The sequence below is a fragment of the Panicum virgatum genome, chromosome 8K (assembly GCF_016808335.1).
Source record: "Panicum virgatum strain AP13 chromosome 8K, P.virgatum_v5, whole genome shotgun sequence".
NCBI lineage: Eukaryota > Viridiplantae > Streptophyta > Magnoliopsida > Poales > Poaceae > Panicum > Panicum virgatum.
In genome coordinates, this window is record NC_053143.1 from 4,170,885 (window position 1) to 4,241,762 (window position 70,878).

Sequence of the window (70,878 nt, forward strand, 5' to 3'; positions counted from 1 at the left end):
TAGCCTATTTTTTCCAAAAATGCAACCTATTTGTACCAATTTATAATTTCTAATTTAAAATGAATGGGTTTCATTTTTTTTAGTTAGAAAGATTTGCTAGGTTAAATTTGAATAATAGAATCCCTGTTTGCGGACCCTCCATCGTACGGACACCGAGCTTCATTATTGGCTCATACAGAGTAGAGTACATGTTAAGTTGCGTGCGCAATCACTTCTTCTTTTTTTTTTTTGAAATTTGCCAGAAGCACTGGCTCGGCATGTAAGAGGTCGGTTATCCACGCTGACCGACTCAACGCAGATGAGGTTGTCCTAATAGTCTCGGAACGCACCATACTGAGTCACTCACACCACCACATGCGCACACACACCCCACACACACACGCCACATGCAACTTGGCGTCTCAATCAGCCGCTGATTGAAACAGTAGTTCTTTTGAAAAAAATGATAATCCTACAATCAAAATCGTCAACCATCTGCACGGTCAGGTTTGAAACCTCGCTCCCCGGAGTTTTTCCATCCTCTTGTGCCCAAGTGGCCCAAATAACTCAACGCCCCCTCTCTCTCTCGCGAACGCTTCCTAGCGATGTGCAACCGAACGATGGAAACGGGTCATACGCAGCGCGCGCGCCGTGCGCGTGTCTCTGATCGTGCCAGGAACTGTGGCCTACTATACCACCGGCCAAAAGCAACCGCCGTGTCCTCGTCTCCCGTCCGTCGACGGCGACGCGTGCTCGCGCTGCACGGTCGCGCTCCAGCTATAGCTCCGGCGGCCTTTCAGCTGCGCGCGCGGGCCACACGCACGTACAGCGTCCTGGGCACGCCGGGGGAGTCCGGACGAGCCGCCGCCGGCCGCCGCGGACGTGCAGGTGCAGCTGGAGGCCTAGAGCTGGACACGGAAGCAGCACGGCGCACTTGCTTGCCTCCAACGTTTATTTTAAGCTGATTTTTTTCTAAAAGTTTGCGGGTGCTTTTCTTTAAGCCGCTTTTTTAAAAAGGGTTGCGGCCACGAATCAGAGCTGCTTTTGTGGGACTGCGGGCGGTTGACATGTCGGATCGAGGCCCCTGTTTGAGTTTTATGTTTCTTTTTGAAAGAAGAAGAAGGGGAATAAGAACATAGACTCTCCATACACGTAAAAAAGAGAAAATTCCCTGCAAGTCCCTCAAACAAATCACGCTCTCTTCTATAGCCTTGGAAAACTAAAACTTTCTTATCTAATCCTATTTTCGTTTTCGTTCCCTTCCATGACCCTGCCATTACATCTGCTGTTAAATCCCAGTTAGGTAGCTGTGAAAAGACATTAGTACCCTTGGCGCACAAACAAACGTATTGAGATCTCACGGGGGACATATATTCGACATGTATAGCAAAATATTATTATGAAGCAAATTCTTGATATTTTTAACACACTAGATTGACGTACAACATAATAGATAGATTCAAATAATAATGTACATCACACAGTCAACATAATAATGAGTTCACGGCCACATTTCTAACATGAGTTGACACATCTCATGAGGTTCAGACGCCTGCGCGGCGGCGGCCATCCGCCGCGGTCGCCACCGCCCTCCTCGCAGCCCTCCTCGCCGCGGTCCGCGCGCGGCGGCCGCCGGCGGGGCCTCCTCGGAGCAGCGGCGTGAGCTCTGTCCGCGGCCGCCGCCGCGCCGCCTCCTCGGGGCCCGGCGTGGACTGTCCGCCGCCGCTGCGGAGCCTCCTCGGGGCGCAGCGTGGACTGCCCATGGCGGCCGGCGACGGAGCCTGCTCGGGGGCGCGGCGTGGGCTCTGTCCACGGCGGCGTCCGACTCACGGTCGCAGGGAGGAGCAGGCAGCGGGCGTGGCGTGCAGGCAGCGGCCATGGCGTGCGGCCATGAGCAATAGAGATAAAGGGGACGACCGGACGAGCAACAAACAAATCGTGCGGCCATGGCAGGCAGCAGAGTAGTTTGATTGATTATAGATCGGGTTGGTGGATGGGATTGGAATTGGAGGGAATTACCCAAGCAAGCAAGCAAGCTACTTCTTGAGGCTGATTTATTTTAAGCTAAAGCCAGGCACTGAAGCAGCATGGCGCGCTTGCTTGTCTCCAACGTTTATTTTAAGCTGATTTTTTTTCTAAAAGTTTGCGGGTGCCTTTCTTTAAGCTGCTTTTTTTAAAAAGGGTTGCGGCCACGAATCAGAGCTGCTTTTTGTGGGACTGCGGCGGTTGACATGTCGGGTCGAGCCCCCTGTTTGATTTTTATGTTTCTTTTTGGAAGAAGAACATACTACCTCTGCATGAGCCACGCCCACTCAATCATCAAATTTCAGGACTCTCGGCCCTTCAGCTTGTAAATAAGGTGACAGGTGCCATCAAGTACCGTGACGTTCGCAGGTCAGCATAGCGCAAATTTGAGCGGAAAGTCTATTTCTCTCGCGCGCGACTGGAGCGCGAGCTGTATTGTCGCAGAAGGGGCGGCGCTCACTGCATGTGGGCTTGCGCACTGTGCATCTTCAACCTCGAGCTCGCGATAGTGGTTGGTGCTGGGGTTAGGGGAGGAGGGTTGCTGGGTCGGGGTGGGGGTGGGGTGGGGGAGAGGGAGAGGCCGCGGACGGTGTCCTGTGGCCGGGGTGGTGGAGAGCGGTGGCGGACCTTAGGTTCGGGGTTCCGGGGCTCCAATAGCCATTGGACCTAGAGAAGAGGGCTGGGGAAGGTGGCGGCCCGGCGGTGGAGAAGGGTTGGCAGCGAAGCGGCGCGGGGCGTCGGCATTTGCGATGGTTCCACTCATATATGCGAGGAATAGACAGATCCAATTTAAACACAAAGGTTATCACTAAACATCCATGTATAGTGACTGGTATGAACATCCATGTATAGTGACTGGTATGTTTTTTTAAAACACAGTACAAATGTAAACACTCATATACATGAACGCACGTTCACCTCTATGAATACACACATGTAATCCTAACCTTAGGAGCACCTCCAAATTAAAACCAAAACCGCAGAAAACACGGCACGCAGTGTCATGCACGAACCTGGAGGTAGAGTCATGTAGCCGAATTAATCTATCCCTCGTAAATTCCCACACGAATTTAGCTACACCCACTGTGGATGCCAAACCCCATGCTTCAAAAAGGGATTAATGATGAGGCGTATGGAAACGGGCATGCGTGTGCCGGCCTATGTCGTTTGTTTATCACTTTATGGGCACATCTGTCGTGCAAGCACAAGTTGTCAAGTACAGTATGGTTCGTGTACCGTCCAAGTTTTGCTAGTTTCCCCGGCCCTATTCATCAGTGCTAGAAAAGCACGAACCTTTTTCTTTTGAACAGAAAAGCTCGAACGGCCCTAGCTAATTAATAAGCGGTCTCATCGCTGGAATTCAGCCAATGGGAACACACACTTTGTTCTACACACATCTCTGATGATTTAAACCTCTTTTTACTGTGATCACGACTAAAACGTGTGCAAGCGACGGCTGTTTAATTTGACAAAGAGAAGGGACGGAGGGGAAAAGAAAGAAAAAAAAGGCCTCACAAGTAAACAAGTGTTTGTGCGGCATTCAGATGAGTCCAGCCTCCCTGCCATGTTCGCCCTCTAACCAACAGCAATAAACTTGTCCGAAAAATGGGTGACGGCGACCGGGGAAGTTGCTTGGATTCGCAGCTCCCAAACACGATGGCAACCTTCAGGTTTTGGCTCCATGGGTGAGGACCTTTTTCGCTTGGCAAGTTGCCGTTCAGTGCTGCGTACGTACTGATCGCCATTTTCTTCTGAGCTGTTGCAGTGATACAGTACTAGCTAGCTCCGGAAAACGTCCACTTCCGAGGCATTTTTTTTGTTTTGTTTTGTTTTTACGCCCTGATAAAGAGACGATGACGAAATCTTTCTTTTTTATATTGTTATTATACATATTGGGTGAATGGGACGGCCACATCCTATCACAAAAGAGCATGTTGATTACTCCCTCCATTCTAAATTTCATGTCATTTTGGCAAATCTAAATATTTCGATTTTGCTATAAACCTAGAAATGCGCTATACCTAGATACATAGCAAAAGTTATGTATCTAGATTTGTCAGAACGAAATACAATTTGTAACGGATGGAATACTACTTTTGATGAGCAAATAAAAAATAAAAAAATCGACTAGCAAAATGTCAGGCAATTTCGTTTCAAATAATAAAAAAATCAAGCAATCCAGCCCACCTACTTTTTTTTCGAGGAAATCCAGCCCACCTGCTGCTCGCATCTTGACCACACAGGCTGCTTGGTGCGGCCCATCAGCTGCGGCCCAAGCAGTAGGCCTGTATCTTCTTCTATGCCTTCTTGCGTCTCCAATGGCCTTCCGAAAGTACTTGGAGTTTTGGATCAAAAAAAAAAAAGTACTTGGAGTTTCGTCATTCAAAAGTTGTTTTCATACATAAACGGAGATGAGCCTGCAAGTCCATTAGTGCCTTCTTGGTAGATTGGTCTCCCCTCTGAATAAGGGCATATTTATTTGTTCCGTACTTAGAAAACAGTGACATAGAGTGAGATAGTAAAACAACAGCAAGACGGGAAATACCACAAACTCTGCAATAAGAATTGTGCGTACCATTGAAGTGGTTGTGTGTGCATCGGGAGTAGTGGAGTTGATAACAGTGATTATCTCATATGTTCACGCAATTTTTAACTGATGGAAAAGTTATATCAATTATCAACTTGTAGGGGCCTAGCTAGTGATCAATTGTGCATTCACTTTGTTCGCTTGGCTGTGGCTGGTAGCTAATACTGATTTGTTATGAGAGAAAAATACTACTGGCTGGTTGGTGGCTGGTGCTGATTTGGTGTGAGAGTAAAGCACTGCTGGCTGACTGGCTGACAAGCCAAGCGAACTATTCCTAATCATGGCATATATCTTCGTTGACATGTATAGATATCTGAAAATTAAAGCCAACTATTCAATAATCATGAATGCCATGAAACAGCCCTGGTGTGTTTCAACTTATAAGCAATAAAGCAGATTAAAAAAAATTTGTCCCTCATTGTCTTCCAACATGACAATACATATGTGGGATGAACTAAAAGCAGAACAATATGACAATACACAGGTGGTATGAACGGCAAAATTACTGGAGGTAACATGTATCAATATTTTACATCTTTGGACTAAGGATGTTGCAAACAACATGCAGGCATTATCACAAACAAATTCTATGACAAAAGTTACCTACCTGTCCCTCTCAGGAAAACATTAGACAACAATTTACTCATGTTCTTCATGAATGGATAGATAAGGTGAAACTAATGAAACTATTATTTTTGGCTCCTTCTACATAGTGTAAGTAGTGTAAGTCGTTTCCAGCTTCATGAGGTGCTTTATGGATGAAGCCGTTGTATATAACTGTTTGGCACAGTTTCAAGTGAAGTGCATCCTCAATGTTAACATCTCTTTTTTGTCGAGCCCATGAACAGCGCACACCCACCTTCTGCACGTGCTAGCTGCTATAGTCTACATTTGCTCTGTGATTTCGCAGAAGCGGGTGGGCCGTGGGCCTAGGAGATACACGTGCCTACTACTTGTAGGCTGTCGCCGCTGTTGGCCTGTTGTTTTGTTCACGTGCGAGGGGAGTACCTTTGCTGACAAGGACCAAAGTGGGACGTCAAAGTCAAACCATATCTCAACAGTACTGCCACGCACGGGCCTGGTCTGGCCTGCGACAGAAATTCCATGTTTAGTGTCCTAGAGCAAGTATTGTGGATGGCGCGGAGCGGGCGAAAAGCTAATATGGAGAAAGAAAGAGAATCATGCGGTTGTTACACTACACGCGGACCGCGGCCAGCGGAGAGAGCATGGCTCTGCTCTTATTGGTTGAAATGCTGGGGCCCGCCACCATCATGAGTGCCTCCCAGCCGACAGTGGGCGGGCAGCGAGCGTTGCTATAAAACTTGCTCTTAGTGTCTGGTAGCTATAGTAGGAGTTACTGTGTGCTACGCAAATGGCCACGTAGCAACGGTGCATCGCGTCGCCTGCGGCTGATAGGTTGGCACCGGTAGATGCGGTGGACGCGCCAGCCAGAGCCATCGTCGTCGTGCCCGTAGCGGCCGCCGGCGCACCCTGCTGCCTGCCGCGACTGCGCAGCTCTGCTCGATTTGCAACTCATAGAGGCGAAGATGATAAAAACTTTTTTTATTCCTTCAATGACTACTTCACACTATGATGAACAGTACATGAACATTCTCATCGCTTGATATGCAGGGCACCACGCTAAGATGCTTGTGAACATTCTCATCACCTTGACGGCCCGAATAATGAGAGGGGTCGCATCGCATGGTGCCACACTTGTTTGCGGACTAGGAATATCACATCAAACAAAGTGATCACTCCGTCCTCACTACTCATATGCATATATAGGTCGCTAAGACTGAGGCCAACAGCACGAGGCAAACACTTTTTTGCCTCGCGCTCGGCACTGTGCGCGTTAGATAGCTCCTCCAACAGCCATCGCAAACAGGAGAGGCATTTTGCCTTCGAGGCGTATCGCGATGCAAATATACTCCTCCACTCTCCTCCAACGCAAATCGCGCGCGCCTCCTCGCTCTCTCCCTCGTCCTATCCGCCCTCCCTCCCTCGCCGGCACCCCTCCTCCCTCCCTCCTCCCTCCTCCCTCCCAGACCTCCTCTGCCTCTCCAGATCCGGTCCCTGGCCGGATCCACGGCAGCCAGATCCACCCTCCGCCGGCGCTCCTCCACCCCCTCCATCGCCGGCTCCCTCCCTCCCCGGCCGCCGCCTTGGGTGGGCGCGCTCCACGTCGCCGTGGCCCGCGAGCGAGGTCCGTGCGCGAGCAGCGCCGCTCCGCAGGCAGGCGAGCTTTGTGCCGCCGCGAAGGAGCAGAGGACACCGAGGAGCAGGGGAGGCTGGGTCTTCCTCCTCTCCGGCGGATCCCGGCGACTGCGAGCCTCTTTCCCCTTCTCTCCCTCCTCTCCGACGGCGTGCCCTCCGCCGGCGCTCCCTACGCGGCTCCCTCCCTCCCCGGCGGGCGAGCTCCGTGCCGCCGCGGTCCGCTGGCGAGCTCCGCGCGCGGGCAGCGCCGCCTTGGGCGGGCGAGGTCCGCATCGCCGTGGCCCGCGAGCGAACTCCGACGGCGGATCCCGGCGACCACGAGCCTCCTTTCCCTTCTCTCCCCCCTCTCCGATGGCGTGCCCTCCGCCGGCGCTCCCTACGCGGCTCCCTCCCACCCCGGCGGGCGAGCTCTGCGCCGTCGCGGTCCGCGGGTGAGCTCCGCGCGTGGGCGAGGTCCTTGTCGCCGTGGCCCGCGAGCGAGCTCCGCGCGCGAGCAGCGCCTCCCCGCGGGCAGGTAAGCTCGGCGCCGCCGCGGCCTTGGGCAGGCGCGCTCCGCGCGCGAGCAGCGCCGCCGCGCAAGAGCAGAGGATGTGCGCGGGCAGCGCCGCCTTGGGCGGGCGAGGTCCGCATCGCCGTGGCCCACGAGCGAGCTCCTACGGCGGATCCCGGCGACCGCGCGGCGTGCGTGCGTGCGTGCCCAAGTTTTTGCCTCTCCCGCGTTTTTTGCGTTCGCTGTTGGAGAGACGAAGTTTTTGCCTCTCCTAAGTCTACTGTTCACACGAGGCAAACTCGCGACTGCCTTTCCATTTTGCACTATATTATTGAAGTCAGTCTAAGGTCCTCCTTAGCCCAATACTAATATGCTCTGATGTTGTCTCTTCTCTCTTTTCTAGTTGAATCTCCTGCAACTTGCTTCTATATTAAAACCTCTTGCACATGGTTCCTTCGCAAGAATCAATGGTCTTGTTATTCAAACCAAAAAGGTGTCTGAAAAGTTAGTAAAAAAAAGGAAAGCACGAGAAAGATGAATCAAAGGGACCAGAGTCACATGAATGCTGCAAGTGGAGACGGCCAGGGTTAACAATTCCGGCGTAATTTCGGTAAAAATTTCATTTCCGCTAGTTACCGAGAAGTGAAATTTCGATAAATTTCATTTCAAAATTCAAAATTCAAAAAAATGTAAAAAAATATGACAAAAATATGATAAAAAACTAGGTGCTTTTTTGAGTGAGTAGCACTTGAAATCGTTCAAATATAAGTTGATTTGGTTGGTTAAAATCACTAAATGGGTTTGGACCCGTTAACGTTGAGTAGACCCGAGCGGATTTCGGTGATTTCCCGGCGAGAAACCGGTGAAATCGACCGGATTTCGCCGCGGCTCCTGGAACTTAAGGTATGAGAAGTTTTTTTTATGTTGATGCTTGTTGATGTCGATCTAAGTTAGTTGATTTGAGATTCTAGAGACCATGTGACATAGAATGCATAAAAAAAATCAGTTAGTTGATATGTATGAATTTTTTCATGTTAGTTGATATGTATGAATTGCTAGTTTTAATGAATTATTAGTTTATGTGATATTCATGGATTGTTAGTAGGTATTCATCAAAAAGAACACGAGTTGCTACTTCATGTGATATTCATGAACTTACACCTTGCTATTCATGAACTTCATTTGTTAAATGGTGTATTTGTCATTGTTTTGTGGAGTTATATATATGTTATGCATTATAAACTATCAATATACACATAATCAAGCGAAACTCTGCCAAAATTTTCAATTTTTTCATATATACATAACACTGACATCATTTTCTGTTAATATGCATCATTTTCCGGTAAAAAACCACGAATTTCGGTCGAAATCACCGAAATTTCGCCCGGAATTTCATTTTTGAATTCAAAAGCCCCTTTCGTTCGGAAATAGCGAAATCCGCCGAAATTTCGGCCGAAATTCCGTTTCCGGTGATCGGCGGGATTTTAAGAAAAAACGGAAAGGTTAACCCTGGAGACGGCTATGTAGGTTAGCAACAGGACTCAACTTGCACCTTTCATTTTATCCACTCTTCAATTAGTGCCTAGTATAGTAATAAGCTTCCCTGTCCGGCCTTCCTTTTCCCGATTAATTATATAAAAACATATATAAAATGTGTGTCTGGTCATAGCAATTTGACCAGCCAGTGCCTCAAAAGCACATAAAAAGGGCCCTACATGCATGGCTTCCTCGCTCCTCCCATTAATTTCACTATTTCAGTCTTGTGGCCACAAACTATGGTCCTGTTTGGAAGAGCTAAAAGTTGAGTGCTAAAGTTTAACACATATTAGCACTCATGCACATGCCAAGATTTTTGAGTCTTGACAAAAGTTTAATCCACTACATTAGCACTCCCGTTTGGAGAAAGCTAGTGCTATAACACTGTCATCTATTAGCATTTGGATTTAAACGGAGCCTTATTAGAGAGCCTATTTGCATCAACGTAACTAATCCATTAATTAGCTGCCTGGCTGGAATTAGGTGGGTTTGAACCAACTAGCTGGATGCCTGGATAGTCGGAAAATCTATTCGCCGCATATGCGGCACCGACGCATTGCGTTGCATAGGGCGGGGAGGAAGAAGAACTTCTTCCTCCTCTCGACCCCACCGCCGGCGAGCTACGGGAGGATGAGGGGGGTGGGGGGGAGCGGCCGCCGGGGAGAGGCAGTTGGTGGGGGGAGCGGCCGCCAGTGAGGTCGCTGGCGGCCGGAGTGGTGGCGGGCGGCAGCGGCTTTTAGGTTTTGGGTTGCCGGGGTTCCAAGGACCTAGAGGAGGGGACTAGGGGCGGCGGTGGCCCGGCAGTGGAGCCGGGTTGGCCGGCGGAGGGCGAGGCGGCATGGGAGCGCCGCCGGCCGGGCGGGGCCAGACATTCGGTGGGCGGTGGCCGGCGGCGGGGGCGAGGAGAAGGCGTTGACACCGGCAATGGAAGGGCGGCACGGCGGCAGGAGTGGTTAGTGTTGGCGGCGGCGGAGGGCGGCGGAGGTCGGCGTCGGAGGCGGCCGAGGCCGCCGGAGCCGGGGGAGGCGGAGGAAGGCGGGGGCGAGCGCGCTTGTGCGACGCGTCGCTCGCCCGCATATGCGGGGAATAGACTCCCCCTGGATAGTTACTGTCCAACCGTCTAGAAGGCCTTTAACTAGGAATTAGCTGACCCTATTTGTATCCGTTCAATTAAAATGAGCTAAGGTCAAACCCTAGATCTACCCAGCCGTTGTAGTTTATTGGTTCTTTGTGGGTTTCCAGCATTACTGATTACTAATAACCATAGAAGATCGTAACAAATCAGCAGGTGTCTTTCCCTTTTATGAAGAGTTTATTCTCCAATCCGTGTATTCAACCAAGTACTACGTCATGATCAGTGTGCCTCATATAGCAACTCAATTAAATGTATATAATGCTGCCATTTATTTGGAAACATCGCCGTGTCTGTGCATAACAGCAGTCCCAACCCTCCAACTCAGCTGGTTTCTATAGTATTAAATACGTTGTTATGTAAGCAAAAAGCTGAGGTGGCAGAAGAGTTAACAAGAAGAGAAGAAAAAATACGAAGAAATCGAGTCTCATGCAAAAAAACTATGTCTACGTGAAAACCAAGACAAAAGGAGGGAGAAGAGATATGATTGGATATCAATTTATTTTGAAGAAATCATCCATTAAGGATACAATTTCTATGAGTAGTGTATATATGGCATGACAAAGTATAGAAACTACTAGTGGTGTCTTGATTTGGGATTGACCTAACACAAACCGAAGGTGTGATGCCGTGCAGAGATGAGATGATTAATGTGAAGTATATTGGCATATTGTTGCTGATCTCCCTACCAGGCGAAAGAACTAATAAGTCATGAAGTTGTAGAGATTTTCTTGGAACTATTTATACTGATATAACTAGAATTCCCTACATCTTAATTATTACCGGTCGTGTTCTCTAGTTTGAGATCGAACTGGTGTCCAGTTTGATAGTCTTGAACAAATTTTAAAATTAGGAGAGAAAAATGGCTATCCCTGTCATCAATGTTGTCCGAAAGATTTGCCTTGTCACATTCCTAAATCTTGACTCGAATGAGACCATATTAAATTGAGGGATATGGGGGCCACTAAAGCTATTGGTTGCACGCACAAGCTACGTGCCACGTGTGCACATCTTCTCTAAGAAAAGTTACTACTGAGATCATAAATATAAAAGATATCAATCTCGGCATAATCCATCCCTGTCAGAGAAGAAATCTTGTAGCGAGTGAATATCCAACATTTAATTGCTCTCATCAACGAAGGAAGTTAAAGGCACTAGCCTCCTGATTCTGATATCCTGACCGTCCATTAATTCTTCAGCGAGTAACATCGTCTATATTTGAGGGGAGTCCATAAAACTAATTCCATGCAAAGATAAGAAGAAAGACGACAATTCGCGCAACAACTTGTCCTATGATTCTCTTGAAGTGACCCACTCTTTGCTTGTCCTTTTTATCTTTCTTGTCTACATTTATTAATTTATTTTATTATTTCAGAAAACATTTTTTAAAATTTCTTCATTCGAAAATATAACTATTTAAGTCCATGAAAATATCAAGAAGATATATAAAGGTGATACTTTGACAAACAATATCTATCGGATATAATAATAATTTAAATTGTATCTAAAGAGCTAGTTACACATTATATATTTTCTTTATTTTCTTGGAGTATATAAGCCTGCAATTGTAAATGCCCAAATGGACAATCTATGCTTGGACATAAGCTTTTACAAGATTGTTGTGGCACCTCATAAAATCCTAGCCTTTGCAATGAAGAAAATAGGTAAGAGAAGCTTTACGATTAGCCAACTCTACCTCCCATCACCTCACGAGAAGTATGCATGATTTGGCCTCTTTGGTCGGAAACCTGAATTATTTGCTCGCATAAAGATTAACATGTGATTTTCTATTCTTTTCACCATCTCTTTAGATTAAAAGAGAGTACATTCTAAGAATAATCTATCAGTGATAAATATATTCCGCTAATAGACGAGCCTCCTCTGCAATACTGCAGGGCCTCTGACCTATAGCCCTAGCGTAGTGGGGCCCACACGTCAGTGACACCGAGTCCTTCTGCACTAATACATATATGATCTTGAATGTAGTACATTATACATTAATATGGTCTTGATTGAGTACATGCAGATTTCCAGCTCTCGCATTTACATTTTACCATTTTACCGTCTCTTTTTTTCTCTCGAAAGGATTACGGATTACCCGTCTCCTTTTTCACGGAGGCACCATGAGAGCACCCTTCGCCTCGACGCCTCCCCTCTCCCATGTCTAGGCTCCTCTTTAAATCCCGGCCGCTCCCTCCACTCCATCTGGCCTTCACACCTCCTGCTCCCGTCTCTCTCTGCCTGCCACTCTCCTCTCCACTCTCCCGCGCCGCCCGATCCCCGGGAGAACCCACCGGCATCGCGCCCCCCGTGCCTTCCACCCGCCGTGCGCCGCCATGGACAAGGCCGCGCTGGTGGCGGACCCCGACGGCGCCGCGCGCGCCGGCGCCGGCGGCTCGTTCGCCGGCCTGCGCGCGTACGGGCGCGCGCTGGCGCAGACGCCGCGCCGCCTGGCGCGGCGCGCGTGCGCGGCGACGGCGCCCGGCGAGGAGATGAGCCGCGTCCGGGCGCGCTCCGGCGCCCGCATGGCGCGCGCGCTGCGGTGGTGGGACCTCGTGGGGCTCGGCCTCGGCGGCATGGTCGGCGCCGGCGTGTTCGTCACCACGGGCCGCGCCGCGCGCCTGTACGCGGGGCCCGGCGTCGTCGTCTCCTACGCCATTGCCGGCCTCTGCGCCCTGCTCTCCGCCTTCTGCTACACCGAGTTCGCCGTCGACATGCCCGTCGCCGGCGGCGCCTTCAGCTACCTCCGCGTCACCTTCGGTGAGCCCCCCCATTATTCCTGCCAAAGATCACGGCTTGCGGCGATCGAGACGCGGTGATTGCTAATAGGATTTAAAACTCTGCTGGGGCTTTGGCGTTTCTCTCGGCTGGGAGTTCTTTTTTTAGCGTTCCGATTGCATCTGAGTTTGGCTGTGTTCGTGCGATTTGCGGCATTGGGGACTGAGGCTGACGACACGACAAGTATACTGGACTGATCATACGTATGGGAAAAAGATGTCTTCTTTCTCTTAAATATTTGATGGTTATCTGGCAAACGCATACGTGTTCTTTCCTGTCGCCCACACTCTCAGCTCGTCCAATTGCTGGTAAAAGTTATAGTAGAGGTGTTCATGTGTACAGTATTAATGAAGCCGCTATAAAGTACTGATAAAAAGATACTTATAAAAAAGGTATCCTTGAGCTGTCCCTTTTGTTTCTTTTGGATGAAATTTACAGCACATTTATGCACCATAAACTGTTTCATTTATGCTGTTTTTTGAACGCGTCACTTCTGGATTTCTCTAAATTCTCGTTTCCTCAATGGTTGTAGGATTTTGTTCCCCAAAAGGATTTGCTTTCGCCTTCCCGGCTCATTTTTTGGATTTCGGTCCTCCTTGAATTTACAAGTTGGGAGAACCATGTCAGGATTCCAGAACTGACCTAAATATTTAAAAAAGCCCATCCAAACTTTCTTCAGGCTATAAAAAACATTCAGAAACTAGCATGAACAACAGAGGACGTCGATGGGTCGTGACCTGCATCAATTTATTTTTATGAGTCATCGGCTCGCGCGCGCGGAGACATCCATATCCAAAAATAATACTGGAGGTCCCTTTCCCCGCATCTCATGGTACCTGGATTTTTCTTGCCAGAAAAGATCCATCATCCATCCATGATTCATCCGTGGCTCTCGTTTTCACAACCACCATGGAAGCTGTCCAGTGGGTTGGGTGTTGCTCTCCCTGCATGTAACTGGGGGTGGTAAAGTAAAGGGCTCAAGTTTTTTAACTAGAAAATCTAAGAGCTAGATTTTAAAAAGACTGAGCTCTAATTTTATATAATTTTGAGTTAAAATATTTAAAAGTCTTATTAGGCTGTGAAGAGATCACTAGGGCCATGACCCATTACGACCCCAAACACTCACAGCGACTAGTAACTCAGTATACGCATCGGATTCTTCAGCTCAGTTCAGTACAGTGCATTCTGAATTTTGTGATGATGGATGGCAGGCGAGTTCGCGGCTTTCCTGACGGGGGCGAACCTGATCATGGAGTACGTCCTCTCCAACGCCGCCGTGGCGCGGAGCTTCACGGCGTACCTGGGCACGGCGGTCGGCGTCGACGCGCCCAGCAAGTGGCGGATCCCCGTGCCGGGCCTGCCGGAGGGGTTCAACCAGGTGGACCTCGTCGCCGTCGGCGTCATCCTCCTCGTCTCCGTCTGCATCTGCTACAGGTCCGTTACTACTGCTGCTGGCTACTCGTACCGGCATGCTCACCAGATGTCAAATGCTTGTGTCATTCCAGTAAACTTTGTTTTTTTTTTGAAGTATGTTGGTATGGAAAAACTTTGCTCATTTTTGTTTTCTAAAAGTTTTGGTAACTGATGTAAGCTACCTGTCGCTTCCCCTGGTTCTTTGCCTTGTCTCTTCTGTGTGCTTTGCTGTCACAGAACTTTTGGCCATATTGGAGTTCTTTTCTGCAGAGAGTCCAAAACCCCATGCAAATATTTATTATCCATTTGGGACAAATTTAACTCAATTTTGCCATTTATATATATCTTTTTTTTTTGTAAAAGTTTTGATGGCCTATGGGGTTGGTGCTTTTCCTGCGTGCTCTGTTCTGTTCTGCTCTACAACCACAACCTACTTCAACCAAGTGTGCACTTGTTTTATGGCTAGGATCCAAGATGTTTAGGCCAAGTTGAGCTGATTCTCTTCTCCGGTTCTATCTGTTTTGGAAAAATTTTAATATTCCTTGATCAGAAAGGAAAGAATCTTGCCCATTACCCTCTTTCCAGTCGTGCTGCCTCTTCCTTTCTAGCATAATGATGTTGCCATGTCTTTTTTTTTTTCTTTTGTTGGGGGGCAATGCCAGCTACAGTGTTCTTCAGAAACATCTTTTCTTAACATAAAAAAAATCTACTAGTAATGCAGAAGGGAAAAAAAGAACATGAAAAATGATTTGTATGTGGGCGCAGCACCAAGGAGAGCTCGTTGGTGAACCTGGTCCTGACGGTGGTGCACGTGGCGTTCATCCTCTTCGTGATCGCGATGGGGTTCAAGCACGGCGACGCGCGCAACCTGAGCCGCCCCGCCGACCCGTCCCGGAGCCCCGGCGGCTTCTTCCCGCGCGGCGCGGCGGGGGTGTTCGACGGCGCCGCCGCGGTATACCTGAGCTACATCGGCTACGACGCCGTGTCCACCATGGCCGAGGAGGTGGAGCACCCCGCGCGCGACATCCCCGCCGGCGTCTCGGGCTCCGTCGCCGCCGTCACCGCGCTCTACTGCCTCATGGCCGCCTCCATGTCCATGCTCCTCCCCTACGACGCGGTACGCCCTCTCTCTCGCTCTGCTCTGAAGTCTGAACATTTTCCCTGTCCCACGTGTCAGTGTCACAACCTGCAACGTCACTTTTCTTTTTGAAAAATAAAAAAAGTGCTCTGATCATTGGTGTCTGCAAAGTTTCAGCACCAAAATCTCCAACTTGATGAGCATGCCCATTTAGGCATGCTCCATGTTTGTTCTTTGCTTGAACTGGAATGGTGAGGCAGAGGACAATCCTTGCCTCCTTGGAATGTGTTCGAGTCGAAGTGGCTATGGTTCTGTTCATCAGATAAGAACATGAGGTCGGCACGGTTGATGGCACGGGCATCCGGTTCCACGACCGGCCTTTCTTTTTCCTCTTGCTTTTGGGGATGTTGGTCGTGTGATCCGGGACGACTGCAGGCCATATCGTAGCTTTTCAGAGTTTCTAACCGAATAAAGCACCTGGATTCTGCTGGACAGACAGCGAAAACAGACAGTGAACTTTTGAGTTTTGACAGATTTTCATCACCTGGTTTGGATACTGTTTTTTTTTTTAAGAAAAAAAAATCTGGATGGATGATGTGCAGATCGACCCGGAGGCGCCGTTCTCGGGGGCGTTCAAGGGGAAGACGGGGATGGCGTGGGTGTCCAACGTGATCGGCGCCGGCGCGAGCCTCGGCATCCTGACGTCGCTCATGGTGGCGATGCTCGGGCAGGCGCGCTACCTCTGCGTCATCGGCCGCTCCGGCGTCATGCCGGCCTGGCTCGCCCGGGTGCACCCCGGCACCGCCACCCCCGTCAACGCCTCCGCCTTCCTCGGCCTGCTCACGGCGGCGCTGGCGCTGTTCACGGAGCTGGACGTGCTGCTGGACCTGGTCTCCATCGGCACGCTCTTCGTCTTCTACATGGTGGCCAACGCCGTCGTGTTCCGCCGGTACGCCGGCGACGGCGACGGGCGCAGGAGGGCGTGGCCGGCGCTGGCGTTCCTGGGCGCCTTCTCCCTGATCGCGCTCGCGTTCACGCTGGTGTGGCAGCTCGCGCCGGCCGCCGCCGCCGGCGGCGCCAGGACGGGCCTCCTCGCCGCGTGCGCGGCGCTCGCGGTCGCCACGGTCGCCGCGTTCCAGGCGTTGGTGCCGCAGGCCCGCGCCCCGGGGCTGTGGGGCGTGCCCGGGATGCCGTGGGTGCCCGCGGCGTCCGTGTTCCTCAACGTCTTCCTGCTGGGCTCGCTGGACCGCCCCTCCTACGTCCGCTTCGGCTTCTTCTCGGCCGCCGCCGTGCTCGTGTACGTGCTCTACAGCGTGCACGCCAGCCACGACGCCGAGGAGAGCGGCGGCGGCGCGCTGGATTGCGGCGGCGGTGGCGCCGCCAAGGTGCAGGACGACGAAGGGTGCAAGGTCTAGCTTAGCTACCAGGGTGGCTGGCTTATGCAGGCAGAGAGCCTACTCTGCTCTGTCGCGATCCGTCTCCTTTTAGATGCTTTTAATTAGGTAATGACTAATGGGGATTAGTGGTGATGAACTGATGAATCGATCTGACATGCATGAGACAAAAAGGGGGAAAAAAGATTAGCGGAGGAAAATAGAGAGAGAGAAAAGAGAGTATCAGTATCAGATGCTCCTGTAATTTGCAAGATGAAATGTACATAATCTACCTGTTGGGTTCCAGGTGCCTGGTTTGTGTTTCTCCTCTTTCTTGCTAAGACGCTCGGTGTTGACGCATGTCAGCGTCATGGACTTGCGGTGAAATCACACTGCCTTCTCCTTCCAGGCTGACCTGACCTGACCTCACTCGTCGATGGCATGCCGCCATGGCGCCGTCAAGCACGCGTCGCGATCCATCCCGATCCCCGACCTGGAAAAACCCCGCCGCCACCGCCACCGCCCACCCCGCTGGTGCCGGCTGCCGCCCGGCGCGTGCTCGCCACGGGTAGGCGGATGGCAGGCCCGCCGCTCGGACAGGGACGCCCATTCGCGGAGCGCGCCGGCGGCCCTGTCGTCGTCTCCTCCGCCTTTTCTGCCAACGTTCCCGTTCCGCGAGTGGCAGGACTGGAAGCTAGGCAGCTAGCTAGCTTTTGGACGCCACGTTTTCACGGCAGATTGACATGCGCGCGGTGCACCTGCACGCCGCCGGCGATCGCCGCCTCGCCGGCGCGTCGAGATCGGGAACCGTGGTAGCCGCCACTGACTGAACTGAATCCCATCTGAATGGCCTACAGAATCGTTCGGGTGTGATCCAGGATCAACAAGACGCGGATAAACTGATCAATCTGGGGAAAAGGCTTCAGCTGGTGCTCGAGGGAGAAGCACGAGAGCGAAAGCTCCCAGATCTCTATTCGGATCCCCGCTCCTTCCTCTTTCTTTCTCCCTGATGGAGCGAAAACTCTTGTTCGACCGAATATTTGTGTCGGGCCTGCCTCTGCAGGCTGGATGCGATGATGATACACAGTGCGTGCAGATACACATGGAGCCGGCCGGTTGTGTCAGCTGTTGGGCTCTACACATTCGCGCACGAGACGGGGAGAACGGAATCGATGCTCTCGCAGAGGTGAGCGTGTTTCAGGCCAAGGCTTCCAAGAATCATCGTCGGCCCCGTCTGCTCTGAACGATTTTCTTCTGCTCAATCTTTTTTTTTTTTGACATTTTGAAAACATATGGGCCTTCCTATTTTCATCCCGTGTCTGTGGTGAGTCCTGGCCTGCTGGGCCTCTGATTTTCTGAAGAAGAGGGGATTGAAGAGACCTGGGCCGTTCCTTTGTCGGGCTTGGAGGCCCAGTGAAGAAAGGTGAAGGACAACGCATCCGAAGGCCCAAGCTGCCCCGCCATTCCCACTCGCTGGCGACGCGGTTGTTCTAGGACACTTGCTTGGTACATACCCGTCGTCCCCCACCGGCTGCTCGCCCGATCGGCGCCCCCTCCTCCGCCTCCTCATCGCGTACAAGGCACCCCTCCGCGATCCATGTGGATGATTCTTCGCCGGCTCGTGTTCGCGGCCTTCGTCTGCACACTGGGCCGCCGCGCGGCGCCGGTGTTCGACGGAATGCCCCGCCGGGAGAGGTACGGACTCGTTCCCCCCGCGCTCGCTAGATTTGCAGATGCCGTCCCGTGCGCTCACACGTTCCTTTCTGTGGTGCCGCATTTGCTAGGGTTCTGAAAGGTCCGGCCGGTGATCGGTGTGCGCAATTTTAAAGTTGGATAGAAAAGGCGAGGCTTTTGTTTTGGGCGAGGTGCGACGTTCCTCCTTTTTTTTCTTTTTTCTTTTTTCTTTTTTCAAAGGTGAGCTTCTTCTTCACGGGGTTATGAGTTTGCTAATGCTATTCTCGTTGTCTGTGTGGCCTGTGTCCGTGGTGCTTAATGCGCGTCACGGCCTCACGGGAATGCCTTGCGACGAGCTCCTTCTGCTTGTTGCCTGTATTGGCCCTCGGGCACCAATTCTGTTCACTGCGGGATAGTTGTGGATGTTTCAGTTGGTGGGCCGGTATTTATCAAATTGTTAAGTACATGTTTCTAGGATGGCACCCTGGTCACTGATGATTATTTTGACGCAAGAAATTTGCTCACGATACATAGGCACTTCAGCACATCAACAAAAAAAAATGCCACCTTGCTTTCGGTTTTGTGAGCTTATCTTCGAAGTCCTAATGTGCCAAGTATGATATATTGATATACAATAACTTCTTTCCTTCAGAAAGATGGCAACCCAGGCTACTGGACAGCCAGTTGTTGGGGGTGTTTGTTTCCGCTTATAAGCGGATTGTGGATGAGAATAAGCGAAAAGCCCACCCAAACGCCTAGATTATTTTTGGATTCTCTGGGCCGCCGCTTACCACGAAATCCAGAAAACAACTAGAGGCCCGATTCTCCCCACCGGAGCTCAGAACCCGCGTAGCCCATAAGCGAACCGCTTTTTCCTCCCGTGCCCTCCTCCCCGAGCGCCTCCCTCCGCGAGACACCTCCCCGCCGCCCGTCTCTCCCTGTGCCGGCGCGTCTCCTCCCCTGGCCGTGCAGGGCTCAGGCGCCTCGGAATCGTGCCATCGTCCCTCCCTGATTCCAGATCTGCGACGAGCGCCACCCTACGGTCACGGAGCATGCCTGCGCCGGCCATCTTCCCCCAAGGTTAGCAGCACCGCCGGCCTCTGCTTTGGCTCCGCACCGCCAGAAGGTCTCCCTGTGCCGGCGCGCCTCCCTCCCCGAGACCCCTCCCCACCGCCCGTGGTCCCTGACCCCCGGATCTGCGAGGAACCAGAGCAGTCGCCGCCCTCCCTGCCAAGGTACGCCGCCACACTTGTTTTCCCTCCTGGAGCAGCACCACCGGCCCATGACTGACGGCCTTTCAGTCCACGTTTGGAGTAGCGCCGGCGACACTGACTGACGCCGGATCTACGCCGCCCACCCCTGCAGTGCGCCGCCGCCACCCCCGCCGTGCGCCGCCGCCGCCTCCAAGGTACGCCTGCCCCTGCAGTGTTGCTGGAATGTGGATTGGACCTGAGCATAGTTTATTTTTGAGCTATTTATGCTGGCATTCTATGACCTCTGGAGTAGCATGAGATGCAAAGATTTGTATGGGATTCCAGTTATCTTCGTTATTTTCTGCAATATGGGTATATCTTCAGGAACATGAATTGTTAGTTGGAATTTTGATTAGTCAACCATGCAGTTATTTAGCAAATTTTTTTGGAATAATAGACCTTGTATGTTTAGATGGAAAAATCAGGAAAGGTTGTAGCAAAATGGGATTCCTTTGCTGCCAAAGTTTTCAATGATATCTGCTGCGAAGAAGTTCTTGCCCACAATCGCCCTCAACAATGTTTGAACAATGTGGGATATGCAAATCTGGTTCGGAAATTTTATGAACGAACCAAAAGGCCATACACTGAAGGGCAAATGAAGAACCGATGGGATGTACTGAAAAAAAAGTATACACAATGGAAGACCTTAAACTTGAGAGCCACCGGATTGGGAAGGGATCCCAATACTAGTTGTATTGTTGCTGATGATGATTGGTGGAAGGAACAAGAAAAGGTGAGCAAATTGTCTACTGAATGCATTAATATATTTTGTCGGCAAAGTTTCTATTCTTCAACAAATTGTCTAATGAATGCATTAATATATTTTGTAGGCCATGCCAGGATGTACTTCTAATTTCAGATTTTTACCATTTGAGCATGAGGACCAAATGAGAATAATGTTTGAAGCTGTTATAGTTACAAATGAGACCTCTTATGTTCCAACTGGGCATGGCAATGATGATGAAATTGGGGAGGGTGATGTTGCCGGTAATGATGTTGCTGGTAATGATGATGGAGAGATAGGTGGGATTGGAACTAGTATAGAGAGGAGGGCAGGAAAAAGGGCTGCACATCACTCACCCAAGGGAAAGAAGAAGAAGACTTTCAGAGACCAATGCATGAAGCGTTTGGTTGAAGCATATGAGATTAAAGCTCAGAGTAGTAAACAGTCTGCTACTTCACAAGTTGTTGATCTTGTTAGAGATGAGATTGGAAGTATGTTGGAGCAAGTCATTAATGATGGGGCTGAAGAAGGGAGTGATGAACACTTCTATGCTACACAACTTCTTACCAAGAAGGAGAACCGTGATGTCTTCATTACACTGAAGACACCAAATGGAAGGCTGAGTTGGCTAAGGAGGGCATGGGAGAACAGGAAGAAGCATTAGTGTGTTTTTTTATTGTCCTTAAGTTGGTTGTGTGAGACATTTTCCTTGCATCCTTAAGTTTGATGTGTGTGATACTGGAGTATTTGTTTCATAAGACATTTATCAGTTGTGTTGTACCAATAAAAATTTGGCTTGCTAATTGTTACTTTTTACAGGCTTTCATTATCTATGAGTTCTTCTAGCTGTTCTAGTGAATCTGGAGACACTTCTGAGTCTGAGAATGCCATGGTTGTGGATGAGTCTGATGATGACGACGATGATTTTATGGTAGCAATGGTTGCTTTGGAATGGATGGCATCAGGCAATCTGCACAAGAAGACAATACATAATTCTTCATTACCTGTCATGACCGGTATACAGTGGGTTGAGTTAACACTAGAAAATCCAGTTGATTGCTATGACATGTTCAGAATGCGAAGGTCAGTTTTCTTACGGCTTCATGACACCTTGGTACAGAATTATGGATTGAAATCAAGCAGAGTATTTTGTAGCAAGGAAGCCTTAGGAATGTTTTTATGGGCTTGTGGTGCACCTCAATCTTTTAGGCAATGCAGGAACAAGTTTCGTCGATCGTTAGAAACTATTAGTAGAAAATTTGCAGCAGTTCTTGATTCCATTATGAGATTAGCTTTTGATATTGTGAGGCCAAAAGATCCACATTTTGGTACAATCCATCCTAGACTGCAAGAAGCAAGGTTCTGGCCGCATTTTGAAGATTGCATAGGTGCAATATATGGTACTCATATACCAGTAACTGTGTCATTAAGTGAGCAACCCAAATACATTGGTCGCCATAAGTATGCCTCACAAAATGTGATGGCGGTATGTGACTTTGATATGCGGTTCATATTTGTTGTCACCGGTTGGCCTGGTTCTGTTCATGACACTCGTGTACTATTGGATACGCTAGTCACATACAAGGACCAGTTTCCGCATCCTCCTCATGGTAAGAACAAGTTGCGGGCAATTTATTTTTCGATCAATAATTCCTCATTGCTATGTAACATGACATAAATTTGATATGCAGGAAAGTATTATCTTGTTGACTCTGGATACCCTAATAGAAAAGGATTTCTTGCACCCTATAAGGGACAAAGGTATCATGTTTCCGAATGGCGTCATGGTCACCAACTAGTGGGATTGAAAGAGGTGTTTAATCATGCACATTCATCCCTTAGAAATGTGATTGAACGGTCATTTGGAGTTCTAAAGATGAAGTGGCGCATTCTCAGGAACTTGCCCAGTTATCCAGTTAACAAGCAGTCCAAGATTATAGTTGCTTGTATGGCCCTTCACAATTTCATTAGGGAATGTGACTTACAAGATCCGCATTTTGAAGAAGACGTTGAAGATGATAGTCCTCATCCAACTTATGATGACGATGGTGGTACTGGAGATGATGTCGATATGAATGCATTTCGTGATGCAATCACTACCGCTATGGTTTCGTGATTTAGTTTATAAATTAGTTGTATCCATCATTTATGTACTCAATGTTTAGAAATTAGTGCTGGTACATCTCTTGGGCTAATTGTGATATTAATCTATTTGACCTAATAGTAATATAATTATGTAGTCAAGATTGTAAAAAATTATAAAAATTATTGAATCCTGCTCGTATTTAGCAAACAAATGAGATATCATCAGCCTAAAGGGTATTTCAGACTTTATACCACTCAGCTCAGAGAATCGGCTCAAAATAATCAGGATTGCCAAACACCCAGCTTATTCAGATAGCCGATTCTCCAGACAGCTGGCTTATCTCAGAATCCTGATTCTCAGAAAAGCGAAGTCCAGAAAAGCGGAAACAAACAGGGCCGTTGTCAGAAATCAATAGATTTCAACATTTTAAGGATGGGTCGTGGTCATGTGGGGACTTCCGCCGATTGAGAGAGCACTGAACGGGAAAGGGCAATCACCTTCCCGTGGTACTGCCATCATCGCTTAGCAAATTATTGTCACGTGAGTAGTGACACTGCTGCTCCAAAGATCTATGTCAGGACTTATATTGACAGGTTCCCCATCCAAGTCTAATGTCATGCTACTGAGTACTGGCCCCATTTGGTGTAATATCAGCACTGTCATCTGGACTGTGCATAGCAGATGGAAGCGCAGGTGTGGGCCTGGCTGATCTGAATTCTGAACGGATCTCCATCTTGTACAGTATTTCTGTTATTATCATAATCCTGTATATTCGTATGTATGCAAATTTTGCTTTTATAGAAGTTCATGTAGGAGTTGGATTTCTTTTTCCCTTTGGGCTTGTTGATCTTTGCGCCTTAAGAAGAATTCAATGCAACTTACTGGATAGTGTATACTGCTACTGGAAATTTCTGTTACATTCTCCTTTGCTCAGGTGCCTCTTCCCTTTATGCCCTTAACAATTTCTTACCTTTAGCACCTAACTAAATTTTATATTGCATTTTGTTATGTTGCTCTAACATCATTTTTTTGGAAAAATATTACATACGCGTCTGGGTTTTAAATCTATGTTGCTTTTAGCTTGATGTTTTTAATTAATCTTTTCTGCCTTAAACAGTTGGTAACCAAGTGTCCTTGAGGCTCTTACCGTATGATCTTGACAATTTTTTTATTAAAATTTTAATTTGCATCAATTGTGTCTTTGCACCAACATGGCAATGAGTAAGAATATTCTAGAAATAACAACAATCACTTTCAGCCCAAATTTTCATTATCTAATAACCTGCAGTTGTTTGTATTTTGCAAACACATTTTTCTCTTTCATTTTGTAAAGAACTGTGCTATTCAATACTATGCCTTTTCCTCTTTAAAAGCTTGCTGCACTTTTGTTGCTCACAAATAAATATTGATGTGATTTTCCCTCTGTCAAGTCGTTCCTGTTACGATTACCAATTAGCCTATTTTTTAGGTCTTGCTGTATTTCTTATCAACAACCCAAAGATCTGTTCCCACACCCTGTTCTACAGAAAGATATGGATAATGGGAGGAAACATAAATACAGTTGGTTCATATTTATTTTGTTATGATTTAACAACTTGATAGCTACGGGTGGTTTCTGCTCCGAAGTGCATTTGAACATACGTTGGGTCCTTATAGAGTCCTCCACTAGTCTACCATCTGTCCATGCCACATCTGTTTCTTAAGGAAAGTACTGTTTATGCAGAAAAGCTGGCTCTATAACCACTAGCAGGGATTGAAAGTAATGGAAAACAATGCATTCAGAGGGCCATTTATCAGGTTGCTAGCCCTTTCTGGTGGACAATGCTTGTTCATGACCTTGAGGAGGCAGTGCCACAGTGGCTTCTTGGAAAGCAAGGAAATCAAGTGGCTGATTGCCTGATGGATGTATCATGGGCATTTTGTTGGTCCAGTCTGAGTTGGCCCCCCTCTGCACCAGTTTGTGGGTCGGCCTCTGCTACCCATTTTCCCAGGGGGGCCATCTCTTATATCTGATGCATCCTCATCTTGGTGGCTTTCAATCTTGTGATGGTTACTTCTAGAGCCCCACCATCATAGCAGTGACATATACTCACATGTATTCTTTCTTTGGTAGCCCATCCAATGCTGTGAGCCTGCAATGAAACTGCTAGGTTGAACATCAAAAGGTAAAAGTTGAAAATTTCTATGCATACTTTACAAGGATGACGTGATTAAACTGTACTTTGTAGTTGCCCCCCTTTGATATTTTTCTTTTCCTTGGTATGTGTTAAGTAGGGTGGGTCTACTTTATCATTATGGCAGTCACATGATCCATTGTGCTGGTGTTAAGATAAACAATTTGGTGTTCAAAAGTCTTAATCATGTAACCCTGGGATAAGGCTCGTCTTTGGCACTAAGGAAAGCTAACCCCTGCACATGGCTTGTGCTCTAGACTTCTTAGTAAGCAGACAGGAAATCTTGTTTTTGATATGGTAGTTAACCTACTTGTTTAATCATCATAACCACAGTTGCAGCAAATCCCATTCAGATGAATCTGAAACCTGCACAGCCATTGTTCCATTAGTCAATATAATGCTCTGGAACGATGTTTAACGGCTGTCTCTGTTCTGTATCTATATGTAGCAAAATACCTAGCTCTCATGCTACCTACAGTATTGCATGGTCTTAACGTTAAGAACTGACAAGTGACCCTGAATTATATATGCGGCCTACTTATTAGTTCTACTCAAGATTCTTCATGTATTTGTTTTTTTATCATTGATGCGTTTCACGAGCTGTTATGCTAACCCTTCCTTTGCTAACTATGGCTTACCCGCGGTTAAGAACCAATGTTTAGTCAGGTCATACTCCTCTAGATACCTACTTTGTTTTATTGACTGGCGGTCTAGATAATAAACTGTTGTTTGCCCCTTCTCTACACAGGCAACAAAAGTAGGAGACAGTCCTCTGTTTTTCTTTTGATACATGCTGTAAGGAATCTTGATGCTTATTGGAGTTTTGTGGCCTTTTGTGTCTTCCTTGCCCCTTAGACCATCAACTTAGCCAGCCTTTTCTAAGTATCCTACTTGGGCAAATTGAGCCCACTTGCACACTTAAACTTTCGTTGAGCCTTTCCTTCCCCAGGGAACAAAAAGGCGGAGACCGGCTTTAAAAGATTAGGACACAAAATCTCCAGGTGTCGGCATTGCTTATGCCCTCCACTCTCTCCTTCACATTGGAGTTTTGCAATCTTTTCTGCGTAAATTACAACTTATCTGTCTACCTATCCCTTATATGCCATTATTTTTTGGTCATTTCCTTTCCTACCTTTAATTATGCTGCTCTTCGCTGTCCCTTAGCCACCCAAAAACTTTGTAAGACCTACCCTCTCATGCCATTTATGCTAGTTCCATCCATCACCAACCAACCATTGACTGTTACTTTGCTATTGTCTTTTTAATTTTTCTCATAAATGGGCAAACTGCAAGTAGATGCCTGTTAGGTTCAAGAGGATGCACACGTAAACAACTGCAGTCTGATGCAAATCTTTGTGAGCTTGCAACAGCAATTTCAATGGGGCGATGAACACATATTTGGGCATAACGCTGAAACGGAAAATTTGTTATTTCGGCCCACACTAATGTCCTTTCTGATGTAGATAGCATGGAGGGCATTGCCTGCAAAATCTTGAGCATGTAAGGGGGACCATTGCTATTGATAGCATAAAGGATATCACTCAAAATATTGCTGTACAAGTGACTGATTTTCTCTTATAACATCTTCCAAAACAGCATACCACACTTTTTTTTTCGGAAAAAGAAATTTGAAATGCATTACTTTTTCACTGGTGCCTACTTATCCTTTTTTGTGAAAGCATTAGACCTATGAAGTGAAAGCAATGCACCACTAATTGATTGCAGCATAGAACAGTAGAAGCAAGGAGACGGGGGAGAGAACAAAATCCCCATGGAGATATTGCTTTGTTTGTTGAAGAGGCAGGCCTGGATACATCAACTTCACAGTTTTGTTGTTGACTGGACCCACACAGATACAGATGACACATACGTACACATCTCTGTTTGTCTCCCCTTCGATCTCCTTCGCAACTTGATGTTTGCTGAAACCTCCCACGCATGCCTGCTGCCAGATCCCGTGCAGTAAGTAGGGTTTCTGGAAGCCATGGAAAAAAAGAAAAAACAAACAGCAAAAGGCCACACTCTGGGGATGGAAGGAAGATTGCCCGGGAAACAAGGGATCTCTCCACTTCCTTCCTTTTCTTTGCACAGGTCAATTCAAACCTGTCACTTTGTGCAAGTAGTACTAGGCTGCTGCTAGCAACTACTTTGGTTGTTTGGATTCTGCAAGCATAGCCTAAAATCTCCTCATCATGTTGTTGTTATGTACTGCCCCTGTCATATTAAGTTCTAAAACTCGTTATTAGCTATAGGAACTTTATATATGATGCGTCTTATTCTGATGGTTTTACAGTGCTGACCAGGTATTGGGAGCATACGGGCTTTGATCCATGTAGCTGTAGATTGTCGTTGGTGTCTCCGGCTCTGGATCTGGTTCCGGCCCGCAGTCGAGGTTCACGCCAAACAACCGGAGCCGCCGAGGCGGTGCTGCTGATGCTGCACTGCAACTCCTGCTGTATCTGTCACACTGAGATTCTCCTGCAATTGTTCAGCAGAAATGGTGTAAGAGGTATGACGAGAAAACTAAGTTACAGTGCTTTCTTCCATTTGGTTTTCAGTCTTTTACCTGCATGTTGCATGTTGCTGTGATCATTGTCCACTGAGTGACGGTAGGCATGGGAATTGGCCGGGCTGGTTGGGTATGAACCTGATGTGCTATAGCACATTGGGCTCCAAGGCTGCTGCTCTCCGCCAGCACTCTGTGCAGGGGCCGCTACGCACACGGCGGGTGGAGATGCAGCAGCTCCTGTTGCACTCTCACCGCGGCGCCTGTAGCTGATGAACAGGCGGTCAGCCATGCCAAAGCCTCGCATCCTCTCAAAGTGCACTACGTCACCAGCATCAAGTTGCTTCTCTTTGATGTACCGGCTCCAGCCCTTGGTAAGCACGTAGCTCTGGCTGCTAGTCCAGTATGAGTACCGGAACCTCCATGGCTTGCCGGCCTCATCCTCAAAGGACAGGATCAGGCCCTTCTCACTGGAGTCGCCGCTGAGGGGAAAGTACCTCTCGGCATGCTGCTTGGGGATCACCAGTCTGTTGAGCTTGCCTACATCGCTTGGCGTCAGGGGCTTCTCGAACAGGTACTCCTTCTCGTAGTTGTGTTGGTAGTGTAGGTTCGTGTACATGGCTACACCCCAGGGCCAGGCCTGAGGGTGCTCCTGGGAGAGGTGATTCATGGCCGTTCTGCTTGCTGGAGGGGAAGAAAGAGTTTGGGGAGCGAACAAGTGTGTGTTAGGTTCCTGTCTGCAGCGAAAGCTTGCCGGTAGGGAGGAGTAGCAGTGATGGTGTGTCGCGTAGAGAACCATGCAGGTTTCTTGGTCCGGCATTTATAGCCTACCAAGGAGAACATTGGGGGCGTCTATGGGATGCAGTATTAATATTTCCCTGGTGGTACATGAGCGATGAGGTCTTGATGCATTTGATCTTGGAGGCGGAGGGCAGGAGTTTTTAATCTGGGCTAGACAGGAGGAATCAAAGTGAAGGGCTTCAGAGGTGCTGAGGTTAGAATATGTAGTCTGAGCATGGCTGATGAGGGACGATCAGGTGGTGGCACTTCAAAGTTGGAGCCTGGCCATTGTGGACTAACCACAGCCATCCAGGGAGGTGGAGAGGAGTAGGCCCTACCATTGCTTTCCATGTGCTTTGGTGGTTGGAGCCTACGTGAGACCACTGTCATTAGCTCCGGATTTTAACCTGCAAAGTCTAGGTTTTTCAGTTCAATCTGCCTCTAGGACGGTGAAAGAAAGTGCTGGTTAGGAGCTGAAGCTTGTAGATTCTGGAGGCACGAGGTACCCTAGGCTAGATTAGGTGAAAAGATGCATCGATAGATTGGCAGCAGTTTTATACCTGTGGTCCGCTTGAGAATAGCTGGTGAGCAGTTACTGGTTCAGGGTACACTGATCTCGCAGGATGTGACACTTGAGGTGTATGGGCCGTGTGCTCTAACTATCACGCACTATTTTGTACTAGTACCAGCCATTTTCTGATCTCAGATTCAATACAATCAAGGGTTTTGTCAGGCCTGTCTCATTGAATAGGTGGCTGACCACCTAATATAGCTGCAAAAACTTCCAAGTAACAAACTGGTTCTAGTTGGATTCTTACAAAATTGATTGAATTGGCTGTAAGATATTGTTTTCTCATTCAAACCATCCTTGTAGGACAACCTGCCTCTGTTGAGGACACTGGGGGTACAAATGCAAAGCGAGAATTCTCTATTCCCCCGTGTTAGCTGATCTTTTGTAAGGATTGGTGCTCTCATGCATTGGGCATTTGGGGAGCACCTCTCGTTGCTGGAGGATTGGGATGCAGAACAGTATATGATCTGTTTATTTACATTTTTAATGACAGATCTGTATCAAACTCTGTATAATATTAAGGACAAAATCAGCAATGTCGCTTTGCTTGGTACTTTGGAGACAGGTATTCCATCACATGGTAACGGACGGAGTAGTACATGGTTAGATACATTGTATGCTGACTAATATATGCCTTTGTTAAGCATTATTCAGTTTGTCAACCTTTGGGAAACCAGCGGGCCATTAGGGCCCCTCGTTCTGTTAGTAGATGCGGTCAAGAGTCCGGCCACAATAGTGACTGAATGGATCTTCAAAGATAATCACTCCACCGATTCCGTTACTTGGCTTTTTCCAACATTTAGGTGACTTCCATATATTTGGAAATGACAGATACAGTTTTTTTTTCTTAACTAGCTTTTTCTCTTTTGGATCCAGGACCAGAGAAGCGGGAATATGCGATTATTATCTCACGTGGCATTAGTCTTATCTGACCTGCTTTCTGTTCCTGGGGCTTCAAGTTCCCAAGCGCCAAAATATTCTAACATTGGAATTGGAAATAGGATCAAGATTGAACCTGCACAAAGATCTGCCTTCTCCAATTTCTAAAAGCATTTTGAATCAGATGGTAAGATTTTTGTCCCCAGGTCCTTTTCTCTACTGATGGGTGTACAACTTTAGTCTCCTCACAGTCCATCACCCCTAATAGATGCAAATCCCCATGCATTATTCTTAACTCTTTTGTTTTCTGTGTGCATGAACATAGAAACATGGAACATAGGAAGTTGATAATCACTTGCTACATGCACAAATGCACTGCAAAAGACTAGCATACTTTGTGGCATGGCATAGTTAATCTTGATTAAACTATAAGTAGTCTATATTTAGCATCTCTTGGAGTATGAAACAGCATGAAGCCATGAACGTTCATGGAATCTTGTCTACAAAAGCCGTGAAGGTTACTCAATTGCAGCTCGATGCAAATGATGAGCCCTTTTTTGCAAAGTTGAATAGGCTTGTAGAGGGGCATGTTTCAGTTTTCTAGTGGTCTCTGGGATGAGACCATGAGATACTTTATAAATATATGTGAGTTCCCATTATAAAGGTTTATTTGACCACGCAAACTTGATGAGAAGACCTTGTGAAAAACTTTAAACATGGAGAAACACAATGTACACAAGTTTGCAGTCACAAATTCACATTTTTAACTCAGGCTCTTCTAATATTGGCAACAGCATATTTGCATGTATTGCATTGACCAAGAATGAAGATACTTCATTTAAATGCGAATTTGTTAAACATGTGAACGTACTAGATTGTAACACGGGTACTAATTTGCAGCACCGGAATAGTGCATGCACTTGTTATGAATTTTGACCAAGTGCACAATATTTAAAACATGACCATGCGAGTCCCACTAGGGAACCACGCAGCAGGTCCTTTTCTTAACTCAATCATGCAGCTCACCTGCCCCAAAGGTTTTGATAATGTAGGTTTGGTTTCTCCATGCACATGAATGATTTGGTATCTTGCGGAATTGAATACAGGATAACCCAAGATAAGTGGACACATGCTATTGCTCCTGGTTTTGTTTATTGCTGTGGTCTCGGTTCCTTTTTCGTACGGCCATGCTTGTTTCGCCAAAGTTCATGCATGTAGTGTGCTGAAAAAACCTCGAGCACCATGTTACCCTCACTCCGCTCACAAATGCTGCCGTGGAAATGTGCAATTAAGCTTTGCTGATTTGGACCTAACCATTTGTTAGCTAGCCTGAAATCATACGTACAAGCTACAGGATCTGTGTTTGAAAATTAAATGTTGTCACAACCTATCACTATCAGCACAGGACATATTGCTACAAAACTTGATGGTAAGAGCAAATGCTTAACAGATCTACTATTACCATGCCTAAACTGGTGTCAGTTTCTAAAACTCTGCTAGGATGCATGCGTCAGTTTAAGTTGTGCGCATTAACATTAATTGTCAAAGCATTTATATACTGATAGTCCGTGATTCCTGTTATATATCATCAATAATTGAGAGCATCATGCGATCGACTATCATGGCAAATCCTCATATATGCCCTGAAAAACTCTAAACTGCTACAGTGAACACTGCTTGCCCTGGTGTGCCTGGCAATCATATGGGAGGGAAAAACAAACCTAGCTGTAGATTATTCCCTTGCATAATTGCCATCCTTTGCTTTTGCCTTTTGGAAGGAGGCAAGCAGCATCCTGGAGCACATCTCGCAAGATCTCGCCGGCTCACAAACTTTTTTCCCCCCTCTCTTCATTCCTTTGCGCCAGGACCATCCGTCCAACTGATGTCATTTCTGTGGTTGCAGGGTGCAGCTCGGCCTCGGCTGTACGTGCTCTTGGCGATCTTCGAGGCTGACTAAAACTTTCTGCGCCACGCACGTCCACGACTGCCGCATCTCTGCGCCGGCGATCTTGATCTCTCTGGAGCGAGACGATCTGAATTCTGAGGCCGAGCCGGGCCTTCTTCTTTCTTTCTCGCGCACTGAGGAGCGAGATGTTGGGTGCTCAGCTGGTGACGAGACGGGGACGGGAAGGAAGGCGATGATGGGGGAGAGGAACTGGTATGCTGGGCGGACGCCTTTTCTTGCCGTGGCAGGGGCTGCAGGGCGTCGTGCCGCTGCGTCATCGTCTACCTTTTCTCGTACGTGTCAGCGTGGGAGGAGGAAGGAAGGCTTCTTCGGTGGCGCAGGAGCAGGGGGGACAAAGCGGACGCAACAAAGCGCCTGTGGCGAGGCGTGACCGTTTGAACAGTGTCTGAATCGCTGTGCCTGTGTGGCTGTGCATGACACTGTGATAGTGTGTGATGGGCTGATGGCTAGTTGCTGCCTTTTGAGAAGTGCTCCGAGTCCCAGAGGCAGTTGGTTTGAGGTCGCCAACTCACTGAGTAAGGGTTGGTGTAGACAATTGGGTTCTGTTAGACTCTGGTAGGTACGAGTCTGGGTTTTAGCTATGCTCTGGAGCTCTGTTTCTGTTTGTAAGCCTATCTGTCAGTGTGGATTGTTTGGCCGGCTGGTTGGCGAGCTGGATCGTGGAACGAGGGTGGAAGGGTGAATTGACCTTTCTAACCCTTTCTGGGTGAGTGTTAGGCCCTGTTTAGTTTTCAGAAAATTTTCTACAGTACCCGTTACATCGAATTTTTAGACACATGCATGGAGCACTAAATGTAGTTGAAAAAATAACTAATGACACAGTTGATTAGCACGAAACGAATCTTTTAAGCCTAATTAGTTCATAATTGAACATTAATTGTCAAATAACAACGAAAGTACTACAGTGTCAAAATCCAAAAAAATTCACGAACTAAACAAGGCCTTACTGTGTTTTTGTTTGATCATTTTTTTTAGATAAGGGATAAAGCGGTAGATCATGTACATGTTGAATGAATGGATGGATGGATGGTACCTTTTACTTTGTAAAAAGGATAACCTTACAAAACACGCCTTTGGTCACTCTAGTTCTAAATAAGTGCCGTTTTGGGCAAAATGTGTGAACTTTGACAAGCAGTGACAACATTTCATTCCAAACATTTGGACTGAATTGAAGTTGATTATTTTTTCTTAATAAAAAAAAGACGAAGTTGATTCTCATTTAAAACACACACACACACACACACAAGAAGTTGAATTGGGGTCACTCTTGCAGGTGCAGCACAATGTTTTTTTTTCCTCTCCTCCCCTGTCAAGCTGGTGCAGTGATCACCCTCTCACTGACACAGGATTGGAGCACAGGAGCAGGAGGCAGCAGACGGAGCGGTGGCGTAGGCCGCCGGTAACGTGCGGCAGGTGCCTGCCTTGCCCCCGGCCGGTGATGGGCGTGTTGACATGAGAACAGGGGAGCGGCGGCGGCTGGTCCTCCGTCACGTCCTGGATGGCCGCCGCCTCGCCCACCTGTCTTGCACGGCGCAGCTCCTGGCCGGGGGCCGGCGGCCGGCGGAGCTGCATGCCACCTTCCTGTAGCTGTAGCTGTAGCTGTAGGGGCTGCACTGCGCTGCCAGTGCACCATAATTGGCAGTCAGGTGACACCTGACCCTGCACGAAACCAACCAGGCTCCGCCCTCGTGTCTCATGTCATGCCAGTGGCAAGCGCGCTCGCCGGTGACGCCACCGGATCTCTGGGTGGCTGATCGGCCTGTCAGGCCGGCGCGCCATGGGCCGTCCTCATGCATGGTCCCCCACCCCACCACCCCATTCACTCTGATCCGTCGTCCTTGACACATGTTTGGGTTGGGAGTGGAGACTGGAGAGCAGGAGCATCATGCATCCATCATGGGCGCCGCAACCAGCAATTGGGCACTTGGAAAAGGCGGCATTCAAACTGTTGTCGTGGTAGATCCGGCCGATGATTGATTGCAGATGAGGGCCGGGGATAGTGGAGTGGAGCTCGTTATGGTACGTGCTGCTGCTCATCCTCTGCCCTGTCGTGCATCATGTGCGACCACCCGATCTCAGGTCAGGTTGGCCATCGTTCCTGCTGCACGGCCTCTCTTTCTTTCAGAGATAGAGAGGGAGAGAGAGCCGCAAAGGCTCACTATCATCAGCCCTCTCACTACTGTTGGCACCTTGATTGGATCATCGTCGGAGCCTTTTATGGTTACGCCTACCGCCGGTGAAGCCGTGCCAGATCATTCGGCTAGATGGGTCTGGCATCATTTAATGCTCTCTGTTGCTTTAGGGCCGATGGGAATCCTCCAAACTGCGGTACAGTGCCTATCCGCCAGTTTGAGCCGGTGTTTCACGAGTCGCCCACCTCCTTCTTTCTCCTCTGTTCTCTCTTTCCGCTAGCTATGATTTTTCTGATGTGTACACCTCCCCAGCCCGCCTAACTGGCATTACAATACTTGCTCTTATGCTTCTCCTCACCTTCAGTTTCCTCGTGAGCAGCTGCAGGCCTTTGTTGCAGAGTGATCGATCACTAGGAGCCTTCGGCCTGCCAGATGCGCCTGGCGCCTGCACGTTCCGGAACAGGGACATCGATAGATCTCTACCCGCCGGTTTCTTTGCGGCGCAGTTCAGGATCGATTAGGTACAAGATGATCAGGCGGCAGTCATCGGTTGTACGATCATCTGCTGGCTAATGCGTATGTCCGCTTGTGCATATGATTGTTCTAGTGTGAAATTTCTATCCTAAAAGAGTTTAGCAATCTATAGTGTTTTCTATCAAGAAACTACTCAATGAAAGTAAAGGCACACAAATTGCTAATACGAAATGCGGAAGCTTAAAGAGCGGGATAGGAGAAAGCAAACTCTCGACGCGGGTGTTTATCCCGTGCTTCGGTTAGCCACAAAGGCACACCTACATCTACGTTGTTGTAGCACTCACTAAGAGTATTGCTACTGGACCACCAAGTCTCTTCCGTGAACACAATCACGGTCACCTTGGCCCCGGGTTCCACTAAGGAGCAAATCCACAAAGGATGGGGGTCTCCACGTCCCCCGCACAAAGTTGTCGTCGCCGCTCTACACCAAGTCGGAGGGTCGATGACGTGCCGGCGAGCTTTCAAAGCTCCAAGGTGCCGGCGCACCGAAATATTCTTTTGGTTCACTTAAGAACCACAGCACAAAGGCTCAAGGCCTTACAATCTCACTCACTAAGAGCTAATCCTTTACACAACACTCTCAAAGTGTGCTAAGGATATGATCACTATGCTGTTGTATGGCTTGGAGGTGTTCTTGAGTATGTGTGGGAAGTCTAGCAACTCCAGCAATCTTCAAATGGCCGGAGGATGCCATATATATAGGCCTCCAAGTCGTGGAGGCGTTGCTCCAACGGTCAGTAAGAATCTGCGTACCATCGGATGAACCGATGCCTCTGCTTGGGGTAGCGTCGGTTCATCCGGTCACTCTCAGACTCGAAGTAGCCGTTGAACTTCTGACGCAGTCTGCGACCCCACCGATTTAACCGATGACATGGCGTCGGTTCAACTGGTCACTCACAACACTCAACTAGACGTTGGCCTCTTTCTATCCTGCTGACGTCATTACACCGGTGCTTTGTTTCGATGCATCACCGGTGCTGAAGGATCTTCTTCTGGGCGTTTGACATCGTCTCTGGAACATAGTATGCCCAATGCACCGATGCCTGTCGTGATGCCGTCGGTTCAACCGGTGCCTCACATGATCGTCACTTGAGCTTCAGAGACGCTCAGACTTGCATCAAAGACCAGGGCGTCGGATCTTCCGACAACCATCGGATGCACCGATGCTTAGGCATCGGTTCTTCCGGTGCTACTGATTTCTTCAGAACTCGTCCAATTCAACGTTTCTTTGAGTTCTTTCTTCGTGTTTTGCTTTGCATGGCTTTTTTACTTTATCCCTGGGATCTAGAAATGTTCTCTTAACAAAACTATTAGTCCCATTGATTGCGTCGTCATTCGATCACAAAAATCACTCGAAATGGCATAAATGGTGCCATGTTCGTTACAATCTCCTCCTTTTTGGTGATTGATGATAAAACAATCAATGCAAGCATAATATTTGCAAAAATTGATAAATTTAACGGCTTGATACCAATTGAAACCAATTGAAACCGCTTACGCTTGCTTGGATGCTTACCATCATCCAATGATGACTTGGCCTCCCCCTAAAAACCATGATTCCCCCTTTGATTCTCCCCCTTTTTTGCTACTTCTCCCTCATGACTTGATTCATTTGGCATGTCACCTTCTTTGGAATATACTTTTCCTTCTTGGAAAAACATATCTCCCCCTTTGTTAGAAAACATGCCTTGCTTTGATCCACATTTCTCTCCCTTTGGAATCAAATCACCTAAGAGGTCTTGCAAAACAATATAGCTCAAGAGAAGATTAGTAGTCTAGGGAGTTAGTTCCATGACTCATGATCCAATGATATGATATCAATGAAGATACCAATTGAAAAATTCACTACGGTGGATCACAAAATCACGAAACTAGCATGACATGAGCTAAGCTCTCCATAAGTATATGCACAAAATGATAATGTGAAAATCAAGTGCACAACTAGATGTTATAACTAGAGAGTTTAGATCATATCCTGCACGAAGGTAGCTCTAAAATAAATAGAATATGACAGGAATATTAATTGAATGAATTTAGAACCTTACATACCTTCGGAAGTAATTTGTTTACCTTTTATGTATCAATTTGAAAGTGACTTGCAAATGATACCAAATGAAGTTGAATACCAAATGAAAGTCTTTGAGGTCAAGGATACTTGATACACCAAGGTTAAGCAAATGTATGAGTACATAGCCTATGAACTTAGATATGAGTATTTAAGTTCAATAGAGCATGGCTCAATATGCATGAAAGCACAATTTATCTAATCACTCTTATAGAGTTGTTTGTTCACATTGATCGTGAGAAACATTCTCTTAGAGTGTTAACTCCATCGTGAGACTACAAAAGATAAATTTAGATACATGTTAGTCTCAAAATCACAAATCATAGGATGAACTCCCCCTAAATGTGTGCATTTAGTGTTTGAGTTACCAAGCAAATATATGCACATAGATTTTGACACAATTAGAAAGTTTAGCTTATAGCTTGTGTTCATGGTACACATATGAAATGCATACCTTTTGAGATACATGTACCATGAAGGGTAACCTTGTGTAGCTTTCTACACACTTATCAAACCATGTAGATTGCTCATGGGTTAGAATCATGACACAAACAACCCACCATATATAGCACTAGGAGATGCAATGTATGCAAACAACCTAACAAAAAAGCAATGGAGCTACATGATACTTGAATTGAAATCTAGCTACCATTACCTTATGAGGGACATGAGCAACAAATGTCCAAGTTGTGAGCTTAGCTTCTTTGGCTTGAACCTTCACTTCAACTTGTAAGCTAAGCATCCAAATCCCCCGAAACCATTCTTGGGCTTCAAGTCTCCTTTGGAACCCAACCCCTTCATATTGGTGATGGTGTCCTTGGGCACCCAAATGGAGTGGTTCCAACTCCTTTCCTTCTTCCCAACCTTGTGAGCAACCACCTTGCCATTGGTCTTCTTTTTTATCACATAGGAGTTGCTATTGCTTTTATTCCTTGGTTGGGGACACTTGTTGGATTTGTGGCCTTCTTTGTGACACTTTGAGCAAGTCACGGCGGACCCCTTCTCAAGCTTCTTCACCATGTTTTCATGGTTATCTTGAGAATGTTGGACATTGCTCTCTATGCCTTTACCCTTCAATCTATATAAGTCCTTTATGAGCCTTTCCACTTCATGCTTGAGCTCATCATTCTCCTTGGCAATGAGATCATCACATGATTCTACAACAACATTCTCATTGCATTTCTCATTGCAAGGGTTAGAGCAAGAATCATCAATTAAATCAATTCAAGAAGTTGAAGCATCTACCCTAGAGATAGGAATTGCATAATGGATAGTTTGCTTCATTTCCAAAGAGTCATTAGTATCATTAATGCTCTCAAATTTTAATTTGAGCTCTTCATGCTCCTTGCTAAGCAATTTGAATTTGCACATTAAATCTTCAAAATTTGTAGCAAGAGAAGCATTTAGATCTATGAGAGCACTAAGATTTTTAATTTCTTTTAATTGTTTCTTAATGACTTTTTGGTGCTCATGAATAAGATCAACAAGTTCATCAATTAAAGGAGAGTCGGAGTCATCACCACTTGCATCGCTAACCATACCTTTGGCCATAAAGCAAGTGTTGGATGATGAAATTTCTTGTTTGATTCATCACTTGAACTTGCACTTGATTCTTCACCACTGCTAACCCATTCACCAAATATGGCAAATGATTCATGATTGGGCTTCTTCTCCTTCTTTGCCTTGTTCTTCTTTAACTTCTTCTCAACCTTCATAACTTGATTGTGAGGCCCATCTTTGAAGAAGACCACATACCCCATGGAGTTGATTTCCTTCAGGCATTTGTTCATCTTCTTTACTTGTTTGTAAAGGTAGGGGTTCATTGACTCTTGATCATCACTTGAGGAGTTTTGGCATGCCTCCTCTTCTTCCTCTTCACTTGAGCTATCTTTGATGGCCATCTTCTTCAACTTTTTGACTTGCTTGCATGCAAGTGCACTATGTGTTGGTGAAGAAAGTGGCACTCTTGGCTTGATATCATGACGTAGCTCATGGGCGATCACCTTGTTGAGGACTTGATTTGGTGTCATTGTGTTGATATCTTTCTCATATAGAATTGTGGTCACCAAATCATAGTCCGGCCTTCGGAGTGAGTGAAAGATCTTGCGAATGAGTTCCAAATCTTCAATTTTCTTCAAATCTAAAGAGTTAATCTCATTCACAAGAATATTCAACCGTGAGTACATAGTTTCGACATTTTCATGATCAAGTTGCTTGAAGCTATTAAATTTATCAATGAGAACATGATATCTTTCATTTGCAACATCTTTTGTGCCTTCATGGTTCTCACCAATAGTTTTCCATAAAACTTTAGCATTTTCGCAAGCAAACACACGGTTGAACACATTTTCACCATGAGAGTTTAAAATAGCACACTTGACTATAACATCATATTGCTTCTCTTATTGACTATTTCTCTTAGTTCCTTCACTTGTTACTCTCTAAACATTTAGGCCCTTAGCTTGGAGGTGTGATTGCATCAAAATCTTCCATCGTTGGAAGCCCGTGTCATCGAAACGTAGAGGAGGTCTTAGAGAATTCATCCTTTCCCCTAAAAGAGCTAACTCACTAGGCGGTGAAGCCTAACCGATCAAGTGAGCCGGTAAACACAAATTGCCAATGGAATTGAATTTCTTTGTGATAGAAGTGAGTCCCTGCTCTGATACCAATTGAAAGGACCGGTGGCGCGCTCTAACCTAAGAAGGGTAGGGGGTGAATTAGGCAAACTAAAAACTTAGACATATGGATCCAACTATTTGCACAATATTAAACTAAAACATGCTATCTAGATGTGCAACTATAGTTGTTCTAGTGTGAAACCCCTATCCTAAAAGAGTTTAGCAACCTATAGCCTTTCCTATCAAGAAACTACTCTATGAAAGTAAAGGCACACAAATTGATAATACGAAATGCGGAAGCTTAAAAAGCGGTATAGGAGAAAACAAACTCTCGGACGCGGGTGTTTATCCCGTGGTCCGGTTAGCCACAAAGGCACACCTACATCCACATTGTTGTAGCACTCACTAAGAGTATTGCTACTCGGCCACCAAGTCTCTTCCGTGAACACAATCACGGTCGTCTTGGCCCCGGGTTCCACTAAGGAGCTTCTCCACAAAGGATGGGGGTCTCCACGTCCCCCGCACAAAGTTGTCGTCACCGCTCCACACCAAGTCGGAGGGTCGATGACGTGCCGGCGAGCCTTCAAAGCTCCAAGGTGCCGGCGCACCGAAATCTTCTTTTGATTCACTTAAGAACCATAGCACAAAGGATCAAGGCTTTGCAATCTCACTCACTAAGAGCTAATCTTTTACACAACACTCTCAAAGTATGCTAAGGGCTAAGGATATGATCACTATGTTCTTGTATGGCTTGGAGGTGTTCTTGAGTATGTGTGGGAAGTCCAGCAACTCCAGCAATCTTCAAATGGCCGGGGGATGCTATATATACATGCCTCCAAGTCGTGGAGCCATTGCTCCAACGGTCAGCAAGAATCTGCGTACCATCGGATGAATCGATGCCTCTGCCTGGGGTAGCGTCGGTTCATCCGGTCACTCACAGCACTCAACTAGCCGTTGGCCTCTTTCTCTCCTGCTAACGTCATTACGCCGGTGCTTTGCTCCGATGCATCACCGGTTCAACCGGTGCTGAAGGATCTTCTCCTGGGCTCTTGACATCGTCTCTGGAACATAGTATGCCCAATGCACCGATGCCTGTCGTGATGCCGTCGGTTCAACCGGTGTCTCACATGATCTTCACTTGAGCTTCAGAGACGCTCAGACTTGCATCAAACACCAGGGCGTCGGATCTTCCGACAACCATCGGATGCACCGATGCCTAGCATCGGTTCTTCCGGTGCTACTGTTTTTTGCAGAACTCGTCCAATTCAGCGTTTTTTTAGTTCTTTCTTCGTGTTTTGCTTTGCATGGCCTTTTTACTTTATCCTTGGGATCCATAAATGTTCTATTAACAAAACCATTAGTCCCATTGATTACGTTGTCATTCGATCACCAAAATCACTCGAAATGGCATAAATGGTGCCATGTTCGTTACAATGATCCTCTAAAAATGCTAATGATCACTAGGTGTTTCTTTATGTACTCTATGAACTAAATAATCTTCATGTAAACTTTGTCTTCTCTTAATAAAAGATATGCTCAGACACGGTTGATTAAAATAATTTAATCTATGAACTAATAACAATCTTCATGATTTCTCAGAGAAATGAACTTAATAGAACTAGGAGTTTACGGCATTGTTGATGCCTTCGCATCCGAAGGGTTGCTCCTAATAATCAAAAGTCTGATTTTTGGCTCTCAGTCTGATACGGAGTCTAAAAGCAAATAACAACAGCAAGCCTAGTCTGCGAAACAACGACACGAAACCCACTAGCTAGCCTGGGAAAGAACTGATCGAAGAGGAAAACGAGGAGATCATCAACCCAAAGAAACAGCACAGGATCGGAGATCTCTGCTTCCTATAGCTATGGCGGCGCGGCCTTCAAGTCGAGATGGCCTCGTCGCTGTAGTATTGCTTGAGCCAGCGCGCTATGATCCTCGTCTCCTTGGCCCGCACCCGCGTCAGCCACTCGGGATCGTCCTTGTTGGAGAACCTCAGATCCACGTGGTGCGCGCCTGATCAGATCAATCGATCACATTGCGGTATACACAGATCAATTCTTAATTAGTTCAAATTTACATATTTGAAATGCATTGCATTGCATTGAAGCGAAGAGGAAAATGCTGCAAAATTCAAAATGAGAAAAGGGAAAGTGCATATTAATTCCACTCACCTTTCGGCTCCACCAGCGCGATGATGCTGTCAGAGATGCTCTTCAACATGCTGAAAATCAGAAATGCTCTTCAGTTGGCTGTTGTCCAATGCATGCAATGCAAGGACCATGTATTTGTCTTGTTAATTTCTGTTTGAATCTAACTTTAACTTTTAAAATTCTACTCCCTCCATTCACTTTTGATAGATATATTTTAAAAACTCAAATGTTCACAAATGATAGCTATATTTGCTAATGGCATGGGCTGTGGCAATAAATAGCACTGGTAACGAGGAGTTTCCAGTTAAAGCATTGGAGGACCAACAAAAAAGTCCGTGTTGTATTTATTATATGATAAGTAAAGTTGTTTTCCTTGGTCATTGTGTCAAGATGAAATATAGCTATCAAAAGTGAACGGAGGGAGTACTATGTTTACGTCGAATTCGGACCGTTATATTACCCGCCGGTGCTCCACGGATCCCGCAGCCCGTTGAAGAAGAGGATGTTGCTAGCGGATCTCTTCAACACATTCCCAATATCCTGAAACATGTATAGGAATTTTTTTTCAAAAAAAAAGAAAGAGAATCCAATTAGTAACTGGGCCAGAAAATAAATACAGCCCATGGATTAATCAATAAACCAGGCCACGAACTGGGCCCAGCCCAGCCCACGGCCCAGTAGGAATCATCATCTTCCTCAAAAAAAAAAAAAGCTTACGTATCCGCCGAACTCGGTCTCGAGCCAGAAGGGGCGCGGCGGCAGGCCGGTGGCGTTGCGGCAGCTGTCGAGGACGTCGGTGAAGTTGAAGGGCCATGGCGGCTGCAGGATGCTGTCGTTGCTGAGGCCGTAGGTCATGAGCACCATCTCCGTGCACGCCTGCCAGTCCCACCCCTCGAGCATGCCGTAGGGGTCGTCCTCCTCCTCGCCGCGGAAGCACGCCGCGCCGCCCGTGTGGTTGTAGTAGACTTCCATGGCGGCCCGGACGCGGGACAGAGTCTCGCCGCCGCCGCCGGAGCCCGCCGGGTGGCGGTCCACGGCGCGGCACATCTCGCGCACCGGGTACGCCGGCAGCGGCGTCAGGAACCCCGAAGCCGTCGGGTAGTCCGTCATCGCCGCGTACACCACCGCGCTCTCCAGCAGCGACGGGATGTCCTCCACGCTGCTGCCACTGCAATTAATTCATGTTCAAACGATTATTTATATTAATTTGTGATCCCAGCCCGCAGATAATGTACGTTTCTACGAAATCCCCTCAAATTTCAAATTTGGATGCATCGTGTCGTCCTTACTTGCACATGTTGAATGTACTCTTCATCCGTGCCCTGCCTTCCTTGGTGGCGAGCAACCTGTCGAGCTCCGCCCACGAGTCACGGAGCACCTCGTAGCAGTGCTTGCTCTCGCTCTGAACAAACAAAAATCAAAAGGAGGATCCATGCATCGATCGAGCATTCAAATTTAAATTCGAATTACGAACTAGCATCAATTACCTTGAAGTCGTCGGTCATGCGGTCGTAGAAGGCGTAGGGGTCGGCGAGGCCGTAGAAGCTGAGGATGGGCGCCGACGAGGCGACGGCGCCCATGACGATGTGCGTGTACTTGAGGCGCATCCACACGGCGAGCATGCCGCCGTAGGAGCCGCCGAGCACGACCACGGGCGCCGCCGGCGCGCTCAGGTTCGCCTTGAGGCTGAGCACGAAGGACGCGTAGTCGGCGAGGGCCTGCGTCACGGTGAGGTAGCCCTTGGCGGCGGCGTCCCGGAACGCCGCCGCCCGGCTGCCCCCGAACGGCATCGACCGGCCGTAGTAGCGGTGCTCGACGAAGACGAGCATGGCGCCGAACCGCGGCGCCGCCTCCCACATGAGGCCGGTGTTGTTGGCGAAGAGCTCCACGTCGCCCTCGTTGCCGGCGTACAGGAAGATGGGCGCCGTCCGGCCGCGCCAGAAGGTGTCGTTCACGAGGTAGCGCTGCTGGAACGTGGCGTAGCTCGCTGGGGCCGAGTTGAAGTGGTCCAGGCGCTGCGTGTAGTGCCGCGTCTCGTACTGGACCACCGCCGGCACGGACGCGCCCGCGTCGCCGCCGGGCGGCGGCGGCGATGACGAGGTGTGGTGGTAGCGCCTCGCCAGCGACGGCGGCCGCGGTCGCCTGACGACGGCGCCGCCCACGCCGGCGGCCGCTTGGCACCAGAGTAGCAGTAGAAGAAAACCGGCAGCGATCAACCTATCCATGGCTGCTGGTAGTGTTTGATCAATGATGATCTACTAATTAAGCTAGTAGATCGTTCGTTGTAGATGGATTCAAGAAATGGATGTGACGGATATAAGAAGCTAACCGAAGAGGATATACTCGAACTCGATCGAATATGGTTGCGAAATTCATGCTGATCGTTTACTGGGTGATGAATTGGGTCGATCGGCGCACAGAAAAATCGGATGGAAGGCTTCTCGGTTAGTTTTGACTAGAGTTCGTTGCTTGGACGTGGTTGGAAGTTGGAACGTGTCCATGGCCTATTTTCACCCCGTTTTTTTATTACCTCTTTATCTTTTCTTCTTGGTCCAACGTCTGATTCCTCCGAAGAAAACGCTCGGATGTGCACTGGACTGGCTTGGCAATGTGCATTGGACAGTAAAACCAATTAATCATCATAACCATGCTTTAATTTTGGTAGGTACTATGACCGAACATGGCATCATTTTTATGCCTACATTATTGTTTCAGCAAGATACAGAAAACACATCATTTAGCATTGATGAACAGAAATATAAAGCATCCATATATCACAGCTAGCTTTCATGACAGGACACTTTTTTAACTCATCTATACCAAACAAACTTTACCAAAACTTACTGTCAACAGTTTCTGATTGTAAAGAAAAGAATGCAATCAACTTCGTACAGAGATAGTAGTATCTAATATTAAAATGATAAGATGTGGAGAATTAAAAGGCATGAAAAACTTTATAATAAACAGAATACCTTCGATTCGTCGGAGTCTACAGTCCGGAATCCTCAAACTATGCCAATCCAGTTTGTCCTAGAAGTTCACCTCGGTGAGCTAAAGCTTCTTGATCTCCAGGACCACATCACTACGGGCGCTCATCTTGCCTATTCATCATAATGTTACAGCACAAATCACCTCCACGTAATATATATGGTAGAAATTTAGCTCTAAGACAGGCCAATTAGCATTTGCAAATGCTTGCGTGTATAGGGAAGATCTAACAAATTCAAGATTTGGGCCGGGCATTTTTCAAGTTAATTATTGAAGTTAGTATAATAAAGACATCTATTTGTGTACTCAATCGTTCAGACCAACTCATCACATTGCATACTTTAAAGCATCTTTGTGTATTTCTCATGAAAAGATATATACAAATGTATACTGACCCTGTCAAACCATTACAAATAGTTCACTGCGCATATCATGCATCTGCTTGGTCCTGTCAATAAAAAAAGCAGGCGTGATGGATTTTCAATCTTTACTTTGTGCATGAACAGAAAATTAAATGTAGAATGATCTTGATTATTAAAAATGGATAGGTAATAGGCTCACACGTTGCCTGATCTTTGAAAAGGGTCAAACTAATGATGGCATGGCCCAAATCTTTACTCAAAACGGAATTAGATTTTTCTTTTTTTTTAGAAAGTGACTGGCTCACCATAGGAAACTAGCTTGATCTTACATAGGAAAGATTGTATCTGATTGACATTAGCAAATCAATGGCACAGATAGTAAGTAGTTCACTACTTAAGCATACAAGAGGTTACCTCTGAAGCTGAATGTCAGCATAGGATCCCCATAATTTGTAACACACTGAAGATGTTCTATAACTTCCGCAGGTGTTTTTTTTTTTGAGGTACTCATCTTCGCTGGTATTGTTAATGATGCGGAGCCCTTTTTTCTTTTTGGAAATGAACCCAGCCGTGAGCCTTGGCTTGGGGTGTAGGCAGCGAATCAAATTCAGCCCAGCGGCAGCGGCCCATTAAGAAAAAGAAAAAGCAACCACCAGATGTCACCAGGCGCTGCGACGCGTCTTTTTTATTTTTATATTGTTCGAAAACATTTTTTACAGAAATATATTTCCAATATCACAATTTACAGTTTTGTACCCCTACCGCCCGGCAGGGGGCGGCAGGGGGGCGGCAGGGGGCCTGCCGCCCATTAGCGGGGCGGCAGGGACTTATATATAAATTTAAAAAAAATTATTTGCGCGGGAGCCCTTGGCGGGAGCCTGCCGCCCCCCTGGCGGGCGGCAGGCCCCCTGCCGCCAATCCACCGGGCGGCAGGGGGCCTGCCGCCCGCCAGGGGGGCGGCAGGCTCCTACCTATGGACAATTTGCCATTTGCTGTGGCCATTAGATGTGTTTTAGATATGGATACAAATAAAAACCATTAGTAAAGAACATGAATATGAAAAGTATAACCTAGCAATTCACACACATACGCAAATGAGAACGAAATAGGTGATGTATGAGAAGGAAATAAGTATAACATGATGACATGTCCATAACAAAAATACAGAAACAACTAGAAGCACATCCTAACCACCCCGGCCACCCCGGCCATGTCGACCTCTTTTACGCTGAGCGTGGACGTGGTCTGTAGAGTAGGTGTGTCGCTCTGGAGGCCCTACGTCTCTACCTGGACGTCCGGTGGGCACAGGTGTCTGGAAGGTAATATCGGCCTGCGGGTTAGGTGTAGAAAATAACCGACTCCAATCTTCGAAGTTCGCCTCAAAGGTATCCTGTGTGGGCCCTATACAGTAGCAATTAAGATATCTTAATATCGTCTTATAAGTCATATATTTTGGTATATATTCATCATACGTACCTGGTGGTGGTGGATACGAGGAATGACCCATATCAGGAAGCTGGTGGTGCGATCCTGTAAACCGTTCAAATTATTTAAAATATTCATAGAGATAAGAAGCACATGATAAATTCGGGCTACAGATTAGGTATTTACCTTGCGTTCCTTCTGCTGTCGCCGTAGGGTAATACGAAGAAGGTCCAGCATCATACCCCTGTTGTGATCCTATATGTAAATACAAAAGGAATTAGACTTCATACCACAATTAATTGAAATTAAGATATTGACTATATTTTTACCGAAAGGTCGTGGTGGTGTCTGTGTTGGTTGAAATGACATCCCTGCAGCTGGTGTCATGGTACTAAACTGAGTCCCTCCGTGAGGTTGGTAAGGTGGGTGTGCATCACCTGTATGGACTGAGAATTAATTGTTGGCTTCAAAGTAGGAAGTTAGTAAGTATCCTCACGTACCTGGATAATGCTGCTGAGACCAATAAGGTGCTTGGGAAGACTGCTGTTGTGTGGGACCACAAGGAAACGACGTCGAGGCTAGACGAACCGTACGAGTCATCGTACGATGTCCGGCTACCAAAGGCTTCAAGCATGGAATGAGATCTTTGTGAAACTCGAGTCCAGGCCGACTCTTGCTCATTCCTATCCATCATAGATCCCCCTCGAATCCTCATCAAATTCGCCCTGGCATCTAAGTCCATCAACCTGCATATTTCAAACTGCAAGCAAGAAAAAAAAGGCATTAACACTGTAATCCAAAGTATTTGAAAAGCGATGATAACTTTGACTCACCGCCCCAGCTAATGCTTCGTCCCTATGTCGTGCGTACCCATCCTGTGCTGTCGCAACATGCGGCTGTGGTTGCATGTCAGCATATATCAAGCGGCAACGAGTCTGAGGCTGGTACCAGCTCAGGTACGCCCTGTACGAAGCCTCCGTGTGTGCAGGGGTCGCAAGCGCCACGTTCTCCTCTGCCTGGTCCCAGCCATCGACCCAAGGCTGCACCCTTGTCACCCACATATTGGAGAAGGGTTGCCCAGTCCTCGATAAACTAAATATTGAAAACAATTTAGTCAAATATGATTAGTTAACTATACAATGCATAGTATATGAATTGTTACCTGTGGTCGTGGCGTTCGACCCGATCCAATGCTGACGGCACAGGATACAACTGCCTTTGACCGAACTGTCTCCTGACTCTGTCCGGGCAGTGAGCCTCAATGTAAACGTCGTACACCAACGCTGTAGTTGTCATCCATAAGGCCTGGTCCTGAAAGCAAACCGAAGATATCCCGATCGGTGCACGAGTGTTTATAGCCAACTCGGAGTAGGGCTCCCACACGACGTCTTTAGGTGTCAACCGATCAAACTCAGCCACAAAATCAGGATAGGCCCGACGAGACTGTACGTTGGCCCACCTCTTCTGCACAAAATTAATAATAATATGTACACATAAGAAATACAAAGAGGGTAAAACAAAGCAACAGAATTGCCAACAGAATAGTACGAGTAGCAGTTATTTCCGTACCTGACGAGCGTACCAGAGAGTCCCCATGGTGGGCCTATCGTCCTCGGTGTCACCGTACATATCCAGCTCATACGGTGAGTGGTCGACAAGCGGGCGACCAATTGCTATCCTCTCGTACGACCAAAGCTGTAGCAGAATTGGACATCCTGTAAGAATTGCATTGTGCTTATTTTGCACCGATGCCTTGCAGAGGCCACGGTACGTGGCTGCAAGTACCGCTGCACCCCAACTGTATTGAGGCATTTCCTCCACAGCTGCCTCTGCGATCTCCAGTGCGTAAGGCACAAGCACCCTATCCACATAGGCCCCGTGTGAGTTGTTGAACATTATGTATCCAAACAACCACAACAGGTATGCCTCAAGGGATCGAGTGATGCTATCATCATCAGCATCATGTGCCAAATTATCGGGCTGCATAGAAATGATGAATATTTATGAGTACGAGATCAATTATAAAAATGAATGATGAGGCCTTCTTTAGAAAACTTGGTATGAATGTCAAATAATTCAAATGCTATGAATATCTTTGCAAAAAAAACATTTTATTATACTCCATCGTTCCAGATAGTATAAGTTCATTAAGGCCTGGGTGCACTCATTAATGTGAGATGACATTTTCCATCAATTATTGGTATAGTTACAAATTAAAATAGGTGACAAATAATTGGCATGGATTAACATATAGTTCATTATTTAAATAGAGGGCATGGAACAACATGGGTAAAGTGCTATCATTGACAGTACTCATTTGATGGATTTGCAAGAAATATATAACTGCACTAGTAAAAAGCATAACTCTAACATTAATCGTTCCATAACAAGGTATGTACCTGGAACTGGAGGATCCATGCCTTGGCAGGGCCTGTTGCTTTTGGGTGCTCTTCTACATCAATCGCGATGTCAATATTTGCAAAACGCTCTTCTAGATCGTCCAACCACGTAGGCGGGACGACACGAGGCCCTACGGCATCCCCACTGATAGGAAGACCCAGCAGCATTGCAACGTCCTGTAGGGTCGGTGTCATCTCCCCACAAGGGAGGTGGAAGGTGTTTGTCTCAGGCCTCCATCTATCAACTAGAGCAGTAAGTAGAGACCTGTCCAGCTGTACTAAACCACTCTCAGCAAGACGACCTATAGTAAGAAGACCAGCCTCACACAACCTGAAAAATAGAACGATCAAATGTAAGTACATTATGTACGAAACGTATACGAAACAAACGTATTTTTAAAAACATAATCCGACGACATATCACCTGGGCACCCATCGTGACTCAACAGGAATAAACTCCGCTGGTGGACGTGGACGCAGCACGTTAAGTTTCATGCGCTGAACCATAGCAAGAAAGGACCGGTGCGACGAGTCTATGACTCCGTCAAGTAGAGCTGGCGTATCTCCGGCCATACCTAACACAAAAAAATAAGTTTTCTGCATTTTCTATAATTTTTCTACAATTTATCTTAAATTTTCATAAACTTTTCTAACATTTTCGTGCATTTCCTACAATTTTTTACAATATTTTTTTATAAATATATTTTTCTAACATTTTCTAAATTTTTCTGCATTTTCTACAATTTATCTGAATGTTTCATATACTTTTCTAATATTTTCTACAATTTCTGACTATTTCTCGAATTTTTTTCTCGTATTAAACAACTAATCAATACCACAAAAATTGTTGGTAAACCTAATTGGTTTTTCTAAAAACTAATCTTAATTCTACCTAAATTAAAATAAAAACATTACCTAAATCGCTAAAATATCATTAATGCTGCATACACTAATTATAGAATTAAACATACAATAAATTTATATTGAGAAAGTTGAGAAATATTTATTACCTGCGGTTAGGATCCAAAATCCGGCAGGACTTCGTCGTTACAACTCTCTCCCTCACCCCTCCTCTCTCCCTCCCGCTCTCTGGATGACGTGGGAAGCAAATGAGGGGGGAGGGGGAGGGAAAATGTTTTATACAGGAGGGGGGAGCCTGTCGCCCCCCGGGCGGGCGGCAGGCCCCCTGCCACCCGGTGGATTGGCGGCAGGGGGCCTGCCGCCCGCCAGGGGGGCGGCAGGCTCCCGCCAAGGGCTCCCGCGCAAATAATTTTTTTAAAAAATTTACATATAAGTCCCTGCCGCCCCGCTGATGGGCGGCAGGCCCCCTGCCGCCCCCTTGCCAGGCGGTAGGGGTACAAAATTGTAAATTGTGATATTGGAAATATATTTCTGTAAAAAATGTTTTCGAAAAATATAAAAATAAAAAAGGCGCGCGCTGCGACTCTGCCCGGCCCCAACCAACGACGCCGCCGCCGCCCCTCCATCACCGAATGCCGTCCACCACCCCAGCTATTGCAGAGCTGGTTGTGTCATCTTGGTTGCAGAGGGTGGGGCATCTTCTTCCCCAACGGCCACAGCTGCATCCGGCAAGCCCCCTCTCAGCTCTCCGGTGCTGGCCGTCCGCGCCGCCTGCCGGCCACAACCAACCCGCGCCCGCCGCCGCCGTCCACCAGCTCCAGTCCTTGACTCTCATCCACTCCCCACCGTACGCCGCAGCGCGCCCCGCCCTGCACTTGCCAGCCTCCACCGGCCGGCCGGCGCATGCGGCGCCGTCCTTCCCTCTCATGCCCGCGCCCACTTGCCTCCCCACGCCGACATGTCCCGCCGCGCGAGCGCCGCCCGCGACCGGTGCTTGGAGCTGGAGCGCACCATCGCTGGCCGCATCTGCTCGGGAAACCTTGGCCTAGATGACGCCCTCAAGCTGTTCGATGAAATGCTACACCACGCTAGGTCCGCCTCGGTGATCGCCCTCAACAAGATCCTCACCTTCGTCTCTCGCGCCCAGGGCAGGGGCTCCTCCTCGGAGCTCGTCCCCTCCCTCTTCAACCGGATGGCCCGTGCTTGCTCCAACAAGGTAGCTCCCGACGCGCACACCTACAGCATCCTCATCAACTGCTTGTGCCGCATGGGACGCCTAGAGCAGTGGAGCTTGGTTTCGCCACCTTTGGCCTCATCCTTAAGACAGGCTGGCGGGTGAATGCCATAGTCATCGGTAAGCTTCTCAAAGGTCTCTGTGACAGTAAGTGCGTGTCTGAGGCCATGGACATATTGGTTCGACGAATGCCTGAGCTTGGCTGCATGCCGGATGTAGTTTCATACAACATAATTCTAAAGGGCTTATGCGATGAAAAGAGAGTTGAGGAGGCGCTTCAGCTGCTATTTCATAAAATGGATGACCGAGGGATTTCTCCGACTGTTGTGACCTACAACACAGTCATTGATGGCCTGTGCAAGGTGCAAGCAGTTGACAGGGCCGAGGGTGTCCTTCAGCAGATGATTCATAAAGGTGTCAAGCCAAACAAGCGCACATTTAACTGTCTGATCCATGGATATTGCTCTTTAGGACAAGGGAAAGAGGCGGTTCGAATGCTCAAAGAAATGTCCGCACATGGTAGTCAGCCGGATGTTGTCACTTGTACTTTGCTACTGGACTATCATTGCAAGAATGGAAGATGCACAGAGGCTAGAAAGATTTTTGATTCTATGATTGAAAAGGGCACAAAACCTAATGTAACTACATATAATACTCTGCTTCATGGATATGCTACCAAAGGAGCTCTTTCTGACATGCATCTCCTCTTGGATTTAATGGCAGGAAATGGTATTTCACCTGACCATCATACCTTTAACACAATTCTCTGTGCGTATGCTAAAGTTGGTATGATAGATGAGGCAATGCACATATTTCATCAGATGAGACAGCAAGGGTTGAGTCCTGATGTAGTCACCTATGGAGCAATAATAGATGCACTTTGTAAGTTGGGAAAAGTGGATGAGGCTATGCTTAAGTTCAATCAGATGATCAATCAAGGGGTGATTCCTGATATTGTTGTTTTTTGCTCACTAGTTTATGGACTGTGCACTGTTGGTAAATGGGTGAAGATTGATGAATTATTTTCTGAAATTCTGAATCAAGGGATCCATCCCAATGTCAAGTTCTTCAACATTATAATGTGTAACCTTTGCAGAGAAGGACGGGTAAAGGAAGCCCAAAGTCTCCTTGACTTAATGGTACATGTAGGTGTGAGGCCTGATGTTATCTCATATACTATATTAATGGATGGCCACTGCTTAGCTGGTAGGATGAAAGAAGCTATGAAGTTACTTGATGATATGGTCCAAGTTGGCTTGAAACCAAATGCCATTTCTTATAATACTTTGCTTCATGGTTATTGTAGAGCTGGCAGTATAGATGATGCAGTTAGACTATTCAGAGAAATGGTAAGCAATGAAGTTAAGCCTGAAATTGTCAGTTATAACACGATACTTCATGGTTTATTTCGGTCTAGGATGTTTTCTGAAGCAAAAGAACTCTACATCAATATGATTAAAAGTGGAATGCAGTTGGACATTTACACGTACAACATAATTTTGAATGGTCTTTGCAAAAATAAATGTGTTGATGAGGCATTTGAAATATTTCAGAGTCTATGTACTAAGGGTTTTCAACTTGACATCATTACCTTCAACATTATGATTGATGCTTTGCTCAAAAGTGGCAGAAAGGAAGATGCTATGGATATGTTCACTGCTATCTCTGCCCATGGTTTAGGTCCAGATGTTATGACCTATCGCTTAATGATACAAAATCTCATTAAAGAAGGGTTGCTAGAAGAGTCTGACAATCTATTTTCAGCAATGGAGAAGATTGGATGCACACCAGACTCATTTATGCTGAATTCTCTTGTTAGGAGTCTGTTGCATACAGGTGAGATAACGAGGGCTGGGGCTTATCTCTCCAAAATTGATGAGATGAACTTCTCACTTGAGGCAGCCACTACTTCCTTGCTAATATCAGTTTTCTCGAGGGAGGAATATCAGCACCATGCAATGTCCCTGCCTGAAAAGTATCATTTTCTTAAGGAGATCAATAAATGAGGATTTTTTCAGCGGAATCGGATTTTCAACTGTGTTAAGACATCTTTATGTGGCGCATAAGTCTGTTGGAGTGATTATGTCTGTCTATTCCAGTGATTATTTGTCTCATGCTCTAATTTACTTGCCATATTCTATGGTCTCCATTGTTTAGAGAAATGTTATCATGATTGTGCTCTTTAGTATGATGTTTTTCACCAAGTAAAAATTATCTTATTTTCAGTTGCACTTATCTTTATATCAGGGATCAATTTACATGTTAATGGTTCAAGAAAGTTTGGATGCTTTTTGTTGCATAATTCTCAGGTTGGTCATGCTAGTCATCGAATCTCAAGCGCCTATTCTGAATAATTTTCAGGTAAACTACCTTACCCATTCTTACTGAACATCCGAACCAGATAACAAATCAAGGACAAAAGGCACTGCCAGAAAATAGCGAGTTAGTTTGCTTTCTTTGGTTTCACTTCAGGCCTTGGCCCCTAGAGACCATTGTATAGCTCCTCCTGCTTTTGGTACAGAGCCTTGCCTTGTTCCGCGACCAACGAAGCTCCCGAAGGATCTCCTTGTCCCTTGGAGAGTACCTATTGCTTTCAGGAAATCCAACCTAGCTGATTCTGTCTGGCCAAGTTGAGATTTAGCCTTTCCTCGCCTGAACAATGCTTCCACGCTATTTTCGTCCTCTGACAAGCCTTTCCTTGCCTGAACAATGCTTCCACGCTATTTTCGTCCTCTGACAAGACCTGAATAATAAGATTATGAAAAGGACAGCCATCTAATTAGTAATTTCTCACACAAAGCAGGGTAATTTGCAGTAGGAACATTGGATTGTTCAATTGATCAATCATCATAAGTTCAGCTTCACGGAGCAGAGCAGTAGCCACGCGAGGGGTAGGTGGATATGTAGTGCGTATCTACTCCAGAAAGCTTGGGACTCGGATTGTTCTTGTTCCCTAGAACACCATTCACTATTTGATTGTGAAGTAGCATAACCTTTTGATTTGCATGCATGTCTACTGGCACACCCATTAAAAGGTAATGGTATCTGCTGAAGATGATGGAACTCTGTACGCTGGAGTTTCATGCAATCCCTATTTTTTTTATTCTAACCCACCCAGTTGAAGTGTTGCCTTATGATCTTGAATATTTTTCTCCAGCCTGTTGATAGAAAGCATATGATTCCATGATGCTGAATTATTTTCATTATTATCTGCAGGCGAAGCCAGGTGGATTGTTCCAAGTCTGTTACTGTTGAAGTGGGTGAACCACTTAACCTGCTGCCGAAGCAGTTGCAACCAGCCTCTCTTTCTCTCCTCTACGCTAGCATTGGTGTCTGGGCAAGTTGTAAATATTGCTGCAATACCCAACCAATGTGAGAGCCCATGCGGCCGGTTCACCGGTCTTTGTACCCTATTACCATGTTCTGATACAATTCAAGTTTGTATCAACTTTGGCAAATCTGCATACGGCCGGGGCAGGCCCCCATCGGCAAGCAGGAAACAAACAGCACGACCAAGGCGGGGTTGGGCGCAGTCTGATATCCTCTCCTTGTACTTTTTTTGAGCACGACTGACGACCCTTGAAGGTTCAGTTTATATTTGTGCCCTTTATTCTGTAACATTATGACAGTATCATGTACTTTTTCCCGGTGTTTCATCCATAATTATGATTGGTTATTGAGGCACTGAACTATCTTATTTCAGAGTATTTTCGAAGGCCACAGATTCCTACCGAATCAGATGTCATGAATCAGATACTTAAATCTAACTGCACTGACAGAATGAGGTCCTATCTTGAAGCTGATTGCATGCTTCACAGCCAAAATATCTCAAACATAAATCATTGTGAGTTATATAGCTTAATTAGTGAAAGCCTTTCTTATTCTTGCATGCTAATAATTGAAATGATTTGCTTATCTAAATCTGTGCTGTACTTTTTTCCCCTGAACTGGAGTAGTACTGACTATGTGAGGTTCTTCTGACTGTAAAGTTTTATCTCATATTGTGATTTTGAGCAAATTCTATGTATCCTACTGTGGTTCTTGGTTTTCCTTTTTGAAGTATGAGCTTTAGACAACATAATTATTCTCTTCAATTATGAGTTCATAGTCCATACCCTTTAATCAGTTTGATATTGATTTTTTTCCTTTTACTTGTAACAGTATGTTCATGCGAAGATGGACTTAAAAATCATATAAACAAAGGTACTCGAGCATTCCTGTATCTTTTATGTTTTTTTATCTTAATCTTATTCAGTACTCTCAAGCCTTATAATGGTAACTGCTTGAGTGGCCAGATTCACTTAGATGGGTGCAGAAAACCTTTCTATTTCAAAGAGATTTATCTGTTTTAGAGCTCCCTATTTTTTGGAACAATTTCGGGGGGGGGGGGGGGGGGGGGGCATAGCCCCGCCTACCTTATTGAACCATATGTTGAGCGGGCCAAGGGCCATGAGACCAACCAAACATGCCCTAGGGGACAAAAAATGTTTCCAAAATCTCAAGAGACGTTCACTTGGATTATCTTCATTTTATTTACAAGCTGAGATTTTGTACCCGCTTCAAACAAAACGTTTGTGAATATTACAACACTCATCTTAATTTCTCTAATCAGTGATGTCAAATTGATGCTTTTCTATGCTATCAAGTTGTCAAAATTGTTATCTTCTTTACTAACCTAAGTCGAATCCTGATTTATCTGTTTATGTATACTTATGTCGACTTGCTCAAGAAAAAGATGGAACCAAACTGACACGTAGAGTTTAGCTAGCTTTGACATTTTGGTAATTGCATTGCTTGGTGGGCATGCTTCTGAGTATTTTCACTTAATTTTGGTTTTTTGCTGACAGTAGGTTAGTTGTGGGAGCTGAATCTGAGAAACTGAGACCAAGTTTAAGACTTCATTCATCACACGATCGAGCTCTTTTGCTTATATGGCTCTGTGACTTGATGTAAAGTCAGTTTCTTTTATCTTATATCGAAACTGAATGTTTGAGGTAAACCTGCAAGGCTGCAAGTATTAATTTGAGCTGTGTCTCCAATTTTGCAGCCTTTACTCTTGCCACTAGCTCGAAAGTAAGACCGGTTTCAGAAATGAAGCGAAATTGTTGATGGGAAGATTGACTCTCGATGGATCGATCAACTGTACGTTATACATTGACTTACAGTAACAGCACAGGTTTTGAAATTAAACTCAGGTACATGTATAATAATGTCACGGCCGGCTTTCAAATGCCTGCCTCGCGAACTGAACTTTGCTTACATTTATTTGCTATACATCTATATCTTGGTTACTCATCGATCTCCTCCCTTAAGCCCGTCGCAAGAGTCCTCGTAGGTCCAATCACCGAAGATGTTAATGGCGGACTCTCCGTTGATGCTGCCGTACCTGTCGCGGATCCAGCGCGCGTTAAGTTGCTCTTGAAGATGGGGAAGCGCCTGGTCTCGGGCACCGCCTGGTGGTGCGCAGCCCAGTGCTCGTACAGCGCCCACATGGAGTCGTCCGAGGCGAGGTCCTCGTCGGTGTAGAAGAAGCTCGCCTGCGCCTGCGTCGGGGCCCCCAGCGCGCGATGGCGGCGGCCACGACTAGTGCGACGACGTAGAGCAGTGCTGATCTCGCCGCCATTTCTATTCTCTTATCAGTGATAAGTGACTGGTGCCGCGCATCTCAGCAGATTGAACTGGAGAAAATTCTCTATTTGGCCATTTTTTAAGGTTGGCTTTTCCTTTCTTGGCATCTTTTTTCAAGTCTTCCCTGTATTGCCTCTTAACTTCAGTTACTTCCTTTTGTGGCCATTCCGTTAGTTTAAGTGCTGACGGTGTTAGCAGCAGCATGGAAAATACCATTTTACCCCCGGTCTTAGCCATTCATGCTGCAGCAGGGGAGGGAGAGGGGCGCCGCTGGGGCCTTCACCCCTGCCTCGAGTGGCCGTTGCACCCCGCTGGAAGCAGCAACGCTCGCGTCCGCCGCGCCCATACCGGGAGTAGCACCGCCAACGTCCGCCGCGTCCCTGCCGTGACTAGGAATCGTCGCGTCGCCATCGAGTCTAGCCCCCCTCCCCCCCCCAGGGCAAGCGGCAGCCGTGCCCCCGTCAGGGCCCCCCACCGCTCACCCGCCATGGGAGGCTGTCGTGCCACGGCCTGTGCCCCTACCCCGAGCAGCCGCCGTCCCCTCGGCCAGACTAGGGTCGTGCGCTGCCGCCCCTCCCCCCCTCCCGATCTAGGGTTGCCGGAGGACTCGGGAGGCCAACGGCAGTCTGCTGCTCATTCTATCTAAAATAGGTGTATTTTGGTCATTTGATCTAAAATCTGACAGCGGGACCCACGTTTTTAACGGCAAACTCTAACTGAGCTGACGGAAGGATCAGAAAAGAGAGAAGCTGAATTTAATATGTCATATTGGGAAGACTTGAAAAAAAAAGGTCAAAAAAGAAAGAGGTAACTTTAAAAGGGCGAAATAGAAATTTTCTCGTTGAACTTCTGCCAAGAAGAGCCGGCGGGTGCCGACTATTAGTATTTTTTTAATAGAGAAAAGTCCCGTCAAACCCTAGGAGCCTATGGTTGCTGGTGATCCAAATTGGGCCTCCATTCCATCCTGGGATGGCCCTTTCAATGTGAAACCAACCATTGGCGACCGGCATCCAAGCCGCAGCACACATGCAATGGGCGGCGCGCGTGGGGCCCACGGCCCAGCCATGCATGCCTCGCAGAGTGCCATCATGTTCTTCTTAAGAGCCAGTATACTAATAGGCTGAAAGCTGGCTAGGAGCTTACATGGACGAGGAGAGAGACGGAGGTGGGTGTCTCGCTCCGCGCCAGCTCAAGCCGGCGGAGAGGCCCTCCGTCTGCTGCCATTGGCTAAGTTGGCAGGTCCCGCCACCATCATTGTGTGCCTCCCAGCCGGCTGTCGGCGCCGCTATAAGTCGCTCCAATCGAGGGTATTCCAGTGGAGGATTATTTATTTGGTCGCCCCGGAGACGACGCCCGGCGAGACCATCGGACACTTGGATGTCTTGGAGCAGGACAGCTACTCAGCTAGCAAGTTGAGTGTTGTACAGGAAGGACCAGCCGACCTTGCAGATATATGCAGCAGCCATACGTAGAGGTGGTAAGGGGACTAAGATTTTGAACTAGAAAATTTAAGGGCCGGGCCCTAAAAGGGTTGGGCTCTAATCTTATACAATTTTAAGCTAAAAAATTTAAGAGTCTTGTTGGGCTGAGAAGTGATCACTAGGGTCATGACCCATTACCACCCTTAGCCACACGAGGCCAAGCCGGATCCCAGCATGCATATGCCCATAAGAGAAATTGTGATTTTCTGAAATCATAGGTCATAAGTCACCTTGTCTGAATATCTTGTATAGAAGACAAAAATCAGATAATTTTCTTGGCCATGTTTAACTTTGAAAAGCCAAAAAGTTGTTATATTTTGGGACGGAGGTGCAGTCATACGATGATATTAGCCGGTATAACTTAGAAACCTCAACGAGGATCACAAAGTAAAATAATAGGATTCAGTAAGACAGGAAAATTCACGTTTACCAACATGAGTGTGCATAAAATATTAAGCTCTTCGGTCAAAACTTTAGCTTACAGACAAGTAAGCTAGAAAGAATTCTAAACCGTAATATTACACCCTAATAGCTAAATACAACACCGTACCGGTTTGTTGAATCACCGAGTGATCATTATACGCCATCATCAGATCATCATGGCATTGGCAATTGGCATGGTACTTACCAGTTCACTTACAATCTAGCAGCAAACCTCTCTCTCATGTCCTGGACCTGTGGACTTGAAAGGCAACTGAGACGGAGCAATGAATCGCGGCAGCTCTGAACTTCTGATCCGCAGCAATTACTGCATCGCCACTGTACTTGCATTGGTTTTTACTGCCCGATGGGAGTGCAACCTTTGACCGCACCCTTTAATTACTACTAGCAGCTAGGTTTTATTGTCACGGCAGTACGGCACGCAGTGGCTCAGTTCATGGATCATCTCACACAAACAGGTTAAAGATGCCGGCAGCATGCGCAGCAGCCAGAAGGTCTCTGTCTCTCTCTCCCTCGATTGCAAAATCATTGTCGTGGAATCCCATATCCGAGGGTACTGGCGATGGATTTATAGCGTTGCCTTGCGCTCGCAGCGCAGTAGGCAGGCGTCTCCCGGTCAGTTCGGTTCGTGCTGTACACTGTTCATGCCTTTGAACCGGGTCTGATCACTCCTGACAGCAAGTGTTTTTTTAGGAAAATAACAAGGGGCAAGTCCTGTTTAGTTGGTGAAAAGTTATTGATTTTGGTACTGTAGCATATTTTATTGTTACTTAATAAATAATGTCTAATTATAGACTAACTAGGCTTAAAAAATCATCTCGTGCTAATCAGTTAGACTGTATAATTAGCTATTTTTTTCAACTGCATTTAATGCTCCATGCATGCATGTATCCGAACATTCGATGTGACGGATACTCTAGAAATTTTTTTTAGGAACTAAACATGGCTGGTTAGTTGGTTTATGGAAGTGTTGGATCTAAATCTTATTATCAAGGTCGGTCTTGTCATTAACAAAATCAAACAACCCATGTTAGGGACTTGTGGCCCAAAATCATTCACTTGGCGACCTGAATTTCGCCGATGCTATAGCTGCCCTATAATCGCATAGTATTTTTATCTTGTTCTTTAGGTAATACACTTCCTGTCGCATCAAGCTCTACAATGCAGTACTGTCAGATGCTGTTCCTTTTTTTTTCTTCTTTACCTGATAGACATAACTACTCTGAGTCAACCCAACAATGCCCCGAAGCTTTTTGTCAGATCACACTGGCAAGAGTAAACTTCTACTTGACTAAACGACCAGAGCCTGCCCCTGGCCCGTTTCATCAGCAAGAGATCGAGGAGCAGAGCTGCAGCTGCTAGATACTAACAAGATATACGTGCTAGCTCCTCCATGAAACCAAAGCTGCAATGCAATGGATCTCCGATTCAAAGCTTGCTGGTGACTGGTGAGACGTCATCTCACAACTTACACCTGTGTTTTCTTCTGTATTTTCTTTTCTCTGAACCGAAGTGGTGATCAAATGAAGTGGTGAAGTTAATGTGCTGCTGGGTTCCTATAATTAATGTGGTGAACTTCATTGCAGGGCAAAGGGGGCATTGAAGGTGTTAGGCCTGCAGTGCAAAGACATGCGGACGCCATCGCTGTTCAATTAAAGCATGTATTTACCTAAAGTGGCACTCCTCCTATTGGAATTCATTTATTCAGAAAACCAGTGGCTCATGCGATGCACATTTATTTTGATAGATTGAGTCCTTTAAGCCCCTGTGGCCAGGAATTCTCGATCTATTCATGAAGAGACCATCAAATCTTATGGCAATAGCTCTGTTATATGGGTACTCATGTGGAATACTACTGCTAGCATAAAGGGGAATATGAAAACTCATGAACATCCAAATTTGGTTTGTTTTTATCCTTTTAATATATACTTAGTTCTAAAAGACACTCAACTTATTTATGAACTTGTGTGGTAGCCCGAAATCTTGACACCATCTGTTTTTCTTTTCTTGACCCCAGGATTTATTTTCCCATGGTTTAGATAGATAGTTTTAATATTCTCCACCACAAAAATCAACGTATGTATAATGTGAGATATATTTTTCCCAAGGTTTATATTTTGGATATTGAATATTACTCTACCTCTAAGTTGAAATAGCCCTTGACCAAAATTTCTGAATACGCACTTGAACTGGCCTCTCAAAGGCGAACCGGCCCACCTGTCAGGGTCCGGCCGCCAAACGGGAAGACAATGCAAGGGGCCAGACAGGTCCAAATGGACACATAGCGCTCTCCCGACCCACGCCGAGCCGCTAGGTCCGGGAGACCTGCGCCGGCCCTGGGCGGAGTTCGACCCCACAATTGCAGTTCTAATTCAGACTCTACCATGGAGTTTAAGCCTTTTATTTATTGTGTTTTGTTAATGTTAAAGTATATTTATGGAAAAGAGAGGGAGAGAAATCAAGACTCCAAGTCTTATTTAGACTCCAAGTCTTCACGCAAATCAAGAATGAATGTGAGAGAGACAAGTGGGCCATATAAACTAAAGTAACACACTTTGCATTGGGAATTATAGTTTCTTGTGATGGAGTCTTTGATGCTTAAACTCTATGAGTGGAGTCTGCATTGGGACTGCCCTACGCCCCTCGGCGACGTCCGAAGAGGCATTAAATGCTTTGGCCTGACAAGATTTGCATGCGCTATATTTTTGAATGGTTCAACGTATAGTTCCCAAGATTTATAATTTGGATATTGAATACTACTCTACCCAAGTTGAAATAGCTGTTGACCAAAATTTCTGAATATTCTCTTTTAAAAAAATACGATAAATTTAATTATGAACTTGTTTGGTAGTCTTAAATATTGGTGACCGGCATCACCATTTTGTTCATTAAGCGTGAGGTTCTACTTTTCCTTGGTCTATATTTTTTTCCCCAAGGTTTACATTTTGGATATTGAAAACTACTATACCTAAGTTGAAATAGCAATTGACCAAAATTTCTGAATATAATATGATATATTTTATTATGAACTTGCTTGGTAGTCTTAAATATGGGTGACCAGCATCATCATTAATTTTGTAAATTAAGCGTGAGATTCTACGTTACCTTGGTCTATAGGGTTGGAAATACTGCTCTATAAGTTGAAATATTCCTTAGCCAAATTTTCTAAATACTTAAACTAATATGATAAATTAAATTGTGAACATATAAATAAATTTAATTATGACATTGTGGTAGTCGTAAATGTCGGTGATGTAACACCCCTAATTTCAAATTAGGAACCTAAATAAATTTAATTAGATTTGTTGTAGGTTCGAGGTAGTGAAACCGCAGATCTCTTTTTCCCTCTCTCTCGCTCTGCTTCGCCCGAGGGTGCACGCCGTCGCCGCCGCTTCGCCATGCGTCGCCGTGCGCCTTGCTCCGCCCGCCCTAGCCCGCGTCGCTGCCCTAGATCGTTTGCCCGCGCCGCGCGCATGCTCCTAGTGCAAACCGCGCTCGAAATCGAGCCCCGGACGGCCGTTTCGGCCAAGTCCGACGATGCCTGCCGCCGCAGCCTCGGCGCCGGCGCTCTGCGCCACCGCTAGCGCCGCCCACCTCGCCCTAGCCGTCGGATCTCAATCAAACGGCCCAGAGTAGATCTAAACCAAGTCAAACCTAGTCAAGTGCCGGCCAACCGTGTCACTTTTGCAAAACAGCCCCTCGGTTTTATCAAAATTAACCCACCATCCGAGCCAGTTGAAAATATTTACAAAAAAACCCTTTTCTTTTATGTTTTAACCCTTGAGTATAAGGTTTAATTACGTTTTAGTCCTTAAAACTTGTTTTAGCTATAACTTTCTTGTTTTAAATCCGTTTTCGATGATCTTTGCGCTCATGCGATCCTTACAACGTGTACAATAGTTTAGCAACCTTGTTTTGTTCTGTTTATATTGTTTGGTGTACTATTTCTTATCTTTTGTACTTGTTTGCTTGTATGTGCGTGTTTGGTGCGATGAACGATCAGCCGTTCGAGCAGCAGCAAGATCAAGACTTCGGAGGACCGGACTAGCAGCAGTTTGAGGAAGGCAAGTGGACCCTTGATCATGCTTTTGACCCATGAAACACCAAATAATTCATATTTACTTTTATGTACATGCATGAGTCTATAATATGATGGGACCCGAATTAAGGATATGCCTAGTGTTTGTTTACTTTTATCCTTGATCAACTTGGGTTTAATTTTCATGTTGGGTAGCTATGATAGTTGCTATACTTTGGTTATGGTTGGTTAATGATGATACAAATGTTATACTTGTTTTACTTCATGTTCATGATGGCTTAATATTGTTAATCAAGATCATATGTGTTAATTGGAATATGGAGAACCACCCAAGAAAACAGTGCAACCACAATATCACACGGCTCTGATCTTGGCTAATTAATTAGAGACTCTAGCTTGTGACAGTCTTACCGAAAGGGCAAGAGGGGATGCATCGATGGGGTATAGCTCGGTCCTCTTGGGGCAATTGGTATTGTTTAATGGTCATTTGGCAAGGTACCACATCATTAGGACAGTGTTATGATCACTTTGGCTTGAATCCTTAGCGGATTGTCATAGGTTAGGGAATCTTTGTAAAGGCCTTGTAGCGTCCCTATGCAGTCATACCTAAGGAAGTGTGATACGGTACTTGGCCCGCACTTGCATGGTTGGGTTTAAAGTTCTTTGAACTTTTACACGAATTGTGGTGAAAGTGTACAATCTCTGCAGAGTGTAAAACTGAGATATCAGCCGTGCTCACTGTCACGAGCGGCTTGGACCCTCACATAATAATTGGACTTGAAGTTGATCTAAATCGTTGCTTTTACTTATGGTTATGTTGTTGTTTATCTTTATATATGCTTATCTTGTGGGTTAAATGGTATATACTTATACTTAGTTAATGTTTGCTAATAAAACTTGATCAATTAAAAGTGCTGAGTGTAGTTAAACCGTGTCAGCTATTCCTTGAATTAGCCTTTGCATGTATTATAGTTGTTTCCCTACCACTTATGGAGTACCAACTATAAGTGTACCAACCCTTTCATAATTGCTGCTCAGACCACAACAATAACTGTCCGGAGTATCCAGAAGACTTCGAGGATTTCTAGGCATATGTCTCCCAGTCATCTGCCTGTGTTGAAGATGATTCCGCTGCTACTCTATAGATGTTTATTTATTCGCTTAAGACTTTTGGTTTTGTAATAAAGTCTCTAATACTCTCTTATCGCTTTTGCACTTGTGATGATAATCGCTTTATAGTCAATCATGTGTATGTAAACTGATCCTGGCGCACATATGAGATGCATTCGGTTTGCCTTCATAAACCGGGTGTGACAGGTGACCACACAAGCACGAGATATTTTGTCTCTGATATATATGGTCACAAATATTGCCTACTCCCTCCATCCTAAAAGACTATTCTTTTGGGGAAAAAATTCGGACACATTACTAATGGTAAGAAATAACCTTATTGCCCCTATTTGTGTGATGGAATTTGAATGTGAAGTGAACATTTATTTTTTAGATGGAGGGAGTATTACCTTAGTTAACTCGAGATATTCGTTGACCAAAATTTCTACACATAATTATGTAGTGAAATTAAGATACACACTCTACAAGAGGCAGAAGCATAAATGAGGTGATGAGAGAGAGAGAGAGAGAGAGAGAGAGAGAGAGAGAGAGAGAGAGAGAGAGAGAGAGAGAGAGGAAGTAATCAAGTAATTGCAAGGACCAGAGGAGCAACTTTGTTTGTATGTATTAATACGAAGTAAATAACATCATTGACCTCCCCTCCTCCACCTCCCTATATAACAGGGCCCCTGGAACTCCTTGAAGCCCCACAACCAAACATACCAGAGCTGCTGCAAGCCTGCAACAGCACATCTCCTTGCTTCCTCTTCACTTCTCATCAAACTTCAGGTAGTCAAGTAACATCTACCAGGCCTCAACCTCTCGATCTCTTGCTTGCGTTCTTTCTCTTTCACGCCTTCTTGATCTTGTCACCATAGTCAATCTTTGCCGAACAGCGTCAGCGAGCCATGAGCAACGGCGGCAGGGGCGGCGGCGCGAGGGGCGCGAGGCCGGAGCTGCAGCTGCACCTGTCGCCGCCGGCGGCGGCGGCCGGGAGGATGGAGGTGGATGGGGGCGACGGCAGCGACTCGTCGTCCTCGTCCCCGAGCTCGTGCGTGTCGTCGGACGGCAGCCCGGGGGGCAAGTCGCCGATGGTGATCGGCGCCTGCACGCGGTGCCTGATGTACTGCATGGTGGCTAAGAAGGACTTCCCCACCTGCATCAACTGCAAGCAGCCCTCCCTGGTGGACCTCCTCCACGGCGCCGGCGCCGGCGGCAGCGGCGGCGACAAGAGGCGCGGCAAGGGCAAGTGAAGGGAGGCCGGCCGGCGTGCGCGGCGTGCCCCGCCCCGTCCAGTGGATGCTCATACGGATGGTTAGCTCAGGAGGTTGCTCGGGCACGAATCTTGAGGCGCGGTGGGGGAGTGACCGCCGTTGGATCATCCACTGGACGGACAGGGCCCTTCCTGGTTATGTCGTAGCCTTGTAGGCTGGTAGAGTAGTTGCTGATCTAGTTGCTACTATGTTTATGACGCTGTTGTGTTGCTTACGCTAGTAGTATGGTTTTAGTCGTCGTAATAATAACAATGCTAGCTGCTATTCGAGTTAAGAGTACTGCAGTCCATGAATGGTTCAGCTTTCTAATCAGATGGCATTGCTCATAACCGGTGCGTATTACATGCAGATCAAAAAAATTTACCCGAACATCAAAAAAATTTCGTGATGTTGACGGGTCAGAACGATCATCAAACCATTCAATGATCAGTTAAAGTTGCCTTCATAAAAACCACCTGCAGCTGCTATACTACCTCCGTCCTTAAAAGAACGCAAAATAATGCAACTTTCACTTCCCAACGAGTCAAACAATTACAAGTTTAACTAAATTTATATAAAAATTTACTATTATTTTATACCTCCACATAGATTTAGTATGAAAGTATATTACATGATTAACCTAAAATAATATTTTGTAACATAAATGTTAATACAATTTCTTATTAATTTTATCAAACTGAGAATTTTTTGACTACCAGTATTCCTCTTCACTTCTTGGCGGGCAGAGGAACCGGTGATTGTGGTGTGGTGCAGGCGTGCAGTAGCTGGACCACGGTGGAAGAATCGGTCGCGGGAACAGGGGAACCAGCACCCAGATGCGCGTGCAGTGGCGTGGCAGGGCAGTAGCATCCGCGTCGAGGCAGGCGGCTGGCATTGACGCTGCTGGCCGCCGCCGTGCTGGCTGCAGCAGAACACCACCAGCGGCAGCGCCAGGGTTCGGAAATTAAAATGGAGCGGTCATGGATGCAGCACAGCTGCACAGGCGAAGCTTGAATGCGTGCAGCTTGGGGGTGGGGTGGGTGGATTAATGGCACAGGGGATTACGAGCGCTGCCTGGAGGATGAGGGAGGTTTTATTTCAGTCGCTTCCAGGCACACGTCACCTCGTCTTCAAGCTCCATCAATTGATGATCACAGCCCAGCCGGAGGGCCTGCGCCGCCTTCATCTGCCTGCTGCGAAGCGCGCCGTGATGTCCGAAGGACATCTGATGAGCTCGCTCGCCTGCGCGCGGCCTCTTCTGCTGGTACGGTCAGGTTGATTAAAGACGACGACGATGGCGCCGCAGTGTGCACTTGCGTCTGTCCTTGGATCGGAAACGCGCGTCACCGGGGTCGGCCGCCGTGCCATGGAAGGTCTGGAAGACCGATGGCGGCAGCGGCGGCGGCGGGAGCAGGACGACATCGCAAGGCCAGACGCGCGTGTGAAGCCCAGCCCAGCCCAGCCGGGCACACGACGACTTCCCGAGCCCGCCCGTTCCATGGGCCGGCCCAATAGTCTCCGCAGAGCCGTCGCCGTTCTGTCTGCGTTACGTTGCGGGCTGAGAACAAGGTTGCAGGTAGGCCCCGCGGAACGGCTATATTACGTGGGTTGCAAATTGGCGAACCATCGCCTGAAGAAGTCCACGCGCGCACTTGGGCCGTTTTTGCGCGCTGTTTCCGCGATTCGGCCCATTTAGACTTATTCCGGCCCATTTAGTTGTTACCCGTTCCAGTTGTGTTCTTAAATCCGGTTTCTTCTCCTGAACGCACTGTCCCGACGCACTCTTCTTCTCTCTTTCTCCGGCGGTTTCGGCGTGGTTGAGTTCTGGCTTCTCCGGCGGGTCTTCGGCGCGGTTGTGTTCGTTGCCGGTGAGGTTCGGGTAGGTTCCCCTCGTTTAGGGTTTCTCCGCGGAATGGGATTTTGATGTACTCGATTCCTACTTTTCTCGTCATCTTACTGAGTTTATGCCGTTTTTTCTACTTTTTTTCAATTGTTTACATGTTTCTCCAGTGATATTGGTCGATTCGTTCTGTTACTCACTTCCTACTTAGGGTTTATCTAGTGGATTTTATTGTCGTCCTCTGCATTCAGGTGAGCGCTGTTGCTCAGTTCGTATTTCAATTATCTGGTGGTTTCTGTTATTTTATATCTAGGGTTTCCCTGTTTGATTAGGTGCCTTCATACTTGGTAGATTAGAATAAATCACTAGTAGATGAATTTCATCTGTGCTTATTGTTGTTGGTTAATTAGTTGCATTCATCCCTTTGGATTTGTTCTGATCTGTTTGTACTTTTGTTCTGCATGTTACTTGTGTAGTTAATTTGTGTTTAGTTTAGTAGTCACTGATGTTGTAATATTAAGTGCTAGTTAATATTTTATTTAACAAATGATTGTTACTGTTGTTGTAGTAGTAACAGATATATTAAGTTCGATTTGTTTCATGTTGTCGTGTATTCTGTATTTGTTCTGTTTTTAGTAATTATACCTCGGAATTCAGAGTTTGCTCCTGATTATTGATTGTAGGAGTTACATTAATAAGTGCACGTGGTAGTTTATGCACTTTTTTAACTATTAGTTTCTTTTGTATGCAGTTTAGTTGCCTTTTGAGATTATTGAGTATGCCATATCGGAGTTTTCCCGCTTGAACAAAGTCATATGTGATATAGAATTGACAAGTGTAGTGTATGATAACAATTTATATTTATATTAATTTTGTTAAGTGTTGTTCGATTTTCCTTCACACTTTGTTCTTTTGTACATATATTATGTCCTACTTTGTCTTACATTATGTTCTGCATCTGTTTTATTATTACTAGTTTATATTGTTAATGTCTTCTATTTGATTGAACTTCTTTTAAATTTTACATTTTTTTCATTTTAGCAATGAGTCAGTCATCAGGTTGTTATTCACGGATTAAGATGTGGTTCTCACCTGGTCGTTTCAAGAAATTTGTTAATGATTTGGAAGAGGATCAAAAAGGTTTTGTCCAAGAAAGTGGTTTTGGTCAATTGCTTTTGTTATCTGATTTCAAGATTTCTATCCCCTTGTTGGAATGAGTTTTGTCTATAATCATTGTTGGTGTGTCTGAATTTCGGTTTCAAGGAAAGTCTATCAGATTTACACCATCGATGGTTGGTACAGTCTTGGGCATACCATCTGGTAATGAACATATTCAATTCAGTGATGAAGTAGATGATGAAGTAGTTGCAGTGTATGATGATTATTTGAATGGCAAGGACAAGCCTGCTATTAGTTGGGCCATTCAAATATGCTTAGCTGAGCATAACAAGGATGCATTCATGCGTTCATTCATGCTAGTTGCTCTTGCTACTGTCATATGTCCTGAATCGCAGAATTCTGTTGATTTGAAATATCTGCAATTCCTGATGAGATCAGAGGAGATAATGAATTATGATTGGACTTCTCATGTGCTTCAGTGTAGTCTATCTGAAGTTAGAAAATTCTAATCTGTTATTAATTCTCGAGATGTCAGCATCCGGAATCGTTCATTCTTTTACTGCCACTGCCTTCCAATGTTTGCTGTGAGTGTGATTTCAATGATATTCTCATTTTCATTCTTGTTCCGTTTATATTAATTTTTTACTGTCTTATTTTAATTTTATGAGGTCGTTCTTTTTATACAAGTTATGTATATTGATTTTCTAGATTTACATTAGAATTATGAAAATGGGTACCATTTGGTTTATGGTGTTCCTCGATTCTGTCATGTGACAACTGACGATTTCAAGTTTATCACTGAAGTTGATGTTGATATTACTAGCAGGGCTAGATATTTGTCCTATGGTGCTCTTCCTGTGAGTTTCATAGTCTTTCCTTGATAGATTCATATAATGTTTTTTGTTTTTCATTCTCAAATAAATTTTTAATATTTTGTTGCAGTTCCGTGATATGTCTTTGACACCTTATCATGAACCTGGTATTGGACCTGTTGCACCTGCTCAACCTGACGATGCTCAAGCTGGCGAACATGTGAATTCTGCTGGGCATCCTGCAGCTGATGTGCCTCCCGCACCTGCTGGTGTTCACGGCTCAGTTCCAGAGGCTGGATCATCTTCTGGTCACAATATATGTCTCCTGTACCTTCTGGTGTTCATGGTTCATTTCTCATTAGGTTCTAGGTTCTAATATGTTTTTAAAATCATTATTAGATAGCAAATATAAAGATCATTGTTGATAGGCATTGCCAATTGCTAGTTGACGAGTTGGCATTGCAGCAGTTGAGTGGCCCTCCAAGTGGTGGAGTTGCTTCATTGTTCTCAAATAGATTGTCATTGCTTGCCACAGAAATTTTTTCTTTTGCTACTTCTGGACATCAGAATTTTGAAGGTCCATGTCACAATTCTGAATATCATGATTGGGAATCTCCAGTTGATATGCTTCTTATGTATATCAAGTTTTTATATTTTTTTCTCATGTTTGTTCTAATGCTTTTATTTTTTAGACAATGATGATGTCCATGATGATAATCAAATTCCTGAATATGGACAAGGTGCTGCTTTTAATTCTAAGAGTCCAGTTGCTACATGTTCTGATCATCACAATTCAATTTCTGCTGGAGGTATGTTTTGTAATTTTCATATTATTTATTATGATTATCTGTTCGCTAATTCTTATAATGTTGCAACTGATTAAAACTTATTTTTTACTATTTCTAGGATCCAATCATGTTATTGATCTTCCTTTTTCTGTTCTAAATGGAGAAGATGATATCCCAACTCCTATTGAAGTTGAAATTCCTTGTGAAGATACAGAAATGAGAATGCCAGATCAGCCAGCACAAGAAGATGAATCTGAGCCAAAGTCTGTTTCTCATGAAGCTTTGGAAGATGAGGTTAACAAAGGCATTGAAATTGCTATGTCTTTTGCTGATGATTCAACCCCTCCAGATATTATCTGTGGCAGAACCACCCAAATTAAACCGGCTTAAGTGCGCTAACTATCATTTTAAGTATTAATCAAGCCACCGCGCACTTAAAACGGTGTAATCCGGCAGCCTGCTGGGTTAAGGATCGAAAACACCGGAAGTCTCACCCGAAAGCGAGCACAGATGATTACAAGCAGACAAAATTTCTCAAATTTAATTTACAAAGCAGAGCTTTACAAAATGAGTTTTAAACAAATTATCAGAGTTCAACATGCAGTGAAATTTAAATAGAAGTTTAGTTTAAAAACCATGATAACTATGATGACGTGAGGACGTCACATCGATCCCACCAATGTGCACCCTGGTTAGCTCCAACCAGCAGTAGTTACCTGAAAACAGGGTGACAATAAACCCTGAGTATGCTAATACTCAGCAAGACTTACCCGACACGGGTATACTTAGCCTACTATCTAGACATGCAAAGCTTTTTGGCTCTGGAGTTTGTTTTGCTGAAAGGCTACTAATACTGGATCCTTACTTTCAATATTTTAGCTCAATTTAAGTTTATCAAGTACCAACTAGATTTGCCTGACATCTAAAGCAAGCATGGTTGATCACATTAAACCCCTATTAAAATCATTCAAACGTCTTCAACTCATTCTCATTTCATCCTTTACTACGATGTGACAAAGTGACCAAGGTTCTCTTAACCGAGAGAGACGGCGAATCGATCCGATTTAACCTTGCAAGGTGGACTTAACTCACACGACACGTGCAGCCACGCCAGACCACATATGTCAACCGTTCCCATCATTACCCCGACGTCTGAATCACGCCTGCTAAAACCCGGGTGAAGGGCCCCTCACAGCGAACTCCCAGAGAACTAGGAGGCGACATACACTCTAACACCCGCCATCATTCCACTCCCAGAGTAGCAGTTCGCGATTCAAAGTATCGTTGCAAATCAGGTATTTAGCTTACCGGTTTCGACTACCTCCTACTTCCGGCATGTGGTTATTACTGTTCAAACTTGGTCAGCACGGCCAACAACGGTACGGTCCTCAATCGACACAGGCGGAGGTCCACTTTGCAACATTCCATATCCGTAATCCAATTCCTCTCTGCCCGGTCTCCATTTTTCTTTCCTCACAAATTCATTCTCAAGCCACTTTTCCATAAGTAACAAAAACCTATAGCTCGCGAGTGACAGCAATCACTCGACTTCTACCGGATCCTAGTTAAGCATGGCAATACTAACGACACCTGTATACTAGTATAAACTCATAGGTACCTAGGGAGAACCATGCATATTAGGGTTCCATACAACTCCTAAATACGTAAATGCACAAATATTTAAATAAACATTGAATACTTAAATTAGAGGTTATGCTCCGGGGCTTGCCTGGGTTTGACACAAAGTCAGTTAGTTAGCATGTAGTCTTGCACCGGCTTGACATCATCCCAGTCCAAGCATGCACTCCAGTCGGTCCTTCCGTCTTGGTCCACCCGTGCACCATCTTCTGGTTCGGCTTCAACATTGCCCTCCGGTTCCACGTGTCGCACATTTAGCGTACCTAGATGATATGCAACGATGCAAATGCAATGCAATTAAAGGAAAGACATGACTGGGCAATCATTTATCGAGTAAACACAACAAACAAACTCAAAAGGCAAAAGAGTTGGTGCTGCAACACGAGAGTTCATTCAAGTATTTTAGCCTAAAGTGTTTCCTACTGAAAAGCATTGCTAGCTTGCTTATAAGAAACTAAGCAAGGATATAAAGCAAGAAAGAACAATTAGGACAATTTATTTAACCAGCAAGCAACTTTAGCAAGCCCAACAAAAGCAACCTACGACTGATCATAACAGATTTGGAAAGATTTACAACTAAGAAAAATACATTTCTGAAAAGTACACATGCAGATAAAGGATTTACTTAACAACATAAAAGAAAACTAGAGCTGGAACTAAACAATGCAAAAACTTAACTTGCAGCCATGATTTAGTAACACACATATATCAGCAAGATAAGCTAAACAATTAAATAT

At 46.1% G+C, this 70,878-nt stretch overlaps 3 protein-coding genes, 3 long non-coding RNA genes and 1 pseudogene across 9 annotated transcripts; 6 read left to right on the forward strand and 1 right to left on the reverse strand.

Annotated features, from left to right (window-relative positions):
• The first annotated feature begins 12,201 nt into the window (after nt 1-12,201).
• Nucleotides 12,202-16,917, forward strand: LOC120643615 (cationic amino acid transporter 6, chloroplastic-like). Its single transcript, XM_039920025.1, has 4 exons — nt 12,202-12,729; nt 13,959-14,181; nt 14,926-15,277; nt 15,841-16,917. The coding sequence occupies exons 1-4, from the start codon at nt 12,306-12,308 to the stop codon at nt 16,651-16,653; spliced, it is 1,812 nt and encodes a 603-aa protein (XP_039775959.1). The 5' UTR covers nt 12,202-12,305; the 3' UTR covers nt 16,654-16,917.
• Nucleotides 16,918-18,082: 1,165 nt separating this feature from the next.
• On the forward strand, nt 18,083-18,975 carry LOC120643618. Its single transcript, XR_005663080.1, has 3 exons — nt 18,083-18,306; nt 18,396-18,476; nt 18,938-18,975. It is a non-coding gene; the product is annotated as an uncharacterized LOC120643618 (long non-coding RNA).
• Nucleotides 18,976-19,924: 949 nt separating this feature from the next.
• On the forward strand, nt 19,925-21,116 carry LOC120643617. The gene is made up of 3 exons (XR_005663079.1): nt 19,925-20,271; nt 20,369-20,561; nt 20,899-21,116. It is a non-coding gene; the product is annotated as an uncharacterized LOC120643617 (long non-coding RNA).
• Nucleotides 21,117-22,751: 1,635 nt separating this feature from the next.
• LOC120643616 lies at nt 22,752-31,940 on the forward strand. 4 transcript variants are annotated; one of them, XR_005663078.1, is made up of 4 exons: nt 22,752-24,513; nt 26,248-26,613; nt 26,826-29,445; nt 31,162-31,940. It is a non-coding gene; the product is annotated as an uncharacterized LOC120643616 (long non-coding RNA). The 4 variants fall into 4 exon arrangements; XR_005663076.1 differs by having other exon boundaries at nt 22,752-23,282; nt 24,072-24,513; nt 26,248-29,445; XR_005663075.1 differs by having other exon boundaries at nt 26,248-29,445.
• An 8,155-nt stretch (nt 31,941-40,095) lies between these two features.
• LOC120646096 (lysosomal Pro-X carboxypeptidase-like) lies at nt 40,096-43,211 on the reverse strand. Its single transcript, XM_039922810.1, has 6 exons — nt 42,211-43,211; nt 42,013-42,125; nt 41,441-41,891; nt 41,184-41,263; nt 40,745-40,794; nt 40,096-40,586 (listed from the first exon to the last, which is right to left on the reverse strand). The coding sequence occupies exons 1-6, from the start codon at nt 42,946-42,948 to the stop codon at nt 40,453-40,455; spliced, it is 1,566 nt and encodes a 521-aa protein (XP_039778744.1). The 5' UTR covers nt 42,949-43,211; the 3' UTR covers nt 40,096-40,452.
• A 6,127-nt stretch (nt 43,212-49,338) lies between these two features.
• LOC120643619 lies at nt 49,339-55,283 on the forward strand (annotated as a pseudogene).
• An 8,090-nt stretch (nt 55,284-63,373) lies between these two features.
• Nucleotides 63,374-64,241, forward strand: LOC120646097 (protein GL2-INTERACTING REPRESSOR 1-like). Its single transcript, XM_039922811.1, has 2 exons — nt 63,374-63,480; nt 63,588-64,241. Exon 2 carries the CDS (start codon nt 63,600-63,602, stop codon nt 63,942-63,944), a length of 345 nt encoding a protein of 114 aa, XP_039778745.1. The 5' UTR covers nt 63,374-63,480; nt 63,588-63,599; the 3' UTR covers nt 63,945-64,241.
• The last annotated feature ends 6,637 nt before the right edge of the window (nt 64,242-70,878 follow it).

Excerpts from the sequence above, each read along its gene's own strand:
- LOC120643615 (XM_039920025.1), top strand. The coding sequence starts at position 12,306 with ATGGACAAGGCCGCGCTGGTGGCGGACCCCGACGGCGCCGCGCGCGCC. Across the intron at positions 12,730-13,958 it reads CTACCTCCGCGTCACCTTCG|GCGAGTTCGCGGCTTTCCTG; the intron begins GTGAGCCCCCCC and ends GATGGATGGCAG. Across the intron at positions 15,278-15,840 it reads TGCTCCTCCCCTACGACGCG|ATCGACCCGGAGGCGCCGTT; the intron begins GTACGCCCTCTC and ends GATGATGTGCAG.
- LOC120646096 (XM_039922810.1), bottom strand. The coding sequence starts at position 42,948 with ATGGATAGGTTGATCGCTGCCGGTTTTCTTCTACTGCTACTCTGGTGC. Across the intron at positions 42,126-42,210 it reads GCATGACCGACGACTTCAAG|AGCGAGAGCAAGCACTGCTA; the intron begins GTAATTGATGCT and ends TTGTTTGTTCAG. Across the intron at positions 41,264-41,440 it reads AGACCGAGTTCGGCGGATAC|GATATTGGGAATGTGTTGAA; the intron begins GTAAGCTTTTTT and ends TACATGTTTCAG.
- LOC120646097 (XM_039922811.1), top strand. The coding sequence starts at position 63,600 with ATGAGCAACGGCGGCAGGGGCGGCGGCGCGAGGGGCGCGAGGCCGGAG.